Source organism: Aquarana catesbeiana, linkage group LG08 (assembly GCF_042186555.1).
Source record: "Aquarana catesbeiana isolate 2022-GZ linkage group LG08, ASM4218655v1, whole genome shotgun sequence".
NCBI lineage: Eukaryota > Metazoa > Chordata > Amphibia > Anura > Ranidae > Aquarana > Aquarana catesbeiana.
In genome coordinates this window covers 229,836,781-229,897,728 of record NC_133331.1, presented here as the reverse complement: position 1 = coordinate 229,897,728, position 60,948 = coordinate 229,836,781, and the positions used below count along the sequence as shown (strand labels likewise).

General features: G+C 44.1%; 1 protein-coding gene across 1 annotated transcript; it reads left to right on the top strand.

Annotated features, from left to right (window-relative positions):
* Nucleotides 1–3,234: 3,234 nt before the first annotated feature.
* On the top strand, nucleotides 3,235–34,998 carry SPRN (shadow of prion protein). The gene is made up of 2 exons (XM_073596931.1): nucleotides 3,235–3,515; nucleotides 27,794–34,998. The coding sequence occupies exon 2, from the start codon at nucleotides 27,804–27,806 to the stop codon at nucleotides 28,209–28,211; it is 408 nt and encodes a 135-aa protein (XP_073453032.1). The 5' UTR covers nucleotides 3,235–3,515; nucleotides 27,794–27,803; the 3' UTR covers nucleotides 28,212–34,998.
* The last annotated feature ends 25,950 nt before the right edge of the window (nucleotides 34,999–60,948 follow it).

The window sequence follows — 60,948 nt, the reverse complement described above, 5'->3', positions numbered from 1 at the left end:
CTGCTAGGCCAGAGTTTGGGCCTATCCCAGGCACATCTGGCTGCTAGGCTGTCTGAGGGCATATCCAGAAGTAAGAGAGCAGCGCAGGGTTGGGATTGCGGCTTGCAGTCCAAACAGAAGTGACGATTCTGCCGGGCGGAGAACATGTTGTGGTCGGAGGTAGAGGGGAATCTGTCGCCACTAAGGGACCATCGACCTTATTACCACAATGAGTAGCTGTAGCAAGTACCGGAGCAGTATTCTCCCCAAATGGGGACGGTGAAGAATCAGGAAACTTCAGCAGGCATCAAGACAGGGGCCCAGCCAGCGGAGGTGACGCTTGCAGAGCAGCCTTGTGTCTAGCCAGGGACCGAGCAGGCCAGTGGGGTGAAGATTGAGAAGTATCTTGAGTAACAAGCTAGGGACCAAGCAGAGAGGAGGGGGTGATGCTTGAGGAAGATACTACAGTGAAGATTGGAGGAGCTCACAGGATTCAGTGGCAATGAATCATCTGGTCTAGTGAGAGACTGGGAGCTCAGTGGGCTGAAGAACTACAAGAAGTGATTGTAGTGGAATCGAAGGAACTGTTGCAGACAGCATTCCTGGCGTCTTGCTGGATGCTTATTCCCTGCATGGCTGTTCTCTTGTTGAAGTCTCGGAGTCTGCCGGATAACACTGCAACTACCTAAGGGTGTCCTGACCCTAACCCTCTCTCCCTGGGGCTCATTTAGATGGAACAAAGTTTAGGGGCAGTGCATCCCCAGGCTCCCTAAGATGGCTCCCACGCATCCCTAAAATGGGAAGCTTCTTTAGATGGGACAAAGCTTAGGGGCAGTGCATCCCCAGGGCTCCTTTATATGGGACAAAGCTTAGGGGCCACGCATCCCCGGGGCTCCTTTAGATGGGACAAAGCTTAGGGGCAGTGCATCTATGGGGCTCCTTTAGATGGAACAAAGCTTAGGGGCAGCGCATCCCAGGGGCTCCTTTAGATGGGGTAAAGCTTAGGGGCAGCACATCCTCAGGGCTCCTTTAGATGAGACAAAGCTTAGGGGCAGTGCATCCCTGGGCTCCTTTAGTTGGGATAAAGCTTAAGGGCAGCGCATCCCCGGGGCTCCTTTAGATGGGATAAAGCTTAGGGGAGCGCATCCCTAAGATGGGAAGCTCCTTTAGATGGTGCCTCCCCAGGGTTCCCTAAAATGGCTCCCACGCATCCCAAAGATGGGAAGCTCCTTTACATGTGACAAATCTTAGGGGCAGCGCATCCTTGGGGCTCCTTTAGATGGGACAAAGCTTAGGGGCCGCACATCCCTGGGGCTCCTTTAGATGGGACAAAGCTTAGGCATAGCTCCCAAATGTCCCGGATTTCGAGGGACTATCCCTGATTTGGAAAAAAGTCCCTCTGTCCCTCATTCCTCCTCATTTTGGTCAAATCTATATAGTTGTATTAAAAATGCACTATTTATAATACAAAAAGTATTATAAATATAAGTATTAAAGTGCTAAAGCCTTTCATCCAATTTTTAAATTGCTGCGTTTGTAAATTTCAAAAGCTATATAATAATATAATATAATGAAATAGTAGTGGTAAAAAAGCACTTCTGGGTTTAAATAATAATTTTTTGTATAATTGTCCTCTAAGGGGGTGCGACGTGTCTTATGCCTACATATTTTTGCTAATTAGACATGTGCAGAAAGGAAAAATTTGTTTTGTTTAGGATATTTATTTATTTATTTATTTATTTCAGGTACTTATATAGCGCCGTCAATTTACGCAGCACTTTTACATATACATTGTACATTCACATCAGTCCCTACCCTCAAGGGGCTTACAATCTAAGGTCCCTAACCCACATTCATACATACTAGGGACAATTTAGACAGGATCCAATTAACCTACCAGCATGTCTTTGGAGTGTGGGAGGAAACCGGAGTACCCGGAGGAAACCCACGCAGGCACAGGGAGAACATGCAAACTCCAAGCAGGTAGTGTCATGGTTGGGATTCGAACCAGTGACCCTTCTTACTGCTAGGCGAGAGTGCTACCACTACACCACTGTGCCGCCCTATAGATTTGTTATGTTACTAATTTTGTTTCGTTTCAGAATTAGTTAAGTTTAATTTTGTTTATTAATTTTCGGAATGATTCGAATTCAGATCTTTCGAAAAATGATCGACCAATTCAAATTCTGTGTGAAGAATAGCTGGTTGTTAAGGAGTGAAGTGGTGGTAAATGTAGGTGTGAGAGGTGTACTTACTTTTGTCATATGACAAATCTGTATTTTTTTTATCATTTAAATCAGTGTTTCTCAACCTTTTTTTAGTCAAGGCACCAACCAGGCGGCACCCTATTCTAAATTATGTCATTGACTATTAGGATGCCAGCAGCTAGGTTCTGTGGCTGTGTACCTAAAAGGCAGGCATGGTCCACTCGCTGGCTTTTATACAATTTTTTGGGCTATTCTTAGCCATTTTGCCAAGGCACCCCTGAAGAAACCTGAAGACACCCCGGTTGTAAGAGGCTGATTTACATCATTACAATGATGACGCTATGTCAATGTTATGTATATTTTGTTCAAATTTATCATCTTTGATATTTGAATTAAGATCTAATGTTGAGCTATAGAAATATTTTGAAAAAGTCATCACTTTTTTTGCAAATATTTTATTGGCTTTTATTGCTCGCAAAATAGTACTTCCAGCTTTACGAGCCTCTGATTCCTTCTGTATCGACTGTACTGTCGGCCCTCATGTTGTAAATGCTACACAATCTGTTGGCACTATAAAAGTCCTGTATAATAATAATAATAACATGAAGTGTACAGGTCTGACTGAACACATTGCAGCACATAATTGTGAGGGAGCCTCAAAATGAGCAGTTTTTGTATGAGATATGAATGGGCCTGTTTTTCATTTGATACCACACAATTATTTGCAATTCTATTTCGATATACTGCCAATTTTTTTTTTTAATTCTGTATCAGTGTTGTAAATGTACAGTAAGTGGTCTCAGTATTGCAGTAGTTAAATGCTTACTCCTATGTCTGCCTTCTACCTGACTTAAAAAAAAAAAAAGTTTACACAGTACCAGTTAATGTTATATTTTTGGTAAATGCTATTTAATCAAATACTTCGACTTACACTATTTCTTGTAAGTCACAAATCAAAATCATGACAGCTTATGTTAGCATCTGAGATATTTGGACATTATTCTCTAAATGGGTATCACTGACAGTTTCCATGGTGACTATGTTACAGGCACAGATGGGTTACCTCCTCTGCAGACTGTTCCTGAAAGTGCAGCTTAGATACAGTGAAATCTAATGGCTGTTTGTTTGCTTAGTGATCAGACAGCAGCTAATACTGAAATCATCCAGTTATTCATTTATAATCTCTAATGTGCTCACTGGGGAGGAGTTAACAGGACCAAGCCTCAGTGCAGCAAGAAGAAAGAGCATTCCACCATAGAGACAACACTAAGAAGAGGACCTCAGAGGGTGAACATTGGGGACAACAGAAAAGGATCGTTTAGCAGACTGGTAAGATTCAAGCTCTGTATTGTGTTTGTTTTATTCTATGAGATCGATCTATCCATAAATCTATCTATCTATCTATCTATCTATCTATCTATCTATCTATCTATCTATCTATCTATCTATCTATCTATCTATCTATCTATCTATCTATCCACCTGTCTACCTCTTTCTATACCTTTTTGCTTTCTTTTGTGAGATATATCTTTATGCTGAATATTGTGTAAAGCAGGGCCATCTTTCTATTTTTTAATTAGATGGTAATATCTGCAAAAGCCAGATAACAGTCTAATAGTGAAGCAGCAACATGCAAGGATGGAAAGACATCTGTAATATTATGTCACCAAGATAATATACTGTATGTCCAGCATCTATGTAAAGCTTACCTAAAACTTATGTATCCTCTAAGGATAATCGTATTTATTTTGTACACGCAAAATAAAGCTGCTTTTTTTTTTTTTTTTTTTTTTTTTTTAATCTTAATGTATTTTTGTTGGCTGTTTTTCAGTTGACCTATCTTTGCAGATCTGGCTGGAAATGACCCATTTTTGCTCGCACTGAATTCCTGTGCTGTTTGCTCTGTCATTTGACAGGCATTTTCATCTCTTGCAGAGCATCAATCTCAAGGGACCAAAATCACCTACATTCAGTGAACTACCGAATAATGTATGTTACATGCATAGGAAATAAGGATAAATTCAGATAGAGTAAAATATGGTATGTGCGGACTCACAAATCAGCCAAAATCTAAATCCAGACAAAAGCCAGAAGCGATAATCTCATAACACAATTGCATTCCCTGGATCAACTACCCCCGGTGTTATTACCTATATATGTTAGTATATGTTATATTTTGTGCATTTAGGAATGCATCTAGCTTATTTTTAAAAAAAAAAGAAAGTCTAGCTTATTTTTAAAACAATCTATTGAGCTGGCCACAGAACTAATTCTTGAGGGAGTCTAGGTCTTGAGCAGGGGTAGGTGACCCCCCAGGTGACTTAGAGGACTAGCCTTTCGATTCTTAGGGTCTATTCCTTGGTGGATAAGTGGGGTGAAGAATTGAACACCCTGTTACTTCAGTCTTTTTACCTTTTATTGCACAAAAAGAGAGTGGATTTATGGGAGCGGGATACCGAAAAATAGCACAAAATAGAGGATGCATATACTGAAATAGCGGTAGGCCCTTCAGTAGCAGCCTCTGGGTAAATGTTGGTAGTAGAGGAACAGACAATTCTATGACCCTGTAAGAGGACTCATTGGGGTTGATATACTAAAACTGGAGGATGCAAAATCTGGTGCAGCCAATCAGTTTGAGCTTGTTCAATTAAGCTTTGACAAGAAAACCTGGAAGTTGAAACGTTTCTATGTAGAGCTGCACTAGATTTTACACTTTCCAGTAAATCCAGTAAATTTCCAGTAAATCACTTTAAAGTAAATCTACTCCATAGTCTTTCTTTAGTCTTAGTGGATAAGTCAGGCGTTTTGTTCACTTTGGAAGCAGTCAAAAATATCTTAATCTGTGGGCTAGGAATCTTACAATGTCCACACGGTAGCTGCTACCCAGCTCCACCGCAACAATGTTCAGAAAGAAGAGCCTTTGTGAGTCCAACTTCCTTTAGGAATTCATCCAAGTTTGTGTTCAAGTTGATGGTCCTTCAGCACACGCCTCGGTCTAAGGCAAGGCCCAGCAATCATTTACACAAACATTTTCCTAGGGAGAAGGCCCAGGGAAAAGAGAGTTCTGAAAAGGTGCTCCCAAAACATTTATCCTCTTCCCAAGCCATACCACTGAGTATAGCTCCTCCAGATTTGGGGAAGACCTGCAATGCCTAGAAAAGATAAATAGCTTTAAACTACTGCTATATGTCACTACTGGTGCTAAGCAGACCATAGCGAAAGCCTGGAAATCACCCACCTTGAGTATACTAGTAGCGCAGCACAGAATCACCCAGGCTATGATCCACACTAAGATAGAGGCAACATTGCTGGACAAAATCCCAAAATTCGAGAGGCTCTGGAACCCTTGGGTGATCCACTTCTTACCCCCTGGTCTTGATGAGAAAGTATTACTCCCGTAACTGAAGTGACATGCTTCCTTTAACCTAACCTCTGAGTCGGCAACCCCACCCCTGACCCACCCCCTTCTCCCCCCCCCCCCCAATTACTGTTTTATTTTTTTGAATGGCCACAGTACAGTTTGCTCCCAGACGGGGTGCCTGGGAATGTTTGACAATGCACCATACTTTATGCTTACCATCTGGATTTTCTCACATTAATTACATATGTTGGTTATTTTTGTCATGTCATTCATACCTCATAGCAAAACTTTTTACTAGATCCTACTATATACCTGGTAAATTTTATTACTGCAATCTCTGAAAAGCTTTATTAAAAATATTGAACAAGAAAAGATAAATAGCTGCTCAGGCTGAATACAGCCAGGCAACAAAACACACGAAATGCAGATAGGAACACAACTGCTTAGGGAAGGGATAAATGGAGGCAACCAAATATGATCCATGTGTTTGTAGGCTCTGCTTCCCATTTTGTACTACTACATTTGACAGTTAGCCACTAAATTGGTAACTTTCAGATATCTATATTTTTGTTTAAACATGTAAAAGTCACATTAAAACTTTCTTTGAGGCCAACACTACAATAATAATAATAAAATGTATGTGTTTCCTGATAATGATGGTACACTTAGCAGTGAAAATCTTTCATTTGTTTTGTTTTTTGGTCTGTTATATGCTTTCAATCTATCATTGAAGGCATTTTGTTTTATCCTTTCGACAAGTGAAAAAGAATATTCGTTGACCATGTCAGAAATTCAGAGCTGTCTACTGCACTATTTCTGGAGTCCTTCCAGTTTTCATCACTAACTACAGAAACAACAGACAATCTGGGCAGGGCTGATGTCATTTTCCATCCTGAAAAAGGCAAGGGTTGTCAGTGCACAACAAGAAATTAGGGACTATGCTTTTGCAGCAGATTAACAGGTATTTTTCTGTACTTTCAGGATCTTTGAAGGGATAGAACACGGGGAATTGAGTATGTATAAATGTTTTGACCTGACATATGCTTTAACCGCTTCCCGACCAGCTCCTGTACATATACGGTGGCAGAATGGCTCTCCTGTGCAAATTGGCATATATATAAGGTGGCTCCTTTAAGAGCCATAGCAGGCACACGCTGCACGGCGGGGAACCCAATGCGCGTGGCTGGCAGGTGCGATCACGAGAGCCAGAACGAGGATTTGTGGGTGTAAACCCACAAATCCCTGTTCTGACAGGGGAGGAGAAACAGATCGTCTGTTTCTACTAAGTAGGAACAACGATCTGGCTCCTCCTCTAGTCAGTCACATCCCCTCACAGTTAGAACACACACCTAGGGAACACACTTAACCCCTTGATCGTCCCCTGGTGTTAACTCCAGTGACATTTATACAGTAATCAGTGGCTATTTTTAGCTCTGATCGCTGTATAAATGTCAATGGTCCCAAAAAAGTCAAAAGTTGTCAAAAGTGTATGATCTATCTGCCGCAGTCCCAATAAAAATCGGTGATTACTGCCATCACTAGTAAAAAAATTAATAAATAATAAAAATGCCATAAATCTATCCCCTATTTTGTAGATGCTATAACTTTTGCACAAACCAATCAATATGCGCTTATTGCGATTTTTTTTTTTTTTTTTTTTACTAAAAATATGTAGAAGACTACACATTGGCCTAAACTGATGAAGAACTGTTTTTTTGTTTTTCTAAATTTGGGATATTTATTATAGCAAAAAGTAAAAAATATTGTGTTCTTTTCAAAATTGTTGTTCTTCTTTTGTTTATAGCGCAAAAAATAAAAACCGCAGAGGTGATCAAATACCACCAAAAGACAGCTCTATTTGTGGGAAATAGGGATGAGCTTCGTGTTCGAATCAAACGCATGTTTGACTCGAACATCGTGTGTTCGGTCGTTCGCCGAATTACGAACGATATGGAGCGTTCGCGCCAAATTCGGGTGGCGCATCATGGGCCATAATTCACTGCGGCATTGCAGTGCATTGCTGGCTGATGATTGGCCAAGCATGCACTATGACTCGCATGCTTGGCCAATCACAGTGCCGTCTGTACAGAGACCCGTAATTGGCCAAAGCCAGGGTGGCTTTGGCCAATTATGGCTCAGGGGTTTAGTACACGCCCCACACTATATAAGGCTGCCTGCACGGCGGCCCTGTGTAGTGTGTTTCGGCGTTGAGAGAGGCGTCATTTGACTTAAGTTAGAGTAGGCAGGCGAGTCAGTTAGCTGCACTTAGTGTATTGTGAGATATATACACATATACATCCTAGGTGTTATATATATATATATATATATATACATACACTGTATTCAGTTTAGCTAGATCAGTTTCTGTTATTCTCTTCCTACTACTGACAGGCAGGCAAGTGTTTTTACAGTATTTACAGCTACCTGAAGAAAATTGCTGGTGTTCTTCTGATCCTATTAGTCCTATTAGCTACAGTATTTACAGTTAGTGTAGTGTGTCCTCTGCACAGTGTGCAACTAAAGCTACCTGAAGAAAATTAGTGGCGTTCTTCTGATCCTATTAGTACAGTACCACAGGCAGCTGCAGTATTTACAAGTTAGTGTAGTGTGTCCTCTGCACAGTGTGCACCTAAAGCTACCTGAAGAAAATTAGTGGTGTTCTTCTGATCCTATTAGTACAGTGCCGCAGGCAGCTGTAGTATTTACAAGTTAGTGTAGTGCATCCTCTGCACAGTGTGCACCTAAAGCTACCTGAAGAAAATTAGTGGTGTTCTTCTGATCCTATTAGTACAGTACCGCAGGCAGCTGCAGTATTTACAATTTAGTGTAGTGCGTCCCCTGCACAGTGTGCACCTAAAGATACCTAAAGAAAATTAGTGGTGTTCTTCTGATCCTATTAATACCACAGGCAGGCAGCTACAGTATTTACAGTTAGTGTAGTGCGTCCTCTGCACAGTGTGCACCTAAAGCTACTTGGAGACAATTGCTGTTGTTCTGATCCTATTAATACCACAGGCAGGCAGCTACAGTATTTTCAGTTAGTGTACTGTGTCCTCTGCACAGTGTGCACCTAAAGCTACCTGAAGAAAATTAGTGGCTTTCTTCTGATCCTATTAGTACAGTACCGCAGGCAGCTGCAGTATTTACAAGTTAGTGTAGTGTGTCCTCTGCACAGTGTGCACCTAAAGCTACCTGAAGAAAATTAGTGGTGTTCTTCTGCTCCTATTAATACCACAGGCAGGCAGTTACAGTATTTATAGTTAGTGTACTGCGTCCTCTGCACAGTGTGCACCTAAAGCTACCTGAAGACAATTGCTGGTGTTCTCATACTAATAATACTACAGGCAGTTGATTCTGCTAGCTGCAGTATCAGTATATATATACATCCCAGCTTTGTGCAGCTACATCTCACTGCAGGCCATTAGTATGTCTGGAAGGCCAACAAGGAGAGGCAGACAGTCACAAGCCAATAAAACAGGGCAAGCAGGCTCTGTGTCTAGAGGCAACAGTGCTGGTCGTGGAGACGGTGCATCCTCATCAGCACATGGCCGTGGGACACGCTTGTCCTTTTTTCGGCAGCTGGCCGTGTTGGGCCGCAACATTGGGAAGACTTGGTAGAGTGGATGACCAAGCCGTCCTGATCCTCCTCATCCTCTCTCACCCAGGCTCAGGGTACTTTGTCTGGCAAAGCAACTGCCAACGCGGCCTCTTCCCTCGGCTCAATGGCATAAGTCACTCCTTCCCTAGCCCCACCATGTTCCCCTGAACTGTTCGACCACAGTGTTGGGTACATGCTCCAGGAGGATGCCCAGCGTTTTGAAGGCTCCGATGATGGTACCCAGCTAGAGGAAGGCAGTAATGTGAGCCCAGAGAGAGGGGGTGCCCAAGAAGGACAGCAATCTGGCAGTCATGTTCCCCCAGCTGCAGCATGCTGCCAGCTTTGCTCCAGTGATGAGGAGGGAGGGGATGATGAGGTCACTGACTCCACGTGGGTGCGTGATAGGAGAGAGGTGGAGGAGGAGGCACATCACCAAGGAGGCAGGATGCCCTCCAGGGGCCAGCTTAAGGGCAGCACACCGACTGCATCACACTGCAGAGCTCCGCATGTGCAGGGCACTGCTGTCTCTGCGCGTTATTCCAAAAGTTCTTTGGTGTGGGCCTTTTTTGAGACAAGTGCATCAGATGCCATAGCTGCTATTTGCAATATATTTCTCAAGCGTATCTCGCCAAAACATCTCCCGCTTGGGCACCACATGCTTGACCAGACATATGTTGACCTGCCATGACGTTCATTGGCAAGCGTACCTAAAAGACCCACACCAAAGAACAAAGAGGACCTCTCCTTGCTCCTCATCAGCTGGGATCTCCAACCCTACTATACCTTCAGTCCTCTGAGACCTGCACTGAGAGGAATGAAGGTGTAGAATTAGGTGTGTCACAGCCAAGTACTTGGGTGCAATCCGCTATCGGTACACCGACGTCAGATTGTACCAGGCAAATTTCCCTGCCCCAGCTGCTGCACCGCCGAAAGAAGTTCGCTTCCAGCCATCCACATGCCCAGCGGTTGAATGCTAGCTTGGCTAAATTTCTAGCTTCAACTGCTGCCTTTTCAGTTGGTAGACTCTGCCCCCTTCAGTGAGTTTGTGGAATGTGAGGTTCCTCAGTGGCAGGTTCCCAAATGCCACTTTTTCTCACGGAAGGCGATTCCAGCTCTCTACCGGCATGTGGAAGGCAATGTCTTGGCCTCGCTGGACAGGGTGGTCAGCGGTAAGGTGCATATTACCACTGACAAATGGTCCAGCAGGCATGGACAGGGACGTTACCTATCTATAACCGCGCACTGGGTGACTCTTCTGGCAGCTGGGAAGGATACAGGACAGGGTGCAGTAGTGTTTGAGGTTGTTCCGCCACCACGCCTCCAAAATACTACTAGTGGTGATTCTGCCACACCTCTCTCCTCCACTCCCTCCTCCTCTTCTTCCTCCATGGCCTCTTTCTGTACTGATTTGTCTTTGGAACCAGCGGTGCTCCGTAGGCGTTCAAGGGGTCACGCAAGCACGCAGGCCAAAAGATGCCATGTGGTGCTTGAGCTGGTGTGCTTGAGGGACAGGAGCCACACTGGGGCAGAGATTCTGTCAGCCCTGCAGGGGCAGGTTCAGAGGTGGTTGATGCCACGCCAGCTTAAGGCAGATATGGTGGTTTGCGACAATGGCACCAACCTCCTCTCTGCCCTCCAACAGGGACAACTGGCCCATGTGCCCTGTTTGGCTCAGGTCCTTAACTTGGTGGTGCAGCGGTTCTTGGGCAGGTTCCCGGGCTTACAGGGTGTCCTGAGGCAGGCCAGGAAAGCCTGTGTGCATTTCTGCAGGTCATATAATGCCAGTGCTCGGCTGGCTGACCTCCAAAAATAATTTAACCTGCCCAAGAACCGCCTAATCTGTGACATGCCCACCAGGTGGAACTCAACATTGGCCATGCTGCACACGCAGCAGAGGGCCAACAATGAGTACCTGTGCGACTATGGCACCAGGACAGGGTCAGGGGAGCTTGTTTTTTTTTTCCCCATGCCAGTGGGCCATGATCAGGGATGTATGCACTGTCCTGTCACCATTTGAGGAGGCTACGAGGATGGTGAGCAGTGACAGTGCATGCATCAGTGACACTGTCCCCCTTGTCCACCTGTTGGAGCACATGCTGCGTGGAATAATGGACAGGGCACTTGAGGCAGAACAGAGGCAGGAAGAGGAGGACTTCCTTAGCTCTCAAGGCCCCCAGCACCACCACCACCAAAGGCCCAATTTTTCTGCCCCTGTTCAACAGGTGCATGTAATTACAAATCTTGATCTAATATTTCACAGCAGGGCCTGTTTCTGCGCCCACCAAGAGTAACTGTGAGGGCTTACAGTGTTGTGGCAACACCAACACCTAAGGCCCAAATTTCTGCAGACTATATAGGGCAGGCCCCTACTTTCAAACATCCAACTTACAAACAACTCCTACTTGCAAACAGAAGGAGACAACAGGAAGTGAGATGAAATCTACCCCTAGGAAGGGAAATTCTCTCCTGTAAGAGTTAATATGGGAAAAATGTGTCTCCTCTCCACTGATGCTTTATTACCAATCCTTGTTTCACTAAAAACCCCAAATTGTCAACAAACATTTGTCATTGGGACAGAAAGTGAGGTAAAATCTTCTGAAGAGGTGCACAGACAACAAAACAAATGTCACAGGGGTGATAACCCTTCCCTGTGTTTTCCAAAAAGCTTAAAAATAGATTTTTTGGCTGGAGCTACACTTTAAAAATGTACCAGTTCAAAATTACAAACAGATTCTACTTAACAACAAACCTACAGTCCCTGTATTGTTTGCACCACCTGTATACTGCTGTTCAGAGGGCCTGAGGCCCCACGCCTTTCCTTTTTTTAATTTGGGTGCGGGGTTCCCCCAAATATCCATACAAGACCCAAAGGGCCTGGCAATGGACTGGGGGGGGTACCCATGCCGTTTGTCTCACTGATTTTCATCCATATTACCAGGACCGGACATTACATTAAAGCCGTAAGCAGTTTTAAATGACTTTTATTACTTTAAAAATGTCATTTTGTGCAGGGACTGTTCTAAGCACGGGAAACACGCGCCATTTTACAGGCATACTATAGACACCCCCCAGGTAAGATATTTAAAGGAATATTTCACTTTTTTTTTTCACTTTAAGCATCATTAACCACTTCACTTCATATGACGTCCTTGGCTTTGAGCAGGTATATATGAATGATGCCTGTAGTTACAAACATCATTCAGATATTGCCGGTTTCAGCCGGCGAATCTCTACACCATAGGAATGATCATAGCGGCCGTTCCGCCGCTTGATCGTTCCTATGGGAGGCGCCGCCCTCCGGTGCCTGCTCCGACTCACCGTTACGATCGGTGAGGCGGAGAGTGGATCCGCCGGCGCCGGATGTAGATCATAGAGATTTCCGGCGGACCAGATGGTCCCCGGAGTCTCTATGATCGTCGGAGGCCGGGCGCGATGTTATGACGTCACGCCCGGCCTCTCCATTCAAAAAAACGGCGCCGCTTCGGCTTGGAAGCTGCGATCGTTATTTTTTTTTATTTATTTCAGGCTTCCCAGCCTAGTGGTGAGATATAGGGTCTTATTGACCCCATATCTCACTATTAAGAGCACCTGTCATGTTATATTGCTATTACAAGGGATGTTTACATTCCTTGTAATAGGAATAAAAGTGATCAATTTTTTTTTTTTAAAAAAGTGTCAAAATAAAAAAAAAATATATAATTAACAATAAAAAAAAAAAAAAATTTTTAAAGCGCCGCTGTCCCCGTGTGCTCTCACGCAGAAGCGAACGCATACGTAAGTCCCGCCCACATATGAAAATGGTGTTCAAACCATACATGTGAGGTATCGCCGCGAACGTTGGAGCGAGAGCAATAATTTTGGCCCTAACTTTACTGTTTTGTTTTTTTTTTAAACACAAAACAGTTTTTTTCCCCAAAAAAAGCGTTCGAAAAATTCCTGCGCAAATACTGTATGAGATAAAAAGTTGCAACAACCGCCATTGTATTCTCTAGGGTCTTTGCTAAAAAAACATATATAATGTTTGGGGGTTCTATGTAATTTTCTAGCAAAAAAATGATGATTTTTACATGTAGGAGCAAAGTATCAGAATTGGCCCGGTATTGAAGCGGTTAAAATCACTGCTCCTGAAAAAATGTCTGCTTTTAAAACTTTTTTTTGCATTGATACATGTCCCCTGAGGCAGGACCTGGGTCCCCAAACCCTTTTTAGTACAATACCATGCAAATTAGCCTTTAAAATTAGCACTTTTGATTTCGAACGTTCGAGTCCCATAGACTTCAATGGGGTTCTAACGTCCGTTCGAATTTTCGGTCCATTTGCAGGTTGTGGTGTGAACCGAGCCGGGGGGGGGGGGGGGGTTCGGCTCATCCCTAGTGGGAAAATAAAGGATGTAAATTTTGTTTGGGTACAATGGAGCACGACCGTGCAATTGTCAATTAAAGCGATGCAGTGCCGTATCGCAAAAAATGGACTGGTCAGGAAGGGGGTAAATTCTTCTGGGGCTGAAGTGGTTAAATGAGTTCTATGGTCACAGCATACACTTTCATTTTTCTAACACAAGTATTGTAATAGCAACACAACAATGGATATATTTGACAATCCAATATAACCTTACTTGAAAAATCACCTTTCATGTTGTGAGTTCTGCTTCTCTTCTGGTCATCTTCTGGACATCAACTTCCTGGATTACCTACATGCTTTGCAGCTTCTCCTCTGCTGTTTAAATGCAATTTCTAAGGACTATATTCAATTTCTAAGGACTAGTTACTTTGCTGCCTGCAAGCTGTGATTCCTCTCAGCACCTCTGTAGTTCAGAAGGCAGGCTCTGTTTAATGTGTGACACAGCAGTGCCTCCCCATGGGGCATAGTGAACACATGTCACAGAATTCAGGGAAGTAAATGTGTGGGGATCTTCAAAAGTAAGTTTACAAACTTCAAGATCAATCAGAATAATAGAAGTAGACTAGAAATAGTTACATAGTTAGGTTGAAAAAAAGACACAAGTCCATCTAGTTCAACCAAAACAAATAAAAATACAATTCCATATAGACAATCCTTCACCCACAATTGATCCAGAGGAAGGCGAAAAACCCCAGCAAAGCATGATCCAATTTGCTACAGCAGGGGAAAAAATTCCTTCCTGATCCCCCGAGAGGCAATAGGATTTTCCCTGGATCAACTTTACCTATAAATGTTAGTACCCAGTTATATTATGTACATTTAGGAAGGAATCCAGGCCTTTTTTAAAGCAATCTACTGAGCTGGCCAGAACCACCTCTAGAGGGAGTCTGTTCCACATTTTCACAGCTCTTACTGTGAAGAAACCTTTCCTTATTTGGAGATTAAATCTTTTTTTCCTCTAGCCGTAAAGAGTACCCCCTTGTCCTCTGTGATGACCTTAAAGTGAATAACTCAACACCAAGTTCATTATATGGACCACTTATGTATTTGTACATGTTGGTCATATCCCCCTTAATCTCCACTTCTCAAGAGGGAATAGATTCAGTTCCTCTAATCTTTCCTCATAGCTGAGCTCCTCCATGCCTCTTATCAGTTTGCCCTTCTCTGCATTTTCTCCAGTTCCCCGATATCCTTTTTGAGAACTGGTGCCCAAAACTGAACTGCATAGTCCAGATGAGGTCTTACTAGTTAAAAGGTGGAAATAAATATATGATTCTACATTTTGACAATGATTCAAATACAAATACAAATAAGATACAAAAAAACAACCTGATGTATACTTATACTGTAAGATTGATCTTTATGTGGGAAATATTAACCAGTTACCAACCGGCCCATAGCCGAATGACGGCTGCAGGGCGGTTGGATAACTCTGGGAGGACGTACTATGACGTCCTCCCAGAATTCCCCTCTCGCGCGCCCCCTGGGGCGCGCACCCGAACACATCCGTGACCGCCGGGTCCAGGGGACCCGGCGCATCACGGATCCCGGTAAATGGCCGCTGATCGCGGCTGTTTACCATGTGATCGCGCCGTCAAATGACGGCGCGATCACATGTAAACAGACCGGCGTCATCTGATGATGCCGGTTCCTCTCCTCCCCTCCTGTGTACCGATCGGTACACAGTGAGTGGGGAGGGGGATGGATGGATGTCTGCAGCGCTGTGGGCTGTATGTGTAGTGCCCACAGCGTTGCACAGAGACATCCATCCATCCATGCTCAGCCATCCCTCACTACTATGCAATGCTGTGCAATACTCTGCAATACCCCCACAATACTCTGCAATACCCCCACAATACTCTGCAATGCTGTGCAATACTCTACAATGCCCCCACAATACTCTGCAATGCTGTGCAATACTCTGCAATGCCCCCACAATACTCTGCAATGCTGTGCAATACTCTGCAATGCCCCCACAATACTCTGCAATGCTGTGCAATACTCTGCAATGCCCCCACAATACTCTGCAATGCTGTGCAATACTCTGCAATGCCCCCACAATACTCTGCAATGCCCCCGCCATACTCTGCCATGCCCCCACCATACTCTGCCATGCCCCCACCATACTCTGCCATGCCCCCGCCATACTCCACAATACCCCGCCATACTCCGCAATACCCCGCCATACTCCGCCATACCCCGCCATACTCCGCCATACCCCGCCATACCCCGCCATACTCCGCCATACCCCGCCATACTCCGCAATACCCTGCCATACCCCGCCATACTCCGCCATACCCCGCCATACTCCGCCATACCCCGCAATACCCCGCCATACTCCGCCATACCCCGCAATACCCCGCCATACTCCGCAATACCCCGCCATACCCCGCCATACTCCGCAATACCCCGCCATACTCCGCAATACCCCACCATACTCTGCCATGCTGAGCCATGCTCAGCTGTACTCGCCCTCTGTATGTGGCCAGGCTGTGGAAGTCTCACACATGTGGTATCGCCGTACTCAGGAGGAGTAGGAGAATCTATTTTGGGGTGTCATTTTTGGCATGTACATGTTATGTGGTAGAAATATTGTATAAATGGACAACTTTGTGTTAAAAAAAAAAAAAGCGTTTTAACCACTTCCCGCCCGCCGGCCGTCATACAACGTCCTTGACTTTGTGCGGAGATATCTGAATGATGGTTGCAGCTACAGGCATCATTCAGATATCAGCTTTTTCAGCCGGCGATTCCCTACACCATGAGAATGATCATAGCAGCTGTTCCACTGCTTGATCGTTCTTACGGGAGGCGAGAGGGGACGTCCCCCCTTCCCGCCGCCTTGCGGTGCTTCTACCGACTCACCGCTACGATCGAAGCCAGCATCTTTTTTTTTTTTTTTTTTTTTTTAATTTCAGGCTTCCCAGCCTAGAGGTGAGATGTGGGGTCTTATTGACCCCATATCTCACTGTAAAGAGGACCTGTCATGCCATATTCCTATTACAAGGATGTTTTTATTCCTTGTAATAGGAATAAAAGTGGTCAAATTTTTTTTTTTTTTTGGAAAAAAGCATCAAACTAAAATAAATAAAGTAAAATGAACAATAAAAAAAAAAAAAAAAATTTTTTAAAGCGCCCCTGTCCCTGAGTCCTGCCCACATATGAAAACGGTGTTCAAACCACACATGTGAGGTATCGGTGCGATCGGTAGAGCGAGAGCAATAATTTTGGCCCTAGACCTCCTCTGTAACTCAAAACATGTAACCAGTAAAAAATTTTAAAGCGTCGCCTATGGGGATTTTTGAGTAGCAAAGTTTGGCGCCATTCCACAAGCGTGTGCAATTTTGAAGGGTGACATGTTGGGTATCTATTTACTCGGCGTAACTTCATCTTTCATATTATGCAAAAACATTGGCTAACTTTACTGTTTTGGTTTTTGTAAAGCACAAAACAGTTTTTTTTCCAAAAAAAACGCGTTAAAAAAATTGCTGCGCAAATACCGTGCGAGATAAAAAGTTGCAACGACCGCCATTGTATTCTCTAGGGTCTTTGCTAAAAAAACATATATATATAATGTTTTGGGGTTCTAAGTAATTTTCTAGCTAATAAATGATGATTTTTACATGTAGGAGAGAAATGTCAGAATTGGCCTGGGTGCTCCAGAACGCCTGAAAGTGCTCCCCTGCATGTTGGGCCTCTGTATGTGGCCACGCTGTGTAAAAGTCTCACACATGTGGTATCGCCGTACTCGGGAGTAATAGCAGAATGTGTTTTGGGGTGTAATTTGTGGTATGCATATGCGGTCTGTGAGAAATACCCTGCTAATATGACAATTTTGTGGAAAAAAAAAAAGGAAAAAAAAAACCTTCATTTTGCAAAGAATTGTGGGAAAAAATGACAACTTCAAAAAACTCACCATGCATCTTTCTAAATACCTTGGAATGTCTTCTTTCCAAAAAGGGGTCATTTGGGAGGTATTTGTACTTTTCTGGCATGTTAGGGTCTCAAGAAATGAGAGAGGCCGTCAGTACTTCAGGTGTGATCAATTTTCAGATATTCGCACCATAGCTTTTGGACTCTATAACTTTCAAAAAGACCAAATAATATCCACCGATTTGGGTTATTTTTACCAAAGATATGTAGCGGTATAAATTTTGGCCAAAATATATTAAGAAAAATTACTAATTTGCAAAATATTATAACAGAAATGAAGAAAAATGTATTTTTTTACAGATTTTTCGGTCTTTTTTCTTTTACGGCGCAAAAAATAAAGAACCCAGCAGTGATTAAATACCACCAAAAGAAAGCTCTATTTGTGTGAAAAAAAGGACAAAAATTTCATAAAGATACAGTGTTGCATGACTGAGTAATTGTCATTCAAAATGTGAGAGCACCAAAAGCTGAAAATTGGTCTGGTTAGGAAGGGGGTTTAAGTGCCCTGTTGTCAAGTGGTTAATAATGAAAAATCAGCGGGGGTGTGCTATACCCACGCAGGAAACCCACTATGACTTAAAACTTAATTTTTTTTCACAACTGTCTAAAAATTCATATAGTAAAAAAATGAAAGAAAGTAATATGAATGCCAGGTGTATAATCTTATAGGGAAATACAGAATTAGTGCAAAAATACAAAATGATGGAATAGATATTTAGAACCTTCCTAGGTAGGTTGCTAGGATGTACATACTGTAGTTCAGTGTAGTGTGGTCACCTGGGGGAATTGGGGGAATCTAGGATGGAAAAGGACCTGGGGGTCCTAGTAGATGATAGGCTCAGCAATGGCATGCAATGCCAAGCTGCTGCTAATAAAGCAAACAGAATATTGGCATGCATTAAAAGGGGGATCAACGCAAGAGATAAAACGATAATTCTCCCGCTCTACAAGACTCTGGTCCGGCCGCACCTGGAGTATGCTGTCCAGTTCTGGGCACCAGTCCTCAGGAGGGACGTACTGGAAATGGAGCGAGTACAAAGAAGGGCAACAAAGCTAATAAAGGGTCTGGAGGATCTTAGTTATGAGGAAAGGTTGCAAGCACTGAACTTATTCTCTCTGGAGAAGAGACGCTTGAGAGGGGATATGATTTCAATTTACAAATACTGTACTGGTGACCCCAGAATAGGGATAAAACTTTTTCGCAGAAGAGAGTTTAATAGGACTCGTGGCCACTCATTACAATTAGAAGAAAAGAGGTTTAACCTTAAACTACGTAGAGGATTCTTTACTGAAAAGAGCGGCAAGGTTGTGGAATTCCCTTCCACAGGCGGTGGTCTCAGCGGGGAGCATTGATAGCTTCAAGAATCTATTAATCACCTGAATGACCGCAACATACAGGGATATACAATGTAATACTGACACATAATCACACACATAGGTTGGACTTGATGGACTTGTGTCTTTTTTCAACCTCACCTACTATGTAACTATGTAACTATGTAACCTGCTTAACAGGAGACTGTTATGTAAAACATAGCATCTTTCCTGCCTAACAGGAAAGCTACATTATTGAGCTAGGGAGTCCTGTGCGTTTCACAGTGCTGCTGTTTCTGTATTGGCTCCTCTGTATCCATGCAACTTTGGAAGTTGCTGAATGAAAAGGAGTGACTCATGCAGATCAGCAGCATTAATATGGATGCCATCTCAGCCAATTACAAGCATAGGGGCCCCTATGCATGCTGGGAAGGGTATTTATATTCGGTGGAGGACACAGGAAGTGGTCTTTTCCTGGAGAGTAGAGTCAAACTGAGGAAGGGGTGCTGTGCCCTCCTCAGCACCTGCTGCCTTGTGGCCTCCAGTTGGAGGCCTGAGAGATAAAATGCTGACCAGTGTTTTCTGAAGAGCTGCGTGAGGAGGAGCCATCCCTGGAGATCTGTCTGGGATCACTGGAGGGTGCTGCTGGAGAATTGGAAGGAGGCTACCATTCGGTCCAGAGGCCTTTCTGAGTACAAACTGTAAAGATCTTGGGGCCTGGTTCTTTGGCTACCCCTTTGTGCTAGAAAAATCAGCTACTTGGATCAGCAGAAAGGGGATACTGGCTAGTGTCCTGAAGAGCAACCGTCCATTATTCCCATTATTCCTGCAAAGGACTTGCTCAGTAGTGTACAATATATCATGCAGTAATTCCACAGTTCAGTTAAAGAAACTGTCCTCCTCGTAATTAGTTGAATTCGTAGTATTCCACTACATTCTCTTCCCTATCCAAGTTCCACAATAAAATACCAAAAACAAACAAAACCTCTAGACTGATCACTGAAGAAACGAGCAGAAGTTTGCACCTGGCTGTGGAAGGAAATACTGTGTGCCTGGCTGCAAGAGTTGAAATAGGAGAAGATCCGGGTAATAAATCTAGCGGCTCCTACGGGGGTAGTACTACAGATATACAACTGCCTTCATTATAGGGATGTGGCACTACACCCATAGGAGTCGCTATTGTCCTGGGTCCCCACTGCTGCATAGCCAGTCACAAAGCATTTCCTTCATGCACTCCAATGCAGGAACCGCTCCTCAGCTTGTTTTTGATGTTTTATTAGGGGTTACATAGATACATAGTAGGTGAGGTTGAAAAAAAACACAAGTCCATCAAGTCCAACCTATGTGTGTGATTATATGTCAGTATTACATTGTATATTCCTGTATGTTGCGGTCGTTCAGGTTCTTATCTAATAGTTTTTTTAAACTATCAATGCTCCCCACTGAGACCACGGTCTGTGGAAGGGAATTCCACATCCTTGCAGCTCTTACAGTAAAGAACCCTCTATGTAGTTTAAGGTTAAACCTCTTTTCTTCAAATTTTAATGAGTGGCCACGTGTCTTGTTAAACTCCCTTATGTGAAAACGTTTTAACCTTATTGTGGGGTCACCAGTATGTTATTTATAAATTGAAATCATATCCCCTCTCAGGCATCTCTTCTCCAGAGAGAATAAGTTCAGTGCTCGCAACCTTTCTTCATAACTAATATCCTCCAGACCCTTTATTAGCTTTGTTGCCCTTCTTTGTACTCACTCCATTTCCAGTACATCCTTCCTGAGGACTGGTGCCCAGAACTGGACAGCATACTCTAGGTGCGGCCGGACCAGAGTCTTGTAGAGCGGGAGAATTATCGTTTTATCTCTTGCGTTGATCCCCCTTTTAATGCATGCCAATATTCTGTTTGCTTTATTAGCAGCAGCTTGGCATTGCATGCCATTGCTGAGCCTATCATCTACTAGAACCCCCAGGTCATTTTGCATCCTAGATTCCCCCAGAGGTTCTCCCCCCAGTGTATAGAATGCATTCATATTTTTGCCACCCAAATGCATTATTTTACATTTTTTTACATTAAACCTCATTTGCCATATAGTTGCACACCCCATTAATTTGTTCAGATCTTTTTGCAAGGTTTCTACATCCTGCGGAGAAATTATTGCCCTGCTTAGCTTAGTATTGAGTTGATAACTTGGATGGGGTAGGGAATTATGGGATGCCCAACTTAAAAAAAATGTCCAGGACTAGAACTATGAACAAAAGGGACAATTCCTCCCTATTTACAAAAGTCCACTCTTCCTTCCACCTGCGCAAACTTGAATTTCTCAGCAAAACACCTGCTGCTCTCTCTTGAGGGAACTAACAGTTTTGTGTTAACTCAGAAAAGGCCTATTACAGGCAGGAACTCTCAGTCACTTGACAAAGCAGTGCAGTGAGCAAACAGCATGGCATTCCTCCTTCTGCTTCCCTTGTGGCCACTGATCCCAGCTCCACTTGCTTGCAGAAATTGCTAGCCTACCTGGCTGCCACCAGCCACTTCTGTCTGATCTTCTTCAGTCCTCCTGAATGACTTTCTGCCCCAGTCCTGCCCGACTGGCACACTTCCATAGAGATTTCCCCAGGGCAAGGATGAAGACTAAGCCCACTGCTACTTTCAGAGAGCACTGTTACAGCTGACAGTCTCTTTCCTTGTGTTGTCCCTGCTCAGTGCTGATCTCTACTCACTGTCATTTGCACTGTCCTGCTGCCTCTCCTGAAGGTTCTCCTCCAACTGCCTCCTGTGGTGGGATCCTTCTAGGCCAGCTATTCCGAGCCTCCAGCTCGAGGTATCACGCCTCCCCGGCCGGGGGTTCCCTCAAGGGCCACCGACAGCCTCTCCTCAGCACTCCATCTCCATCTTCTACCCAACTCTCGAGCTGGAATGGCCCGTGTCTATTTATGGGGTTGTCTCTGCCCCCTGCCAGGCCACTTCTGTGGATTAGCTGAGGTCCTATAAACATTAATGGCAGCTCCTCCTAACCCCTGCCCTCTAGTTCTAGAAGGTTCTCCAATCTTCCAGACACCAGGGGGTGGCCACAGAGAACTGCCAGGATAAGTCACCCAGTCCTGAACTCTAGTGAACCTTGACCCAATTAAAACTCACAGGCTTTAAACATAAGTCAGGAAAATGTTCCTACACTGCTACTAATAGTAGCACACACTAGAGGGTGCTACAGGAAGATAACAACCAGACAGCAAGTATGTCTTTAGCAGCCATTGGTCAGTCTTTCTGTCTGAATGGAGATGTGTATAGGGTAGGGTCAGTATCCTTGCCACATACCAAAACCCAAAGGTATGGATTGATACTGAGGTTACTGTGGTTACTAAAAGGCTCACTGCCCATACATACATTTTGACAAATATGCCTTTTCAAAGTAGGTGATTTGATATGTTGCACTTGTTATCAGATTAACCCGGAGTTATATTTCTATCTCTTAATTCTTTTTCTATGTCTAGTTAAAGTGGTTGTATACCCACTTTTTTTATTTTTACCTACAGGTAAGCCTATAATTAGGCTTACCTGTAGGTAAAATGAATATCTCCTAAACCTGTACGGTTTAGGAGATATTCACTTTGCATGCAGCTGCTGACGTCAGCGGCGCATGCACTGTGAATGCCCAGGTGAAGGTCCGGCAGACGCTGCTGGACCTTGCAGGGAAGAAGTCTCCCACATGCATGAGCGGGAGTGATGTCATCGTGGCTCCGGCCACTCACAGCGCCGGAGCCGCTTACCTGGAAGACACGCCGAGGGGAAAATGTCAGCTCCCTCGTTGTGGACCGGCCTGCTATACAGGGACCTCGTTCTAAGGTAAGTATTTCATAATCAGCTAGTATGCGGTGCATACTAGCTGATTATGCCTTTGCCTTACAGGATTTTTTTAAACATTTTTTTTTCTCAGGGTATTCAACCGCTTTAATATACAGTATAGTCATTGTCCCCATAGGGTAAAAAATGACTTCAACAACTACCATATGGCTGGTGTTTGGCCTTACAAATATATAAACATTCTTTGAATAATGGCTTGTAGATACAAAGTATACCCGTATTATCACGATGTTTTTAATGAATACATTTACTTTAAAATAAGCCTGCACTTACACCCTGCGTGGGTGATCAGTTGTTATGTTGCTTTGCTTACTACAATTAAAACTATAGTACAAAAAAAAAAAAAAAAAAAAGCTTGCACTAACCCTAGCACCTCGGCTTTCTCACAAAATGTAGCAGATATAGACCCCAGATGAAATATAAACTTTAAAATCAAGATCGCATGACTAGCTCAGGGTTTATCTTTATTGTATCAAATTCTCAATTTTGAATTTTTTGACACATATAAACCAATAGCTGTCTTTTACAACATACACAACAGTAATTGTTGAGAGGGAGATATAGTGATCTATAAAATAATAGAATCAATTCCTTTTCCCAGGGAAAATGTTCATATGAAGGTTAGTTTTAATGTGAAGCTGTACTTTACCCATATGTCTGTGAAGACGCTTATTTGTTCAGCCCATTAAATAGCTTGTAAATAGGCGTGCGTGCAGGGTGTGCTGGGTGGGCCTGGGCACACCCTGATCACCCTGTGAGGTGCCAATTCCCCCACTTTCTACCCCCCTCTCCTCTCCTGCCAGCTGCTGCGGGGAATGTTTCAGAATAAAGAGCAGGGGAAAGGGCCAGCAAATATTTCATTTATGAACCCCTTCCTTTTATAAATGAACACAGTGAGTAATCTGTACTGGGCGCTCCTGTGTTCATTCTTCACTGAAGCATAAAAAACTGTTTACTATGCTTCAGTTTGTGAATGAACAGGATGCAGTTTAGCACAGGGCACTTCCCATTCATTCACAGTCCAGTGCAGCTGAGGCTGCAGAGAAATGGACTGGGGAATTTCTCTCTTCAATCTCTTTCTCTGTTTCAAAAGTGGGACATCTGGGGTCTGTTTAGAACCTTGATATGTTACCAAAGCCCCCCAACGGGGTTCCTAAAAAATTGTAAAAAAATAAATAATAATATTGTAAAAAATTATTTAAAAAATTGTAAAAAACAATACAAATTAAAAACTACTGACACTGTTCACTGCCCTACTGACACCAATCTCTGCCCTACGGCCACTGTCTACTGCCACTGTCTACTGCTCTGCTGATATCCACACATGTCTATTTGTGCTCTGGGGTGCACACCCTAATGGTATAGGCTACGCACACCAATGAACTTGTAGTGGGTAATCACATTCTTCACACAGCTACTTCAGTTCTAATGTGTGAGGTTAGATACAATTAGATACAGTGGGGATGAAAAGTATTCAGACCCCCTTACATTTTTCACTCTTTGTTATATAGCAGCCATTTGCTAAAATCATTTAAGTTCATTTTTTTACCTCATTAATGTACACACAGCACCCCATATTGACAGAAAAACACAGAATTGTTGACATTTTTGCAGATTTATTAAAAAAGAAAAACTGAAATATCACATGGTCTTAAGTATTCAGACCCTTTGCTGTGACACTCATATATTTAACTCAGGTGCTGTCCATTTCTTCTGATCATCCTTGAGATGGTTCTACACCTTTATTTGAGTCCAGTCATACACCTGTCTATATAAGACCTTACAGCTCACAGTGCATGTCAGAGCAAATGAGAATCATGAGGTCAAAGGACCTGCTTGAAGAGCTCAGAGACAGAATTGTGGCAAGGCACAGATCTGGCCAAGGTTACAAAAAATTTCTGCTGCACTTAAGGTTCCTAAGAGCACAGTGGCCTCCATAATCCTTAAATGGAAGATGTTTGGGATGACCAGAACCCTTCCTAGAGCTGGCCGTCCGTCCAAACTGAACTATCGGGGGAGAAGAGCCTTGGTGAGAGAGGTAAAGAAGAACCCAAAGATCACTGTGGATGAGCTCCAGAGATGCAGTTGGGAGATGGGAGAAGGTTGTAGAAAGTCAGCCATCACTGCAGCCCTCCACCAGGTTGGGGGTTTATGGCAGAGTGGCCCGACAGAAGCCTCTCCTCAGTGCAAGACACATGAAAGCCCGTATGGACTTTGCTAAGAAAACACCTGCAGGACTCCGAGATGGTGAGAAATAAGATTCTTTGGTCTGATGAGACCAAGATAGAACTTTTTGGCCTTAATTCTAAGCGGTATGTGTGAAGAAAACAGGCACTGCTCATCACCTGTCCAATACAGTCCCAACAGTGAAGCATGGTGGTGGCAGCATCATGCTGTGGGGGTGGTTTTCAGCTGCAGGGACAGGACGACTGGTTACAATCGAGAGAAAGATGAATGCGGCCAAGTACAGGGATATCCTGGACGAAAACCTTCTCCAGAGTGCTCAGGACCTCAGACTGGGCCGAAGGTTTACCTTCCAACAAGACAATGACCCTAAGCACAGAGCTAAAATAACGAAGGAGTTTCTTCACAACAACTTTGTGACTGTTCTTGAATGGCCCAGCCAGAGTCCTGACTTAAACCAAATTGAGCATCTCTGGAGAGACCTAAAAATGGCTGTCCACCAATGTTTACCGTCCAACCTGACAGAACTGGAGAGGATCTGCAAGGAGGAATGGCAGAGGATCCCCAAATCCAGGTGTGAAAAACTTGTTGCATCTTTCCCAAAAAGACTCATGGCTGTATTACTGTAGATCAAAAGGGTGTTTCTACTAAATACTGAGCAAAGGGTCTGAATACTTAGGACCATGTGATATTTCAGTTTTTCTTTTTTAATAAATCTGCAAAAATGGCAACAATTCTGTGTTTTTCTGTCAATATGGGGTGCTGTGTGTACATTAATCACTTCACTACCCGGCCATAGTAAAATGACATCCACAGATGGGATCTCCCATCCTGGGTGGACGTCATATGAGGGCCTGGGCTTCCCGGCCGCCTAGGGGGCGCGCGCCTGCCGCGTTGCTCGGGACCCGGTGCGTGTGCCCGGCGGCCGCGATTGCCCGTTAACCGGGCCGGACCATGGATCTGTGTGTGTAAACACACAGATCCACATCCTGTCAGTTGAGAGGAGTACAGAGGAACACTGATCGGTCTCCTCCCCTTGTGCGTCCCCTCCCCCTACAGTTATAATCACTCCCCTAGGAAACATTTAACCCCTCATCTCCCCCTAGTGGTTAACCCCTTCCCTGCCTGTCACATTTATACAGTAATCAATGCTATTTTATAGCATTGATCGCTGTAAAAATGTGAATGGTCCCAAAAATGTGTCAAAAGTGTCCGATGTGTCCGCCATAATGTCGCAGTCACGAAAAAAAAAACGCGATCGCCGCTATTACTAGTAAAAAAAAAAAATACATTTTTTTTTAAAAAAAATGCCATAAATCTATCCCGTATTTTGTAGACGCTATAACGCTATAACCAATCAATATACGCTTATTGCAATTTTTTTTTACCAAAAATATGTAGAAGAATACGTATCGGCCGAAACTGAGGAAAAAAAATGTGTTTTTTTTTTAAAAATTGGGATATTTATTATAGCAAAAAGTTAAAAATATTGTGTTTTTTTTCAAAATTGTCGCTCTTCTTTTGTTTATATAGCAAAAAATAAAAACCGCAGAGGTGATCGAATACCACCAAAAGAAAGCTCTATTTGTGGGGAAAAAAGGACGTCAATTTTGTTTGGGTACAACGTCGCACGACCGCGCAATTGTCGTTTAAAGTGCGACAGCGCTGAAAACTAATAATTGGTCTGGGAAGGAAGGGGGTGAAAATGCCCTGTATTGAACCGGTTAATGAGGAAAAAAAATTAACTTAAATGATTTTAGCAAATGGCTGCAATATTTTATATTTAAGGTGGTCTGAATACTTTCCGTCCCCACTGTACTTTAATATTAGTGATGAGCCAGACATCCAGGGTTCAGATTTGGGGTACGTTTGTCAACTTTGAGTGATTGTAAAGGCTCCTGTGTTTTTTTTTTTTTTTAAATAACAAACATGTTATACTTATCCGCTATGGTTTTGCACAGAGTGCCCCCGAACCTAAACTTCTGTGGTCCTCCGCTGATGCTCTAGGCGCCTTCTCTTCTCCGAGTGCCCCCAGAGCAAACGGCTTGCTATGGGGACACTCGTGCAGGCTCGATCCCAAGCCAGGTTGTGTGCATCTATTGAATCACACAGTGTGGCCTGGCCCCACCCCCTGCTCACAAAAATCTTTAGCCTTTACAACAACTTTGATGAAATTTTGGATGTAAAGTCTGAATCCCACTGAAGTCAAGGGAAGCCAATTGTTAAAAAACAGTAATAGCTGTTTTCTAGGCTAATAGGAAAGGGATTCTTAGGCAAATTGCATCGGGGCGGGGTGGGGACGGGTAAAGGGCACTGCCCTGGGGAACGTGTGCCAAAAGAAAAAAATGTTTTAAAAAATTAAGTTTGGAGAGAGCAGTAATTTTAATAATGTATAAAGGGCAACATTAAAAATGGAAATTCCTTTAAGTAACATGCCCAAGGGATGTCCTGAACCTGCCTGTGAATTGGTCTGTACAATGTATATTGTCTGTACAATATATATTTATATTTAAAAATAAAAAAATGCCAGTAAAATTGCTGATAAATGACAGCTCCTGGCTGCTTCCTTCTGTTCACTTTATTCCAGGTATTTATGTAGTGCAATAATCAATGCAATTTTGTTTGGGTACAGCGTCGCACGACCGCGCAGTTGTCAGTTAAAATGACGCTGTGCCGTATCGCAAAAAATGGCCTGGTCATTAAGCGGGCAAATCTTCCGATCTGTAAGTGATCAAACAGCATGCTAACAGGAAAAATAACAAGCAAATTGAGAATTCCTTGTAATGCCTGTGGAAGATAGGCAGACCATAAGTGTATTAACAAACTATCTGTGGATGATTTGATCTCTTGAAATCAATGTTTTAGGTCTAGCTTGACAATTTTTTTTTTTTTTTTAGATTATATTGTTTGCGGTTTCCAATCTTTATGTTCAGAATTTTTATGCTTTATTCCCCAGCTATCTGAAAATGCGAATAAGTTCAGCTCTGTGTTGGTCAGTCCTGCTTTTAGTGGCACTTCTCACTCAAAATGTTACAGCCAAAGGCGGTCGAGGAGGAGCAAGAGGAGGAGCCAGAGGATCATCACGTGGAACATCTCGAGTTCGTGCAAAGAGCTCATCACGTTATGGTTCATTTAGGGTGGCTACGGGAGCAGCAGCTGCAGGCGCAGTGGCGGGAGCAGCAGCTGGAATGGCTGGAAGGAGAAGGTGGAGATATGATGACAGCTCAGAAGACAGGGTGCAGGGGGGTAACCGCACAGATGAAGGCATCTACAGCTACAGGGCATGGACCTCTGATGCTAAAACCCTCTCTGCAAGCCTTGCCATCACTTTGACCCCTCTTTTTACAACCAGTGTTAAGTTTTATTATTTCTAACAGCTATCTCTATGCCACAGGGCGTAAGCCGCAATGCTGAGGAAGTGTTTTCTTTAAACAAGCAGTACTCCAATTGTTTTGCCAGCAAGTCTATTCTGGAATATAGAAAATCTCTAGTTGCTAACCCTAGTTGCTAAGAGAAAAAAAAAATATCATCAGACAAAGATTATATGGTTCATCTATGTCAGAAAAACACTAACTGCATAAACTCAACCTGAAAATCTATTCACAATAAAGGCCGCAATTAAGTTCTTTAACATAGAGGAGGATTGGTCTTCTAGCCTCACATCTGAGTGCTGCTTTGGTTATGCTGGAGTACATCGGAAAAGAAAAATCTACACTCTGTAGCTTCCTTATTACCTGTTTGATTTATTTATTCTAATCAACAATAATACTCTCTTATATCCATGGAAACTCTGTTCATGTAAGGCATACTAATTCTGAAACCTTTTCTTTTTGACTACTAGCTGTGTTGACCAATATTTCTCACTGCCAACTTTTTTTATTAATGCTAAATGGAATATTCACCCCCACTCTTTCAAGTGTAGGTGTACAATATTTAAAATTTTTGACTATTTTGTGGCAAGGAATAATTTACATTAAAACAAAATGTTCTGGTTATGCAAACTGCCATGCGTAATGCACACAAATATTATTTAATAACCCTATGGGCCTGATTAACTAAACCATGAAGTGAGGTGTAACCCATGATCACTTCAAACAGCAGTCATTGGTATGGAAAGCTCTATTTTATACGTTTATATAAACCATTGTGTCTTACTGCATACAGTTTACTTAAACTATTTCTTTTTTGCAACTCTGTTGCAAAGTTTTACCGACCTGGAGATCCTGCTAGTAACAACACTTTCTGCTGCATGCTGACAAAGATAAGCCACTGCCATGCAATTAGCCTTGCAATTAGCAGCATCATTGTCAGCCAACCATGGATGCTATCAGTCAACTTAAAAAATGCACATGGTAGGCTAACAGTGTTGCTTCTTATTGTGGGGCAGTACCTTAGCATTGTCAGCCTGCAACAGGCAAAGACCTTCAGGTAAGAAACTTTCAACACCCAACAGATTTGGGTGACACTTTGCTTTAAAGCATGGTAAACATTCTTAGCTGACACATAAAATGTGTGATGATCATGTAATTTCAAATTGTAATCTGTTGTCCTGTAGGCACAGACTATAGTAAAGTAAATCTTCACATTCCTGTTCCATTTGTGTCAAAACATGAGGCATGCAGAAAGACACTGTCCAGGTTTAATGCATGACCTTTGCCTGTAGGGTCAGACCTGACACTTCCTGTGAATAAGTTAAATGTCCCACAATCCCTGGCTCTATCAGTCGAGTGCAGATGAGAGCTACACTATAATCAGATCTGACACAGACACAAGCAGATAGGGCATTCAAAGATAGCATGTGTGAACCCTCTGTATGTGTTTCATCACATTAGCTCTTTCACATTAGTGATGCAACAAGGGGGTCGGGGGGCAAGTCATGCATCTAGATGCTGTGCAACTTGGAACACAAGGACCAGCTAGCTGCAGCAATACGTGGACATAGGGGAATGGATCAACCATGACACTACAAACCGTAGCCAGAACACATGAGCCTATAATTAGAAGGTGAGGCAAACAAACAATACAGGGAATATAAATACACTAATACCTAGTAAAGCAAAAACATTAGGACGTGTACAATGCCTTTAAGATAACAGTATACATTGAGGCATGATGTCAAACACACTGAAACATATATTTAGGACACACTTTTATTCCCCTGCACATTTGGATGTGTGTGTGCAAGTCACCCCTGTTCATAATTTAAATCAGGCCTTACTATATATATATTTGTTATGATGCAGTAATAAATATGGAGTTGCAGCTACTACTGTGCACGTAAAAGGCATAGGGATCTGTCATCTTTTCTTTTAACCTCACATACTACTAAAATTTCTGAAGGTGCTCAAAAGATGTTGAAGTACAGTTTTCTGTGTCTATATAAACACAGTCCTGAAGGTGATTGTATGGTCAATGAATATTTATTTTTGTGTGCGCTTTCTTCCTTGCTTTGTTCCATGCTGCTGCCACATTCTTCATCAGTTTTCATCTTCTGGCAAGGAGGCAGTAGCCAACATTGATGACAGTTTGGAGGCAACTGGGGATAAAAGAAGTCCCAGCTATTGATTACTCCGGTAAATATACAGTATCTTACAAAAGTGAGTACACCCCTTACATTTTTGTAAATATTTTATTATATCTTTTCATGTAACAACACTGAAGAAATGACACTTTGCTACAATGTAAAGTAGTGAGTGTACAGCTTGTATAACAGTGTAAATAACAACACACAGCCATTAATGTCTAAACCGCTGGCAAAAAAAGTGAGTACACCCCTAAGTGAAAATGTCCAAATTGGACCTAAAATGTCAATAATTTGTGTGGCCACCATTATTTTCCAGCACTGCCTTTCCCCCCCTTGGGCATGGAGTTCACCAGAGCTTCACAGGTTGCTACTGGAGTCCTCTTTCACTCCTCCATGTCGACATCACGGAGCTGGTGGATGTTAGAGACCTTGTGTTTGAGAATGCCCCACAGATGCTCAATAGGATTTAGGTCTGGAGACATGCTTGGCCAATCCACCACCTTTACCCTCAGCTTCTTTATCAAGGCAGTGGTCGTCTTGGAGGTGTGTTTGGGGTCATTATCATATTGGAATACTGTCCTGTGGCCCAGTCTCTGAAGGGAGTGGATCATGCTCTGTTTTAGTATCTCACTGTACACGTTGGCATTCATGGTTCCCTCAATGAACTGCCAGCAGCACTCATGCAGCCCCAGACCATGACACTCCAACCACCATGCTTGACTGTAGGCAAAACAAACTTGTCTTTGTACTCCTCACCTGGTTGCCGCTACACACGCCTGACACCATCTAAACCAAATAAGTTTATCTTGGCCTCATCAGACCATAGGACATGGTTCCAGTAATCCATGTCCTTAGTCTGCTCGTCTTCAGCAAACTGTTAGCGGGCTTTCTTGTGCATTATCTTTAGAAGAGACTTCCTTCTGGGACAGCAGTCATGCAGACAAATTTGATGCAGTGTGCAGCACATGCTCTGGCTGACCCCCCACCCTTCAACCTCTGCAGCAATGCTGGCAGCACTCATACGTCTATTTTCCAAAGACAACCTCTGGATAGGATGCAGAGCACGCGCACTCAACTTCTTTGGTCGACCATGGTGAGGCCTGTTCTGAGTGGGACCTGTCCTGTTTAATCGCTGTATGGTCTTGGCCACCGTGCTGCAGCTCAGTTTCAGGGTCTTGACAATCTTACTATAGACTAGGCCATCTTTATATAGAGCAACAATTCTTTTTTTCAGATCCTCAGAGAGTTCTTTGCCATGAGATGCCATGTTGAACTTCCAGTAACCAGTATGAGAGATTGAGAGCGATAACACCAAATTTAATACACCTGCTCCCCATCATTCACATCTAATACCTTGTAACACTAACGAGTCACATGACACTGGGGAGGGAAAGTAGCTAATTGGGCCCAATTTGGACATTTTCACTTAGGGGTGTACTTTTATTGCCAGCGGTTTAGACCTTAATGGCTGCGTGTTGAGTTATTTTGACCAATACAGCAAATTTACACTGTTATACAAGCTGTAGTCACTACTTTACATTGTTACAAAGTGTCATTTCTTCAGTGTTGTCACATGAATAGCTATAATAAAATATTTACAAAAATGTGAGGGTGTACTCACTATTGTGAGATACTGTAATTGGAAAGGAAAGGGAGAGGTAAGATTAATGTGTTAATTACATTTCTCTATGCTGCACTTTACAAGATCCGGCTCTCTGAAACTGTCTAGATCCCAGCCTTACCGTTAGCTCAGTGCTTTCCAGTGCCTGTGATTTTATTCATGGAGTTATCAGCAATAAAAGGTGAACCTATATACTTCTTTTGTAGCGGCAAATTCCTTAAATAGCAGGGATGGGAACTAGAAAGTACATTGGCTATAAGCATTGGGTTAACACTACCACTGTACTCTGGGCACAGCTTCCAGAGTATTATCTTGGAAAGAATAGCACAGAGGTAATTGTAACTAACACATAAGGCTCCATGCACACTGGCTTAAAAAACGTTGCTTCTACAGGAGTTTTGTGTTCTGGCTGTAGAAGCAGCTCAATGTTATCTTATGTGTCCATGCACATTAGGCTGTTAAGAGGCATAGTTTGGAGTTTAACGTTTAAAGGCTGAAAGAAAAAACCCTTCTGGTTTGTGTTTCTGATTGGAGCAGAAAAAACGTAAAATTCTCCTAAACTTTATACAAAAAATGTTCTGTATGTGCGTTTTTTGCTCTCGAAAGAACAGACGTTTTTTTAAGCCCAGTGTGCATGGAGCCAAATGCCGCGTACACACGGTCGGACTTTTCGTCTACAAAAGTCCGACAGCCTGTCCGACAGACTTCCTGCGGACTTTCGGCGGACTTGCAGCAGACTTTCTAACGAACGGACTTGCCTACACACGACCACACAAAAGTCCGACGGATTCGTACGTGATGACGTACACCGGACTAAAATAAGGAAGTTCATAGCCAGTAGCCAATAGCTGCCCTAGCATGGGTTTTTGTCCGTCGGACTAGCACACAGACGAGCGGATTTCGGGGTCCGTCGTAGTTACGACGTAAAGATTTGAAGCATGTTTCAAATCTAAAGTCCGTCGGATTTGAGGCTGAAAAAGTCTGCTGAAAGTCCGGAGAAGCCCACACACGATCGGATTACCAGCCAGCTTTAGTCCGTCGGCGTCCGTTGGACTTTTGTAGACGAAAAGTCCGACCGTGTGTACGCGGCATAACACTTATCTGCTGCTGCCTTTAGCATTATATTTCTCCTAGAGTTCTACTTCTGTCTTATGATAAGTTTGGTAAATGAACCAAGCTCTATGTAGCTCAGTTCCAGGCACCACCCTCCTCCCAGATGATTCCATTTTTCCCTGGAGGCCTCTCCAAGTGTGTATTTCATGCTTTTGTTTGTATACTTGCTTTTTATAGATGTCTTCAGTATGGTCATGTGATACAAAGGGCCTTTTTTAGCTTTGCCTCTTTTCCTATGTTGGGAGGTCCATGCAGGGAATGATACCAACATGCTGATCTGCATCAATAGATTGAGTACAGGGCGCCATGTCAAAACCCTTTTCAGAGGGTGGGTCAACAATACCCTGGACTTACAATATATCCTCAGTCTTATGGTTTAACCCTGAATATTGAGAACATTTAGTGGCAAAAAAAAAAAATTCTGTTGGGTATTTTTTTTTCACTATTGTTGGGGTACCATTTAAAAAATGGCCAGACTTTGGCTTTAAAGAATACATGACCTATTTTCATTTAGGCTTAAAGAGGAAGCAAACTCTGCTGGTTTTTGGCTTTTTTTCTTACCTGCAAAGTAAAGGCATAATATGCTAGTATGCATCGCATACTAGCACATTATGTGACACCTGCAAATGAAGCCCTCGTCGTCCCCACTGGAGGCCGCATCCATCTTTGCCCGTCTTCCCTCCGGGTCTGCGGATTCCGGCTCTGTGATTGGCCGGGGCCGCCGTGATGTCACAGGAGCTGCCGGTCACGGCGCAGTGCTCTGAAGAAATGGCACCAGCGGCCGCTTCTTCAGACCGCATGCGTTGATGGTGTAATTGGCACAGTATATAGTAAATATCTCCTAAATAGTGCAAGTTTAGGAGATATTTACAATATCTATAGGTAAGCCTTACCTATACGTACATTAGAGGGAAGTTTACTTTCTCTTTAAAAAAAAAAAATGAGAATTGCTTTTGGTAGAAGTTAGCTTTGTTTTCCCTGCACCTGAGTCTTATAAGTATGAAATGGTGAAAGATATGCAGAATTTAGCTGGAGAAATGAAACATTGTATGTAAACCATTCCTGCCAAAAAAAAGGGGGGACCACCTAGTTATTGTAACCAAATATTAAGTCCAGGTAAAAGAGTCCCCCATCATAGCAGATAATTTGTACTGATAGGGTTCTAATTTGATATGTATGTTAAAAGTTGAAAGATGAATAAGGATAACCACTGCAGATATTACAGCAGTCTCAGGCTCGGTTCACACTAGAAGCGGCACGACTTGCAGGTCGCCTCACCGAGGCGACCTGCACACGACTGCCACGGCGACTTGCAAAACGACTTCTGTATAGAAGTTTATGCAAGTCGCCCCCAAAGTAGTACAGGAACCTTTTTTCTAAGTCGGAGCGACGGGAGGCGACTTGTCAGGCGGCTAGGTCGCCTGACAAGTCGCCCCCATGTGAACCGGCTCTTAAGGGACATGTATTCAGATCTCACATAATTTTAAGGTTCTCTTACATAGCCAAGTTATATTTTATTGTACTTTTCAGCGCTGTTGCCAATCCGTGAGGCCTGTAATTAGGTTGTCATGACAATCTTTTTGAGGTTGTGCTCAGCCTATATATTAAAAATATTTAATATTTAGAAACTCAAAATTAGCAAATCTAAAGACACATGAAGTACTATACATTACAATAATACAGAAAAAAAATTGGTTACGAATTCTCAAAGTATAAATGACAGACATAAATGAGGAAAGTAATACATTTCTAAAACTGCATTTTTGGTATGGTATATAGTCTTATATTGTGTGGATGTGTTCAACCTTTGTTAAACAGATGGTGTGCTTTACAGTAAATTGCTAAAAAGCCAAACTTTTTATCCCAAATATTGGTGGGCGTTTCATAATAAATATGTTTTGTGGATTTTGTTGTTCAGAGTCGTATTTTGCCATATTTTCTACACAATTACAAAACTTAACATAACTCCAAAATATTGTTGTTTAAATCGCTTCACAGAGAGGTAAGTGAATCCTTCTGTAGAGGAGAGTTATCAGAGCCCAAGCAGACAAAAAGCAGTAGGTACAATCTTCCATTATAGTAAGAACACATATTGATAATGGCATGACATATTGTACCTAGTGTATCCTTCAATTAAAAGGATATTAATGGATTAGTAGCATAGCTGCTTCGTACCCTGGTCCCTCAGACCATCTCACCCAGCTTTCCTGACTCTCTGGGCTCTCCTGGTTTACTCAGCCTGTAGTTTCAGCCTCCCTGCTCCACAGGCCCACTCCTTCAAAAAAAAACCTGCAAGACAAAGGCATAATGAGCTAGTATGCATCGCATACTAGCTCATTATGAAATACTTACCTTAGAACGATGCCCTGAAACACCAAGTACACGGCTGACATCTTTCACCAGAGCTACTTCTGGCCATGCACAGGAGCCGCTGGTCACGGCCCGGGCCCTGAAAAAAATGGCACCAGCTGGCCATTTCTTTAGTGCACATGCGCTGATGACATTGGCAAAAGCGTATATAGTGAATATCTCCTAAACTGTGCAGGAGATTATTTACAGTACCTACAGAGTTTAGGAGATATTTACAGTACCTACAGAGTTTACAACCACTTTAATTGGGGGCTCTCTCATTCCTCTGAGACCTACAAATTCCTTCAGTCCCCTGCACTCGCCTAGTCGTCTGAGCTTTCCCATTCTTCCAGACTCCCTTAGCTGTGCCAACTCTCTCAGTCCTATGGAATCTTTCCTCCAAAACGGTGTACAGCATCTCTCCTAATGGGAATATGCCTGTCTCCTGGATAGAGCACACATCTGTCTCTTAAAGGAAGCCCTACACTATAGTCAGGTGCTTGCTTATAACAAGTGTGCACACCTGCATGCTCACACACCCTGCAGGTCTCCAGCAAGATCTGGACACCGGTATAAAGATTTCTTCCCATCCAAATCTCTTTGAAGTCTCCAAACTCCAGACCCCAATTTGAGACAACAAAACCTGGAGAAAACTGAAAGCCCAGTCTTTTCTGAGATGCTACACACATTATATATAGTAGTTGCAATGTTAATTAGCAGACTCCTGGACTTCTATAGGTAGACAGCCATGCAGGGAAAGGCATCCAACAAGACACCACATCTGCATGTGTAGGAGCGCTGTCTCCTATGGCAACAGTCTTATAACCGTTCCCAACACAAGTTGTAACAAACTCCTTTGCTCCTCCTACGATAACTTCTTGTAGATTCTCAACCCACTGAGCTCCCAGTCTCTCTCACTAGACTTGCTGGTTCACTGCCACTGAACCCCATGAGCTCTTCCAATCTTCTTACTTAGTATCTTCCTCAAGAGTCACCCCTGCTTCCCTGCTGGGTCCCTGGCTTGGCACTCCAGATACTCCTCAAGCGTCACCCCACTGGCTGGGTCCTTGGCTTGGCACCTGCTGAAGTTTCCCGATTCTTCACCGTCCCCAGTTGGTGAGAACACTGCTCTGGTACTTGTTCAGCTACTCACTCTGGTCCCTGGTAATAAGGTGGTCGGTCCCTTAGTAGCGACAGCTTCCCCCTCTACCTCCGACCATGACAGGTTCTCTGGCAGGCAGAACCGTCACTTCTGGTTGGACTGCAAACCGCAGTCCCAACCCTACGCTGCTCTCTTGCTTCTGGATAGGTCCTTAGACAGCCTAGCAGCCAGATGTACCCAGGATAGGCCCAAACTCCGGCCTAGCAGCCTTGGGCCAACAACATGTCCACCCAGACAGCCATCCAGGTGGCACAGACCCAAATCACCTGACTCCACCCAAATGTATAGGTTCTCCCAGAAGACCAAGGGGGCAAGAAAACCCCTGCCCATGGGCTGAGACAGTCCATATAATCCTAATCTGTCCTTGTATCGTGCTTATCTTATGTCACCAGATACCTGGCCACTCAGCAAAAGAAGAGAGAAGTGTAGCAATTCCAGACTTAGGGTGAGATCAATTGATCCACAACAAGACAACTATACATGGCATGTAAATATACTAGCAGCTCTGCCTAACCATCAGGGTGCTACAAAATTTATATATATATATATTTATATTTATATAGAGCGTGAGAGTCCCTGTCTTAGTGAAAATGTGTGTAAAATGGACACAGGACTCTCAAAGAAGCAGTTTGAGAAGTTCCAGCAAAAGATTGGTGAGCAGAGAAAACTATGCTTTAAGTTTTCTCTGGATTTTTGTAAGTCTGGGTTGGGGCTAGAAACTTGAATACTTCAAAGAGCATTGGGAGGAATGGAGTCTTCAGTCATGTGTCCAGGTTTTCCAGAAGCTCTGCAGGTTGTGTGTGTGTCCAGGTGCACACACCCCTTATAAGGCAGAGCTGAGCATAGCTCAGTGTGTGTGGGAAAGGAGTTGGTGGTGGAGCAGTTACTGCAGACAGGAAGGAGGTGTGCTACCGTTTAAGAACCCAGGCAACATCCTTGAGACGGTACTCCATGTGGGAGAGGTTCCAGGTCAGTGGACTGAGAGAGTTGGGCCAGCTGAGAGAGACGGGGAGACCATAGCTGAGACAACTGGAAGAGAGATTCTTGGGGACCAGAGGGGACCGGGAGTCTTGGAGGAGTGTGGAAGCCTGGAGTGTCAGGAGAGCCCCTTCCTAGAGGCCAGGAGTGGGCCTGTGCAGCAAGGAATTGCGCCCAAGGTTGAGCGAGCCTTAAGAGCCAGGTGGATTGGCATTTTTCAGTTGTTGTTTTGGGGAGAAGAACCCCTGTGTGGGAAACCAAATGCCTGTGTGAACTTTCATCTTTTTGTTACTTTCAATAAATGTGGGCCACCACGCCCTTAAACCCTAGTTACTGTTGGCTGTTAATTCACTTAAAACGTATCTATCACTGAGCTAGACATCCCGCAATGTGTGTATGTGTGTATGTGTGTGTGTGTGTGTATATATATATATAGATATAGATATAGATATAGATATAGAGAGAGAGAGAGAGAAAGACACAGCGTTTGCATATCTGCGGACTGCAAGACTACAGAGTGTAGAGTTTAAATGGAGAAAACTGCTCTGTCAGTTTTCTCCAGGTTTTGCTAGTTCCGGGTGGGATTCTGTAGTTTGGAGATCCCTCAGAGTCATGGGTGGGACGGGATCTCCAACCCTGTGTCCAGGTCTTGAGGATAGCAAGCAGGGTGCCCAGCTGCACACAGCCCATATAACTAGGGGCTGGTGAGAGCAGAAGTTGGAAGGATGGTGGAGTGTGAGCAGTTTGCTGCTGCTGTGTGAAGACAAACCTGTGTTTGGAGAGTGGTCTGCCCTGTGGGAGACTGTAGCCTGTGTAAGGGGGATTCTTTGCCCAGGGACTGGGAAAGGCTGGCCAGCCTTGAGAGTCGGGAAGACTATGGAAGCCAGTGAGTCCAGGGGGCTGGAAAGAATCAACTCTGTTGAGAGCAAGCAGAAGAACAGCTGACAAGAGAGAACCAGGTGGCTTGGTATGTTTTCATTTGAGTGCTTAATGAAGTTAAACCCCTGCATGGGATTTCTGGATGGACTTTTGTTTTTTCCCTTTAATAAACGTGGGCTACCAGGCCCTTAACTGTACGTGCCTGTCTGATGTGGACTCACTGCACAAAAATGCCTCTATCCACTTGAGCCGAACAATCTCCCATGCCACAAGATATATATAGAGATATATAACATAAAAAGAGACAGTTGTGTAGGAGGCTTAAAGCTGGGCAAGGAACAGAAAAAGCTACTAAGGTTAGATAGTGGAAGATAGTTTTGTCACTGGTCATACACAATGGCAAGTCTGAGCACGGCAACAAGACACAAGGTAGTTGTACTGCATCAGCAAGGTCTCTCCCAGGCAAACATTTCAAAGCAGACTGGGGTTTTAAGATGTGCATTTCAAGCTCTTTTGAAGAAGCAAAAAGAAACAGGCAATATTGAGGACTGTAGATGCAGTGGTCGGCCAAGGAAGTTTAATGCAGCAGATGAAAGACACATGTTTTCTTATCTTCGACATCAGAAGATGTCCAGCAGTACCATAAGCACAGAACTGGCAAAAACCAGTAGGACCCAGGTACACCCTTCTACTGTCTGGAGAAATATGGCCAGAAGTGGTCTTCATAGAACAATTGTGGCCAAAAAGCCATACCTCCAATGTTGAAACGAGGCTAAGTGACTCAGTTATGCATGAAAACATAGGAATTGGGGTGCAGAAAATGCCAGCAGCTGCTCTGGACTGCTAAAACAAAATGTAAAAAAAAAAATTGAAATATTTGGCTGTATCAGAAGACAGTTTGTTTGCCAAAGGGCTGGAACATTGATAAAATAATGAGTGTCTGCAGGCAACAGTGAAGCATGGCGGGGGTTCCTTGAAAGTTTGGGGCTGCATTTCTGCAAATGGAGTTGGAGATTTGGTTAGGATCAATGGTGTCCTCAAAGCTGAGAAATACAGAAAGATACTTATTCATCATACCATACCACCAGGGAGGCGAGTGAAGGGCCTCAAATTTTTTTTCTGCAGCAGGACAATGTCCCCAAACATACAGCCAATGTCATTAAGTACCATCTTCAGTGTAAAGAAGAACAAGGAGTCCTGGAACTTATGGTTTGGCCCCCACAGTGCTCATAATAATAATAATATTATTATACAGGATTTATATAGTGCCAACAGTTTGCGCAGCGCTTAACAAAATAAAGGCAGACATTACAGTTACATTACAATTTGGTACAAGAGGAATCAGAGGGCCCTGCTCAATAGAGCTTACAATCTAAAAAGGGAGGGTCAATTGATACAAAAAGATAATAGCTCTGGGGGAATAGCTGATGGAGGAAGGAAAACAGTGTATTAGTTAGAAGCAGAATAGGCTTCTTTAAAGAGAAGGGTTTTCAGGGATCGTCTAAAGATGGATAGATTAGGGGACAGTCGGACAGATTGGGGTAGGGAGTTCCAAAGGATGGGAGAAGCTCTGGAGAAATACTGGAGGCGAGTATGGGAGGAGGTGACAAGGGAGCTAGAGAGCAGGAGGTCTTGGGAGGACCAAAGAGAGCGGCTTGGTTGGTATTTTGGGACTAGGTTAGTATGTAGCTGGGGGAAGAGTTATGGATGGCTTTGTAAATTATTGTTAGTACTTTGAATTTTATTCATTGGGTGAGTGGAAGTCAGTGGAGGGACACTGAGAGGGGTGGAGGACACTGAATGGTTGGTAAAGTGGATGAGTCTTGCAGTGGCATTCATTATGGACTGAAGGGGGGATAGTCTATGTAAAGGCAATCCAATGAGGAGGGAGTTGCAGTAGTCGAGGCGAGAGATAACTAGGCAGTGAATTAGAAGCTTGGTGGGGTCATTATTAAAAAAAGGGGCAGAGGCTAAGGTGGCATGATTTGGATAGGGATTGGATGTGGGCCTGAAAGGACAGTTCAGAGTTTAAGGTTACCCCTAGCATCCTGGCATGTGGGGATGAACTGATAGATGTGCCATTGATCTTGACAGAAGTCAGGGGAAGGGGCACGTGGGGGAGGAAATATTAAGAGCTTTTAGATGCAACGGTGCAGGACCCTTTTTTTTGGTCTGCATTGGAATTTGGATTGCATGGGTATTTACACCCATACAATCCGATTCCTGCACCATTTCACAGTTCTCACTGCGATCTGCAAACCGATCTGGGGGTGTCATTAATTTTACATTGACACCCGTAGCAGTTTGCAAAGGGCAGCATGAACGGCCGACAAGCAACATGCAATGCAGGAATCCGCACTGGAATTGCGCTGATTAATGCATTGGATATATGTGAACCAGGACTCAAGTGGGTTCACACTGATGCACTGTGTTCAGTTTGCTTCAATTTTTTACTACAGTCCCACAAGTTTCTATTAGGTTACGCATTTTTGCAACCATTTCTGAAAGCGCACCAAATGTCCTCTATACTGAATCTTTGGTGTGCTTTTAGAAAACACAGTAAAATTACACAAGCTAATAGTCTGTGGGACTGCAGCTAAAAATGGGAATAAAATGCAGAGTCCAGAGGTGCTGTGTAATGTAAAGGGGTCCAGAGGTGCAGGGCGCTGTGTAATGCAAAGGAGCTCAGAGGTGCAGGGTGCTGTGTAATGTAAAAGGGTCCAGAGGTGCAGGGTGCTGTGTAATGTAAAAGGGTCCAGAGGTGCAGGGTGATGTGTAATGTAAAAGGGTCCAGAGGTGCAGGGTGATGTGTAATGTAAAAGGGTCCGGAGGTGCAGTGTAATGTAAAGGGGTCCAAAAGTGTAGGGAGTTGTGTAATGTAAAGGGGTGCAGGGTGCTGTGTAATATAAAGGGGTCCAGAGGTGCAGGGGGTTGTGTAATGTAAAGGGGTCCAGAGGTGCTGTGTAATGTAAAGGGGTCCAGAGGTGCAGGGTGCTGTGTAATGTAAAGGAGTCCAGAGGTGAAGGGTACTGTGTAATGTAAAGGGGTCCTGAGGTGCAGGGTGTTGTGTAATGTAAAGGGGTCCAGAGGTGCAGGTTGCTGTTTAATGTAAAGGGGTCCAGAGGTGCAGGGTGCTGTGTAATGTAAAGGGGTCCAGGAGGTGCAGAGGGTTTTGTAATGTAAAGGGGTCCAGAGGTGCAGAGGGTTTTGTAATGTAAAGGGGTCCAGAGGGTTTTGTAATGTAAAGGGGTCCAGAGGTGCAGGGGGTTGTGTAATGTAAAGGGGGTCCAAAGGTGCAGGGGGTTACGTAATGTAAAGGGGTCCGGAGGTGCAGGGGTTGTGTAATGTAAAGGGGTCCAGAGCTGCGGGGGGGGGGGCTGTGTAATGTAAAGGGGTCCAGTTGTGGAGAGGGGGTACAAAGTAGTGACAAAGCGATATTGGGGGATGCAGAGGTATGCAGGGGACACAGTGGGGTGTTTTTACGTTTTAAAGTGGGGGGGGGCCAGATATAGGAGTCGCCCCAGGTGCCAAATGCTCTAGGTACGCCCCTGCCTACATCCACAGAAGATCTGTGGTTAGTTCTCAAAGATATTTGGAACAAGCTACCTGCCGAGTTCCTTCAAAAACTGTGCGCAAGTGTACCTAGAAGAATTTATGCGGTTTTAACCATTTCGCTGCCAGACCTTGTGCTCCATTTTGTACACTCAGATGGCCAGACCATTTTTGCAATTTTTCTTTTGTTTATTATTTTTCACTTATAGCTTTCAGAATTTGTGAAAGACCCCCCCCCCCCCAAACCATATATTTCTCTGAAAACACATGCTAAGTAGAAAAAAAAGAAGGTGCTACTAATTTTTTAGACCCCACGGTATTTGCTCAAATGTTTATCAAACCAATATATTTGCAAAAAATACACTAAAACCATTATTAGCAGATAAAAAAACACAGCTAATTTTACACAATTCCTGCTAAATCCCTACTAAATATAAAAGCTTAACCTGTATGGAGTTAATAAATAACAAATATTTGTACATTTTAAATTGCGCATTTTTGCAAAATGGTGAAAATCGAACATACCCAAACATTCTCAAATCTGGGAGGTTTTCATTTTTCACTTACAGCTTTCAGAATATGAAAAGACCCCTCAAAGTAGACATTTTCTAAAAGCACATGGCCAGTAGAATAAAAAAAAAGTGCTACTGATTTTTTGGGCCCTGCAACAATTGCACAAATATTCATCATATCGCTATTTTCACAAAAAATACACTAAAATTATTAATATTGCATATAAACACAACTTAACTTACAAAATTCCTGCTAAATTAGTACTAAAGCCTCGTTCACATGTGGCATACCAAAGTGTAAGCCCATGGGGGCTATGTTTACCCGCACAGGGATGCACAGGTGTTCCGTGCATCCCCGTACAAGCAATCCCATTTATGTCAATTGGGATGCAACGGCTGCATAGGCATAGCTGCTGTTCCCAATCTGACATCCGTGTGGGTACATGACCTCAAACGCAGTCAGTGTAAGCTCAGGGACATTCGGATGGGGATTCACCTTTTTGGTGAGATATCAGAGGTCTAAGCAGACCCCCATATCTTTTTTTTGAGACAGAGAAAGGGACTGAAGATAGTCCCTTTTCTCTGTATCGCTTTACTTGAGTGAGAATCTGTATAGAGATTCCATTCATTCAGAAAATGTCAGTGGGCACATAGCAGTGATCAGTAGTGATTGCTGCATGTGCCCTCTCTTCTACAGGGTGGAGTTTAGTGTTTTTTTTTTTTTCTAAAGCCCTAAAGCCCCAACTTCACCCCCCCCCCCCCCCCACGCCGCGATTCCCAGCCTGACAGATCACGGAGATCTGTTCATGGAGCTAATGGTGGTGGCTGCAGGGAGCCAAAAATACCTAAAATGGCCGTTTTCAGTGCTGAACAGTGCACATATCAATATTGCTAACTATAAACATATAGCTAGTGCTATCAGCAATGCGTTTAAGTTAAACAAAAGTAAAAAAAACGGAAAATTGTATACTCACCTTTCCGTAATTTTCCTTTCCTGTCGCATCTCATGGCAGCATACACCTATGGGTTGTGGCTCCGCCCCTGCAACCTGATAGGACCGCGTAGCTATTAAAGTCTGAGAGAGCCCCTGCCCCACCATTCTCCGTGTATATATACCTCACCTCAGATGGGTGGGCATTTGTATGCTGCCATGAGATGCTATACGAAAGGAAAATTACGGAAAAGGTGAGTATACAATTTTCTGTTTTCCTGTCGCATCATGGCAGCATACACCTATGGGGAATAACTCGCAAACTGGGTGGGTATGAGCAAAAGATACGTTTTATTTAGAAGGTATTGAGGAGTTAGCCTGAATAATTGCTCTCCCAAATTCTATTGTGGACAATCTAGCGGAGTCCGCTTTATAATGAGACATAAAGGTGGTTTTTGAAGACCAAGTGGCTGCTTTGCAGATGGTTTCGGCTGATACCCTGCAGTAGGCCGCCCAGGAGGTCGCCATTGCCCTTGTGGAGTGTGCCCTTAAGCCCTCAGGTACTCGTGTGTTGTTAGATGCGTAAGCTCTCTTAATGATCTTCACCAACCATGCTGCGATGGTGCGAGAGGTTGCTGCTTGTCCTCTTCTAAACCCATGAGGAATGACTAGTAGGTCCTCTGTCTTCCTCAGATCGCTGGTTGCCAAGAGGTAGGCCTGGATATTAGTCTTTATGTCAAGCGGATGTGGATCACCCTGTTCTGTGGAGAGGGTGGGGAGACATAGCTCTTGGTTAAAGTGGAAAGATGATGACACCTTCGGGATGAAGCGATCCGATGGTTTTAAGACTACTTTGTCTGGATAGAACATTAGGTATGGTTCCTTAGCCTGTAAGGCCTGAATTTCTGATACCCTTTTAGCTGATGTAATTGCTATTAGGAAAGTGACTTTGAGAGTTAGGTCCCACAGGGAAACATTCTCTAACGGAAAAAATGGCTCATGGGATAAGGCTTCCAACACTACTGAAAGATCCCATGTCGGGAAGGAAGGTTTTCTAGGTGGCCTCAACTTTAGGCAAGCCTTCTGAAATTGGATGATGAGAGGTTCTTGAGCCCATTTCACTCCTGTCATAGCGGATAGGGCTGATACATGTACCTTCAGGGTACTAGACCTAAGACCTTTATCTAGACCTAGCTGGAGAAACTCGAGGATCTGAGCAACTGATGGAGATGCCGGGTTCCAGGATTGCCGTTGTGCGATTAAGAGAAAACTCTCCCAGATCCTTTTATAGGTTTTATTGGTCGTGGATTTTCTGGCCTGAAGGAGAGTGTCTATCACTTTCTGGGAGCAACCTTGGACTAAGAACCTAGTCCTTTCAATCTCCATGCTGTTAGATGCAGCCTCTCCGGAAATGGGTGAAGGTGTTGCCCCTGCGACAGTATATCCGCTGTCATTGGGAGTGTCAGTGGTTCTGCTGTGCTCAATTGGAGGAGCGTCGTAAACCATGGTCGTCTCGGCCAAAATGGGAGGACTGCTAACACTGTGGCTTTCGACCTCTTGAGTCTGAGTAAGAATCTCGGAATGAGTGGCGTTGGAGGAAAGATGTACCCCAAACGGAAGTTCCAGTCGTGCTGTAGGCAATCCGTGCCTTCTGCCGATGGGAAAGGAATTCTGGCTAGATACCTCTGGCATTTCGTGTTGACCGGTGTTGCCGCCAGGTCTATATCTGGTATCCCCCAGGTTTGGGTGCAGCATTGCCCTTGCACTGTAAGGAGAAATCCTGCAGTCTCCGATGTAAAGAGGAACACTAGGAACTCTGATGTGGGGGCACTCTGGTCACCAGAGACCACCTTCCGCAGAGTGAATACACTAAGGTAAGGGGAGTTCCCTGCTATAAGGGGGATCAGTGCCCCCTTACATTATTGTATTCACTCCCCCCCTTACATCAGTGATGCCCCTCTCAGACTGGCCTGGCAGCGCTGTCACTGACCTCAGGTGCACCATGCAGGGCTCAGTCAGTCGGCTCCAGCTTGGCGGCTCTGGTCCACACATGTCTGACTTCTCCGGTGACCCTCATCCCAGTGGTGCTCCCACTCTTGACTCCTCTCCAGACCCCCTCAGAGATTGCAGACATGGTACAGGAGGTGATTAGAGGCTGCAGAGACAATGGTACAGGAGGTAAATGGAGGCTGCGGACATGGTACAGGAGGGGATTAGAGGCTGCGGGGACATGGTACAGAAGGGGATTAGAGGCTTAGGACATGGTACAGGAGGAGATTAGAGGCTGCGGAGACATGGTACACCTTCGTATATATCCCCCCAGTAGTGTCCTCCTATTCTCCATTCATCCACCTACATCAGTGTTCACCTCTGCCCCCTTCACAGTAGAGTCCTTCTCTATCCCCCTTCATCTCCACAGCGGTTACAGTATCCTTTGCCCTCCTTTGCCTACCCGTGCCCCCTTTAGGCCCCGAGTGCTGCCAGCATTGCTGCAGAGGTTGAAGGTGTGTGTGTGTGTTGGGGGATCAGCCTATCAGTGCTCAGATCATACGCTGAAGACCACTGCATCAAATTGGTCTGCATGGCTGTTGTCCCAGAAGCAAGCCTCTTCTAAAGATGATGCACAAGAAAGCCCGCAAACAGTTTGCTGAAGACAAGCAGACTAAGAACATGGATTACTGGAACATGGATTCCTGTGGTGTGATGAGACCAAGATAAATGTATTTGGTTCAGATGGTGTCAAGCGTGTGTGGTGGCAACCAGGTGAGGACTACAAAGACAAGTGTGTGGTGGGAGTGTCCAGGTCTGGGGCTGCATGAGTGCTGCCAGCACTGGGAAGCTACAGTTCATTGAGGGAACCATGAATGCCAACATGTACTGTGACATACTGAAGCAGAGCTTGATCCCCTCCCTTCGAAGGCTGGGCTGCAGGGCAGTATTCCAACATAATAACCACTGCCTTGCTAAAGAAGCTGAAGGTAAAGGTGATGGACTAGCCAAGCATGTCTCCAGACCTAAACCCTATTGAGCATCTGTGGGACATCCACAAACGAAAGGTGAAGGAGCGCAAGGTCTCTAACATCCACCAGCTCCGTCATATCATCATGGAAGAGTGGAAGAGGACTCCAGTGGCAACCTGTGAAGCTCTGGTGAACTCTATGCCCAAGAGGGTTAAGGCAGTGCTGGAAAATAATGGTGGCCACACAAAACATTGATACTTTTGGCCCAATTTGGACATTTTCACTTAGGGGTGTACTCACTTTTGTTGCCAGCGGTTTAGACATTAATGGCTGTGTTGTGTGTTGAGTTATTTTGAGGGGACAGCAAATGTACACTGTTATACAAGCTGTATACTCACTACTTTACATTGTAGGAAACTGTCATTTCTTCAGTGTTGTCACATGAAAAAATATAATAAAATATTTACAAAAATGTGAGGGGTGTACTCGTTGTTTTTGATACTGTATATCCCTGTGAAGCCTCAGTAGTACAGATTGAGAACATGTTTATGATGTCTCCACACAGCTTGTTATAAGGTAAATAAGAAAGGAGTGTGGGACTTTAAATGGTTGGTAAACATTGTTTATCTGCAATAATAGTATGAAACAAGTAAAAAAGTATTTTTATATAATATATATATATATATATATATATATATATATATATATATATACACACACATGCACACATGGCATGAACATGATGGATACATATGTTTCAGCTTGACAACACATGAGAAGTATTGAATATTGATAAAAAGGTATAAATACAAAATATGTAAACATGTCATAATGTCATAGAGGCGGCATTTGGCAATAAGGTGAAAAATATCAATCTTGAGCATGATTAATTGTGGATATAATACAAGATATTTCCTATCAACAGGCATTGGTACACCATATGCAACAGAGCTGCTGTAGAAACAAGAAAAGATACACATACCGGGAACATATACATATATATATACTCACCTTTCCATAAATTCCCTTTCTTGTCGCATCTTCATGGCAGCATACACTTTGGGTTGTGACTCCGCCCCCAGAACCTGATAGGACCACATAACTATAAATTGTAGAGAAGGCCCCCGCCCCAGTATTCTCTGTATATATATCATCTCAGAAGGGTGGGCATCTGTATGCTGCAATGAAGATGCGACAGGAAAGGAAAATTATGGAAAGGTGAGTATACAATTTTCTGGTTTCCTGTCGCATCATGGCAGCATACACTTTGGGGAATAACTCGCAGACTGGGCGGGAATGCAAAATAGGTTTATTAACAAGGAATAGAAGAGTTGGCCTGGATAATAGTTCTTCCAAAATCCACTGTCGATAAACAAGCAGAATCCACCTTGTAATGCGACATGAAGGTGTTTTGGGAAGACCAGGTGGCCGCACTACAAATAGTTTCCGCGGAGACTCTGCAGTAGGCCACCCAGGAGGTTGCCACTGCCCTGGTGGAGTGTGCCTTTAAGCCTTCAGTAATTTGCGATGTACTTAGTGAGTAAGCCTTCTTGATGGCCTTCACTAGCCATGAAGCGATAGTGCGAGAGGATGCCGCTTGACCTCTCTTAAAGCCGTGCGGGATGACTAAAAAGTTTTCCATCTTCCTGAAGGGATTGGTTGCCGAAAGGTATGCCAAGATGTTACCCTTGATGTCTAATGGATGAGGATTGCCCTGTTCCATAATAAGAGCTGGGAGGTTAATTTCCTGGTTGACGTGGAAAGATGAGGATACCTTGGGGATGAAGCGATCTGAAGGCCTCAGGACCACCCTGTCTGGGTAGATGATTAGGTAAGGTTCCTTTGCCAATTAGGCCTGCATTCCTGAAACTCTTAGCCGATGTTATGGCGATAAGAAATTAGACTTTTATTGTTAGATCCCAAAGGGAGATGTTCTCGAGTGGAAAGAAGGGTTCCTTAGACAGGGCCTCCAGAACAATTGAAAGATCCCAGACCGGAAAAGAAGGCTTTCTGGGGGGTCTTAATTTCAGACAAGCCCTTTGGAACTGGATAACTCCGGTCAAGGCGGGTAAAGCTGACACTTGAACTTTCAGAGTGCTTGACCCAAGGCCTTTTTCCAGGCCTGACTGCAGAAACTCCAGAATCTGTGACACTGATGGAGAGGGCGAGTCCCAACCTTGCTGTTGTGCGAAGGTAATACATTTTTCCCAGACCCTCCTGTAGGTGCTGTTGGTGGTAGGTCTTCTGGCCTGGAGTAAGGTTTCTACCACTTTCTGGGAGCAGCCCTGGTCTAGAAACCTAGCCCTTTCAGCTTCCAAGCCATCAGATGCAGCTTCTCCGGGTTTGGATGAAGTAGATGACCCTGGGAGAGTAGGTCCGCCGATAACGGGGGAGGAAGCGGATCCACTGTGCTCAATTGTAGGAGGGTAGTGAACCATGGCCTCCTCGGCCGAAAGGGAATCACAGCTACTACCGATGCCATTGATCTCTTGAGCCTGAGTAGAAACCTCACTATGAGGGGAGTCGAGGGAAAGATGTAGCCCAAACGGAAATTCCAGGGGTGTTGGAGGCAGTCTGTCCCTTCCGCTGATGGAAAAGGATTCCTTGAAAAAACCTCTGGCACTTTGTGTTCGTTGGTGTTACTGCTAGGTCTATATCCAGTGATCCCCAGGTCTGAGATATGAGGGTGAAGGCCTGGTGACTCAGTGACTACTCGTTGTTGGCTATGAAGTTCCTGTTTAGCGAGTCGGCCAGGAGATTCTGGGCTCCCAGGATGTAAACCGCCCTTAGATCCAACAGGTTCAGCTGTGCCCATACGATAACAGGACGGACCTCCTGCATCATGGAGCTGCTTCTGGTACCCCCCTGCCTGTTGATGTAGGCGACAGTCACTCTGTTGTCCATTCTCAAGAGGACTTGCTTCCCCCTCAAGTGGGGGCTGTAGGCCAGTAGGGCTTGGAATGCTGCCTTCATATCCAGGACGTTTGAAACTGTAACCTGCGTCTTGAATGGCCAGCGGCCCTGGGCTTGATAGTGTGCCCCCCACCCCTCCATGCTGGCATCTGAGGTAACTACTTCCTGGAGAGGGGTAACTATGTCTTTGCATCTCCTCAAATTGTGTAGTCGTGTCCACCACTAAGGATGAGCTCTGGCGTGTTCGCACAGCCCACGTGCAGAGCCCACCAGGAAGTCGGCACTGCGCTAATCACAGGCAGTGAGACATTTCCCGATCTCTACAGCCGCGCATCGGGACATTGTCTCCCTGCATATGATTAGCTCTCCGCAGTGCCAAATTCCTGGCGGGCTCTGCACGTGGGCTGTGCGAACACGCCTGAGCTCATCCTTATCCAACACCATAGTGACTGTTTGACTTCCTCCAAGATGGAAATAGGTTGAATCATCGATATGCCGTCCCACTGGCGCAAGAATGAGGTTTGAAGAGGTCTTAAGTTCCACTGTGCCCATTGGACCATCGGAATGGTCGCTGACATTGAGCCCAAGACACTGAGGCACGCTCTGGCTGGTAATGCTGTGGCCAGGAGAAGCCTTCTTGTTTTCTGGACCAGGAGGGGAATTTTCTCCTGCGGAAGCTCCACTGTGTTTGCCCGGGTGTCTAGCTCGGCTCCCAAGAAGGCCATTCTCTGGGTGGGCTGGATATTGATTTTTCCCCAGTTTATCAGCAAACCCAGATTTTGCAGAGTAGAAATTAGAATTTTCCAATGGTGAAAGAGATTCCTGGCTGTCTGAAAGAAGGAGGATATCGTCCAGGTAATGATGGACTCTTAGTCCTTTTTCTCTCAGGGAGGCTATTACCAGTAGCAGGACTTTCGTGAATGTCCTGGAGGCAGTAGAGATCCTGAACGGGAGGCCTTGGAATTGGAAGTGTTGATTAGTTTATTGTAAAGCGGAGGAACTTCTGAAATGCAGCGTGAATAGGGATATGCAGATATGCCACTTGCAGATCGACTGAAAGCATCCAGTCTCCCAAGTTTATGGCCAGAAGGATCGACTGCAGGCTTTCCATTTTGAACCTTTCCACTCAAATTTTTCGGTTGAGGTTTTTCAGGTCCAAGACCGGACGCAGATCCCCTGACTTCTTTTTGACCAGAAATAGTGGGGAGTAAAAGCCTTTCCCTCTTTGCAGTACCGGCACTTCCACTGTCGTCCGCTTTTGGAGAAGATCATGGATTACTTTACTAGTAGAAGTCTCCTTTCTCGAGATGCTGGGAAGTTGGTTGAACAGAACTGGTCCCTTGGGGCCCGACCTTTTGAACACCCATCTGTGTCCGAATCGGATGGTGGCTACCGTCCACGGGTCTTTTATTGTTTCCGCCCAGACTAACCTGAATTTCATGAGCCTGGCTCTCACCACCAATGGCTGGGCGGACGCACCTTCAAAAGGACTTCTGGTCACCAGAGGCAGGGGTTTTGGGTTTTTGGAATTTTAGGAAGGACGTCTGAGGGTTCTTCCAGCTCCTCCTATATTCCTTTCTGGGCCTATAGGCTTTTGCATCCTTATATCTTTCAGGAAGATTACATCTGAAGGGTGGTGGTCTCTGCTGTTTTAGTCTTTTATCTGAAGGGATAAGCCCTGACTTTCCGCCGTTTACTTTTGAAATAGCTGGGTCCAGTTTTGCCCCGAAGAGGTTTTCCCCATCATACGGAATTCGGCACCAGTTGGATTTAGAGGCAGGATCTGCTGCCCAGGGCTTCAGCCATAATGCTCTCCTGGCCATTACTGAGGCCAGCATGGCCCTTGATGCAGATTTGATTGTATCCATGGATGCCTCTGCCACAAAATGCCCTGTGAGACTAAGTTCTTGCAAGGCTTTGATTATTTTTTCTTGATCCGCCCGCTCAGAGATCAACTTTTCAGCTTTCGAAAAGACCAGCTGGAAATAGCTCTTCCCACCGCTGCTAGCGCCATAGCTGGTCTACAAGCACCTCCTGCGGATAGGTAGGCTCTTTTGAAGTCGGTGTCAATCTTTCTGTCTAACACATCTCTGAATGTCACTGCATCCTCGATGGGAAGCATCACATGTCTAGCTAGACGCATCAAAGATGCGTCCACTACTGGGGGTGAGACTAAGGGGTTCACTTTAGGCTCCTTGAGCGGATATAGTTTGGCAAGTCTGTTACTAAGAATGGTCTTTTTTTCAGGCTTCTGCCACTCCTCTTTAATTAGCTCGTCCAACTAGTCAATGAACGGAAAAGCCTCTGGGTCTCTTTTGAGATTTGGGAAATATTTTTTCCGTTTCTGCTGGGTCTCTTTGGGTTCGTCCCAGTTTTATCGCCTCTTTGACCGATTTCACAAAAGGCTCTATCAGCGAGAAATCGAAACCGGCTGATGTTTACAGCTCTTCGTTGTCAGATGGGGAATCTTGATCCCTTGATACACTGGGAGGAGCGGGTGAGGCACCTCGAGGTGTAAACTCTGTATCAGGGATTGAGACTTGCGGGGGTCAAGGCTCCAATGGAATCCCTGGTGTCTGCCTCTTTTCCTTTAGTGGCTTCATCGAAGCATTTACGACAGGCCAGCTTATCTGGAAGAGAGCCCCGCATATCCAGCAGGAGTTCCCAGCTGGACGGGGGTGATGTACTGGCGACGTATGTCTGCGTGTAGGGGATCTCCTATCTCCTATGCCTTGAATAGGACTTGGAATTACTTTTTCTGCGACTTCCCCTGTGGCCTGAGTGGCTTCTTCTGCGACTTCCCCTGTGGCCTGAGCGGCTTCTTCTGTGAATCGAGCGGCTTCTCCTGTGTGAGGTCTCTCTGCGTCTTGAATTTGAGGATCTTGAGGACCTGATAGGGCTGACCAGTTTAGGCAGCGTTAGATTCCTGCTCTCTTTTTTCAATCTTCACTACTTACCAAAAAAGGTCCTCCCCCTCTTACCTATTAGGCTGGCGGTGATCTGCTGGGGCAGCGGCCTCCATAGAGAGAAGTGAATCCACCTAGGAGAGGCACAGAGGAGTAAAATACATGCAGAGGAAGGCAGAAGAAGAGCATGCACCAGATAAGCCATTTACCCAGAAGAGGGGAGACACCAGATAAGATGCAGCGCAAGTGAGCAGTCAAACACTGTAGATTCAGGCAGAAGTAGAAAAGAAAGGGATTTGGTGCTTTTTTAAATCTGCTGCAGTTGCCGCTGAGATGATGTCACGCTCGCACATGCCCCCTAGCATGGCGTGATGCCTGGCACCATTTTGGAAGCTGGCAAACGAGGAAGATGCCCAGAGACTGCGTACTACCCATGCGCAGAAATGCCAAGGTGCTCGGCGCACACCGAAGACACATCCGTGGCACTACAGGGCTCAGAAAAACCAGTGAATGAAAAAGAAAGGTAGGAGGGCCACTGCAAAATGTGTAAGCCTGTTTAAGGCTTGTAATGTAGCCGCTGTTATACCCCTGAGACCACCAGAGTGGGGTTCCTTCCATCTAGCTCATTTAGAGGCTGTACAGGCACGGACTTCCACCCAGGAGAGGCTAGAACCAGGCTGGGGCGAAGCAGTAAGGGGGTGCTGATCTATTCGGTCCTGACAGGTGAGGGAAAATAAGAGAGTACTGGGGCGGGGGCCTTCTCTACAATTTATAGTTATGTGGTCCTATCAGGTTGTGGGGGCGGAGTCACAACCCAAAGTGTTTGCTGCCATGATGCAACAGGAAATATAGTAATAGTACTCAATGCATTTTGAATGTATAAAAGGTATATCAGGGCCAGTAATTAGATCATGAGCCAGACTTGACTGAGCACCCCATGGAAACTCAACGCGTTTCATGGTTATATGCCATTCATCAGGAGTTGGGTACAGAAATAAACTGTAAATACAAATGTATATGTAGTATTAGTTAATATAGTATACCCATAAGGGGAGAAAAAACCTCATGGGGAGAAAGGGCTCTATACTCAGATCGGCTAAAGCACTGTGCTGGGCTAGCATCGAGAGAGATGGGACCCCAAAATGGTTGTCTGTTCCGGAGCTGAGGCAAGGGACCCTGCCCCAGCCAAGAAAACACCCACATAGCATACTCGATTGCCACAACACGTTCCACATGTGTGGGGATGATTGCAAATATAGTGTTATCAAAAAAAAAAAAAATATATATATATATATATATATATATATATATATATATATATATATATGTGAAAAATATGTAAAAAGGGAAAAAATGTGTTAAGTGAAAAAACATGATGAATATTTGGGATGCTATGTGGGTGTTTTCTTGGCTGGGGCGGGGTCCCTTGCCTCAGCTCCAGAACAGACAACCATTTTGGGGTCCCAGCTCTCTCGAAGCTAGCCCAGCACAGTGCTTTAGCCAACCTGTGAGTAAAGATCCCTTTCTCCCCATGAGGTTTTTTTCTCCCTTTATGGGTAGAATATATTAACTAATACTACATATCCATTTTGTATTTACAGTTTATTTCTGTACCCAACTCCTGATGAATGGCATATAGGCGTGAAACGTGTCCCGTTTCAATGGGGTGCTCAGTCAAGTCTGGCTCATGATCTAGTTACTGGCCCTGATATACCTTTTATACATTCAAAATTAATTGAGTACTATGTAACTATTTATGTGTATGTGTATATTTTCTTATTTCAGCTCTGTTGCATATGGTGTACCAATGCCTGTTAATAGGAAATATCTTGTATTATATGCACAATTAATCATGCTCAAGATTGATATTTTTCACCTTATTGCCAAATGCCGCCTCTATGACATGTTACATATTTGTATTTATACCTTTTTATCAATATTCAATACTTCTCATGTGTTGTCAAGCTGAAACATATGTATCCATCATGTTCATACTTTACTTGTTTCGTACTATTATTACAAATAAACCATTCTACCTCCACAAGTCAATTGTCTAATTTAAAGTCCCATACGTCTTTCTTATTTACCTGAATCAGGGATGTACATTATTTGTGCCTCATTTAAAGTCCCAAACTCCCCCTTTTTATTGATTACACAGCTTATGTTGTTTGATTTTATGCTGGTGCTTCAAATTGCCAAATAATGCCCGTTTACTTAATTTATTTCTCCAGAAGACCCAGCTATTGTGGGGAGCCGTTCAATTGCTACTGTTCTGAACTTCCAGTGCAGTAGCACCCCGTGACCCCTGTGTCCTCTGGCCCTTCGATCACTCCTGCTGTTCACCTGTATTACCCTGGTAGCGCAAGTAACTGTTTGTATTCTGAACTATTTTACTGCAGTAGTGATTCTCATTGATTAAGCCACAGAAACATTACCAAAATGAGTCCACATTTGTGTAGCTTTCTTAAAATGTTTTATATTCTGCAGTTTATGCATGCTTTTTGCCATACTAAAGCTGCTTTTCATTATTGCTTCTAACTTTGCACCTGGTTAGTAAAACTACAAGTTACAATTAGACCCCTTTCGCGCTGAGGCGTTTTTCAGGCGCTTTTGGGCTAAAAATAGCACTTCTAAAGCACCTGAAAAAAACCTCCCCTGCAGCCCCAGCGTGAGAGCTGGGGCAGTGTGCTTGCAGGACATTAGAAAAATTCCTGCAAGCAGCGTCTTGGGGCGGCGGAGGAGCAGTGTATACACTGCTCCTCCACCGCCCCTGCCCATTGAAATGAATGGGCAGTTGTGTCGAAGCGCCTGCAAAGCGCCGCTAAAATGGCGGTAAAGCGCCGCTAACGCGGCCCGTTGTCAGTGTGAAAGGGCTCTTAGGTGCAGATGAGGACTGCTGATGGCATGATAGTCCTCAGTAAGTTCAGGAGATGAGTGCAGAAGGTATGAAGGCAGGCAGTATGTGTAGGAGAGAAGTATGAAGTAGAGCTTAGAAATGATAAAATATATAATGTAGGAAAGGATTTATACATGTAGACAACAATTGGCATTCTCAGACAATGGTGGCTCGTCCATTAGGGGTGCCCAAGCCCCGCCCCCTCTATCCAAGGCCACCACCCCCTCCACCTTCTAGCGATGCGAAGCTCTATCCATCGCGGCCCCCACCCTCTATTCATGTGTTTGGCCCCATTCAGGATGCTGGGCACCTGAATTACAGCGGTGGGGGTGTTTTTTGAAGCACCTGATTAGAGCCAGAGGCTCTAATAGGCTTCAAAATAGGGTGAGCTTGTGGCACAGAGCATTGCACCAGGAGCCCACCCAGGTGTTACAACAGCGAATGAATATTCGCTGTTGCAACACTGATCCTCCTCCTGGCCAAATCGGCGGGTCTAATACCTGTCACCCGATTGGCTGAAAGAACAGGCGATCCTATTGGATGCCTAGGAGGGGGGGAGGAGACGTACGGCGGAAGCGAGGAGGAGAAGACACAGGAGCTGCCACCTCATGCCCGCCGCAGTTTGATGTCCACCAGTGCCCTGATCCGCCACTCTTTGATGTCATGATGTCCGCCTATGCCCGCTGCCTAGATGGGGTAAGTGGACTGACAGTCAGCGAGCGGGGGTGGTGGTATTTGAGGTACTGCGGGATTGTTTGCCCCCCCAACAAAAAAAACACAAACTGCCACTGTTCTAAGATAAATTAAAGTGATTTTTTTCTGGATTCCCTAAAGCAGAGAAAAATAGTAATTTTGATTATGACATACTTAACTTGAACTAAATTATGACAAATAAAGTTTAGCTTTAGCCTTTTAAAGCCAGGATCATGTTGTAGACCCTACATATAACGTGTATGTGAAGTCATAACTTTTTTTGGTTTTGATATAGTAATACCCTGTACACACGGTCGGACATTGATCGGACATTCCGACAACAAAATCCATGGATTTTTTCCGACGGATGTTGGCTCAAACTTGTCTTGCATATACACGGTCACACAAAGTTGTTGGAAAATCTGATCGTTCTGAAAGTGGTGATGTAAAATACGTATGCCAGAACTTTAAAACGGGGCAGTAGCCAATAGCTTTCGTCTCTTAATTTATTCTGAGCATGCGTGGCACTTTGTGCGTCGGATTTGTGTACACACGATCGGAATTTAACCGATTGGATTTTGTTGTCGGAAAATTTTATAGCAAGCTCTCAAACTTTGTGTGTCGGAAATTTCTATGGAAAATGTGTGATGGAGCCTACACACGGTCGGAATTTCCGACAACAAGGTCCTATCACATTTTCCATCGGAAAATCAGATCGTGTGTACGGGGCATAAGGCGATCGGAGAATCCCTGTCAGGCTTTTATTGTACTGTTTGTCCTGGTGATCATGGACATCAGACTGAAAGTGAAAGAAAATCATTGAATTTCTCCAGATCAGGAATAGAGGAGATTTCTTCCTGCTGGGACATTTCTTCTGACAACTGTATAGAGGGGATTTCGCTCAATTTTCGGAGATTTCTTTTGACTTTATTCTATGGGACAGGAATGGAAATCTCCTCAATTGGCCACCAACGACAAATGAAAATGACCATTCCCTACTGCTTTGCATACAATAACACTTTTGGCTTTACATATTCTTTATGAACTGAATTATTTTTCCACAATCTTTCCACAAAATTTTAGGCTAACTTTCTGATGTTAAGCTAAAGTATCTCCAGTTTTTTAGTAAAAGTAAATTGACACATGAGGCTTTATGCCAGTGGAATGCATAAGGCCTTGTTGGCTTTTTCAGAGCTTCCTATGTCAGGATGCCATCAGGGATTAATTTGTGAGACCAGCCAAATTGTGCATCAGAGAACAAATAGCCCTGGCTTAACAGAACAGCCCCCCTCCCCCCCCCCCCAGTTTGGTATTTTGGGATTATTTTTGCATTCCTGAACAGTGTAGAACTTTTTTTTTTAAAGTTGGGCTCTAATCTGATATAAAGAACACACACTTGCACTGCTCTATCTTAATTTAAGTAATTCAATTTATTAATGTCATTAAATGTATTTTCTAAATGTAGGTTGTACATCTATAAGAATTTGATTTGGTATCTTGTAGTCTGCTCTACAGCAGAGTTAAGACTTGGAGATAGAGAAGCATGCTGATAGGAGACAAAGAAGGCAAAGTAACAATGAGGTGAGCTCATTAGTGTGTTGCTTCTCCTTTTATTTGTCCACTAACATGGAAAGAAGACCTTTTAATACTACTTAAAGCAAAACTAAAGTCAGGGATACTCACCCATTCTCCAATGTTTCGACGCCTGCAAGGTCCCTTGCCACCATCTTCTCATGACTTCTTCTGGGTGGCCTTCTTGATCGGCTGGTGTGGGATGATGTCACTCTTGTGTATGCACAGGCGTTCAGTCATCCTGGCACACAGGCACAGTGCCAGAATGTATACTGAGCTGCACATGGAAAGCTCAGTGTACATTCAAAGGAAACTGAAAAAAGATGGGGTGATTGGCGCTACCTAGGAAACCTAATTGCTATTGCATATTAGGGAAAACCACAGAAGGTAGTTTTATAATGATACAGCAATTAGGTTTCCTAGGTAGTGCCAATCACCCCATCTTTTTTCAGTTTATTTACGGTAGCAGAGTACCCTCTGTGAGTGCTCTGTGTAGGGGAGGCAGCAGCCTGCTCTCTTACCATATAGGCCCATCCTAAGCGCAGTTACTTTACGTACTACTGATTACATTCAAAGGAAGACTGTTAGCAGGGAGGTAGGTTTATTTTATTAATACATTAATTAAATTAATAAACAACCTGCCTGCATGAGTGTCCGCAGAATTTTGTGGGGGGGCATAATGTTAAGGTCACTCATGCTCCGCCCCTTTTTGACAATGTCATGAAGGGGAGGGCTTAGTCATTATCACCTAAAGCGCAGGCATGCAAAGGTTTGAGAAACCTGATGCAAAAGCTTAATAGAAGGATCAAGCTGCCATTGTCTGATTAGCAACTTCTGATCTGTTTTTATGTTTACAGAAGTTTCCACTACAGAGTCCCACTACGGAGTTCCTCCTCCGCTCTGAATGCTGGGGCCTCATCTCATGACGCGACGTCACTGGTTGCTAGACGCCAGGCAGTGGGCAGCAGAGAGGCCAGTGAATGGTGCACTAAGAGAGTCTAGGAAGTCGAGGCGGCACCCCTGCTTCTGAATGTAACAGTAATGCCCCATACAATCGATCAGATTTTCCGCCAGCAAAAGTCTGATGTGAGCTTTTGGTCTGAAATTGCGACCGTGTGTATGCTCCATCGGACTTTTGCTGGTGGAATTCCCGCCAGCAAAAGATTGAGAGCAGGTTCTCTATTTTCCTATCGGAAATTCCGTTCGTCTTTATGATGCGCAAAGAAAAACGCATGCTCAGAATCAAGTACGAGACGGAAGCGCTCGGTCTAGTAAATCTAGCGTTTATAATGGAGATAGCACATTCATCATGCTGTAAATTTTTGGATCTTTTAATGCAGCGCATTTTGTTCTTTATAATGCTAGAAGAATGAAGTTGTTTTGCTGCTGATATTCACACAGAGTTCTGACAAACTTATTTCTTGTGATCTCCTTAATAATATTTGTAGTTTTTAAAGCCAGATCGCCATAATAATGTTTAGAATTTTATTATAGTGATTTATTTTCCTTTTTTTATTTAAATCAATCTTGTATTTTTTAACCTCAAGGAGGTTGGTGTCCCTTGTTAATTTGACATTGTATTTTTGAAATGTACCTGCCTACTCACAAAAAAACTTCTTAATAAAACCACATAGGCAAGTATTTGCTTAAAACAAAATTACCATTTATTCTGGGTCATAACAAAACTCCAAAGACATGCTGGTAGGTTAATTGGCTTCTGTCCAAAATTGGCCCTAGTATATGAATGTGGGTTGGGGACCTTGGATTGTGGGCTCCTTGAGGGTAGGGACCATTGTGAGTGTGCAATGTATGTGTAAATTGATGGCGCTATATGGGTACCTTAAATAAATAATAATATAATAGATGAGCATCTTAATGAGATGCAATGTACAGGGATACTTATAATTGTAGACACGCACACTCACTCAGGTTGAACTGGATGGACTGGTGTCTTTATTCAACCTTACTAACTATGTAACTATGTAAAAGAAAGAGGGAAGGCAACGCTGGAGAAACTGCAGAAATTTGTGAAGCCTTTGGACCCCAGGGCAGACATCAACTATTTGAAAAAGAAAATTGGTAGCCTGAGGAGTCCATACAACAGGGAGCACAATCTGTTCCTGGACTCCAAGAGATCAGGAACAGCAGCAGATGACATATATGTCCCCAGGCTGTCGTTCAACAACAGCCTGCGTCTTCTGTCAGACCAGACTGAACCCAGCCCATCGCTCTCTTGTCTTCCTTCTATGCTTCCAAGCACGCTGTGGCTTTGTTCATGGAGTTGTGGCAGGAGGTGTAGGAGGAGGATGGACGAACTCTGAAAGGTGGGTATTTTCGGTCATTTGGCCACTCAATCCCTTATTTAGAGTCTGTAAAATTAGGTTCTCACATAAGAGGTGTTGTCCCTTCTCCATTTCCTGCATTTTTGCTGCTACTATGCAGCCATACAATTAGCAAAGGATCCGCGCTTAGGATGTTAGAAACTGCAGCCCCCCTATAGAGAGGTAACACCTAGGTGAAACCCCAAAAAAATGTAAAGCTATAAAATAGGGAATGGCGCTGTTATATATGAGGCAAATGGTTACATAGTTACATAGTTACATAGTATGTGAGGTTGAAAAAAGACACAAGTCCATCAAGTCCAACCTATGTGTGTGATTATGTGTCAGTATTACATTACATATCCCTGTATATTGCGGTCATTCAGGTGATTATCTAATAGTTTCTTGAAGCTATCAATGCTCCCCGCTGAGACCACCACCTGTGGAAGGGAATTCCACATCCTTGCCGCTCTTACAGTAAAGAACCCTCTACGTAGTTTAAGGTTAAACCTCTTTTCTTCTAATTGTAATGAGTGGCCACGAGTCTTATTAAACTCTCTTCTGCGAAAAAGTTTTATCCCTATTGTGGGGTCACCAGTACAGTATTTGTAAATTGAAATCATATCCCCTCTCAAGCGTCTCTTCTCCAGAGAGAATAAGTTCAGTGCTCGCAACCTTTCCTCATAACTAAGATCCTCCAGACCCTTTATTAGCTTTGTTGCCCTTCTTTGTACTCGCTCCATTTCCAGTACGTCCCTCCTGAGGACTGGTGCCCAGAACTGGACAGCATACTCCAGGCGGACCAGAGTCTTGTAGAGCGGGAGAATTATGGTTTTATCTCTGCAGTTGATCCCCCTTTTAATGCATGCCAATATTCTGTTTGCTTTATTAGCAGCAGCTTGGCATTGCATGCCATTGCTGAGCCTATCATCCACTAGGACCCCCAGGTCCTTTTCCATCCTAGATTCCCCCAGAGGTTCTCCCCCCAGTGTATAGATTGCATTCATATTTTTGCCACCCAAATGCATTATTTTACATTTTTCTACATTGAACCTCATTTGCCATGTAGTTGCCCACCCCATTAATTTGTTCAGGTCTTTTTGCAAGATTTCCACATCCTGCGGAGAAGTTATTGCCCTGCTTAGCTTAGTATCGTCTGCAAATACAGAGATTGAACTGTTTATCCCATCCTCCAGGTCGTTTATGAACAAATTAAATTGGATTGGTCC

What these genes read in the sequence shown, in the direction of transcription:
- SPRN (XM_073596931.1), top strand. Translation starts at nt 27,804, where the DNA reads ATGCGAATAAGTTCAGCTCTGTGTTGGTCAGTCCTGCTTTTAGTGGCA.